Source organism: Macadamia integrifolia, chromosome 12 (genome assembly GCF_013358625.1).
Source record: "Macadamia integrifolia cultivar HAES 741 chromosome 12, SCU_Mint_v3, whole genome shotgun sequence".
Classification (NCBI taxonomy): Eukaryota; Viridiplantae; Streptophyta; class Magnoliopsida; order Proteales; family Proteaceae; genus Macadamia; species Macadamia integrifolia.
In genome coordinates this window covers 17,152,462-17,224,550 of record NC_056568.1, presented here as the reverse complement: position 1 = coordinate 17,224,550, position 72,089 = coordinate 17,152,462, and the positions used below count along the sequence as shown (strand labels likewise).

Below are 72,089 nucleotides of genomic sequence, written 5' to 3'. Positions count from 1 at the left end.
TCTGGTGGAATCTCAACTGTTGAAGCAGCCATCAACGAGTTATAAATGGAGAATCCCTCTTCTTTACTTTACTTTCTCACTATGTGGAATTCTGATTGAATTTGAGTTGTTACAGCTCTGTGGCGGGGGAGAGTGTCTCAGGCTTGTGTTTTCACTATGATCTGCATCCGCGATCAGGAAGTTGCTTGATCTCTTTTCTTATTTTCCTCTCTTGTCTTCAATGGCACATTCTCGATCCCATCACATAGCAGCTAGGAACTCCCTAGGCACAGTGGATGACTTCCATCAGGGTCCAAGTAACAGGGCTTCCATCCTCAAGGAACAACCTATCCCTATGGCCGTCGTTAGGCCCAATCCTCTGCATGGGGTTGCTTACACAGTCCCAGCTTTTACCCCTTCATCTAGTGAGGATATCGCCTTAGACATGCCTGAATCCTCAAACGTGGCCCTGGGCCCTGAAGTGAACACCTTGGTGGATGATTATAGGGTGATGCTTGCTGAGGGAAAGAGAAATAGTGTGTCGGCCCCCGATGCCAAAAGTTCGATAGAAGGCGAGGGAGATGTGGATGGTGGTGAGGGTGAGGGCTCTGCTTCATCCTTCGGCCTGCGTCGAGCCACCAGTCTGATCTATAAAGAACTCCCATCTACGATCCTAGGGAAGTATCATGCGCAGTTTGGGATCCCTGACGAAGTTGAATGCGAATCCCAAACCGTCGGGAGTCTGCGGACCATAATGAGGACGAGGTGGCCATGTATGAGATCGCCTTGGCCTGTGGACTAAGGATACTCATCCCACTTTCTATTTGCGAAGTCTTGGACTATTGGGGTATCTCTCCAGGGTATTTGATGCCCACATCTTGGTGTATCCTGCTTGGCTTCTTTATCTACGTGGCCAGCTGAGGCGTGCCACCACTCTTGGCCCTTTCCACTACTATTTTGTCTTAAAGTGGCATAGCACCGGTTGGTACTACTTTACTCACTGGGATGCAGCAAAGCTCTATGGCACGGTGCAGTTTTTTGAATACATGCCCACCTCAGTGAAATGATGGAGGGGTCTCTTCTCTTTCTAATCACGCCGGATAATCCTTTCCACACCAGTTGGGCCAAACCCCCTCTCAAAAGGTTGAACCAAGCCCCCTCCTTGTTCAAGGATGACAAGGAGATGGTCGAGCTATGCCTGAAAGGGAAGGCAGTGGATGTCCGAGAACTTCAAAAGGAACATATCCTTCAGAAGTGGGACCTCAGTGATGGTCCAAGAGGGGGGTGAGGGCTCAGTCACAATACCTATTTATGTTTTGTACTTTGTAGTTTGAATGCCTTGATTGGTTTGTGATTCTGATTGGTGGGATGACATCACAAGTATGAACATCCAGCTAGATCCTCAAAGGTTGGCAGCCGCCTCAGTGGAGGTTATAAAGCATAAAGTGGCCAAGCTGGCAGCAAGAAGTGCTGAAGAGAAGACAGGCAAGAGCCAAGGTGCCAAGAACAAAGGCATTGGAGGTGCCGATGTGGGACTTTCTAAGGTGAAGAGGTCAGAATTTGTGTCCCTCTGTTTGGGGAAGAGGTCAGCTAAGGAGGAAAACACATCGGGAGAGAAAGACACCGCCTACCTTAGGAGCCTGGATAAGGGTAAGGGTCCGATGGGACCTCCCCTTGCTTATTGGGTCATGGGGGAGGGTCACCCACATAAGGAGTTACCTGATCAATCGCTCAATCAACCTACCAACCTCAGCCTAGAAGGTCAGAAGAGGAGGAGAGAAGAAGAGGCTGCACCAACGAATAAGAGGCAGCATGGGGGAATTTCCGAGGCTTCTCGTAGCCAGTGTCGTCTTTTCAGGAGGCCATCTCTCCTGGCTAAAATCTTTTTTACGAAGACTCTGACAAGGAGGTGGCCCGTACCTAGGGAAAGCAAGGGCGGCTGCTCATAGACTTGGATAGGTTTCAAAAATTTCCTGACTCCTATCTGGGTGAATTCATGTATTGGTATATTGTTGATGAGAGTTTCTTCTTCTTTTCTTTGTTGTTGTTGTTGTTTTTTTTTTTTTTTTTTTTTTTTTTTTTATCTTGAATATATGCTGAATCATTGTCTATGGCAGGGACACCATTGGTCGATGGAGGTGTGTAGTCACTTCGAGAAGGTGGTGGCTCGGCGAAGGAAAGTTGAGGAAAGTGAGCAGCTCTGGGACCATTTGGCACAAGTCCAGGGTCAACTAGAGTCTTCAAATAAGGAGCATTGGGTAGTGGAGGCCAAGTCCACAAGCCTCGAGAAGAGGTGCGAAGGGTTGGAGGGGGAAGTCAGCAAGCTTCACCTTGAGAAAGGTGAGATGGTGAAGTCCAAAGAGTCACTTGAGGCCGAATCCATCGAGCTTGAGGAGGAGCTTCGTAAGAAGGCGGTGGATAAGGATTTGGCCATCCAATCCCTTCAGGAGCAGCATCATTTAGAGCTTAAGGAGGCCGCGATGAGGGCTATGGAGAGGTACATGAGCTCCCCTGAAGGGCATGAATGGCTATTGAGTTTGAATATATCTTCCTTCAACTCTGGCTCGGACATGGCTATGAACTTCTTCTTAAGGAAGTATCCTCACCTTGATCTAAGTGACTATGAGCACTACTTTCTGCCCCCTGAGCCTTCCTTGCTGGAGGGAAGCATTATGGTGGAGGAAGTAAGTGATAAGGTGGATCAGGGGAGTGCTCCCATAGTCGTGCATAAGAGATTTGCTCCTCTGGAGACTGTTCCTCACGCGGATTCTCCTCGTGCTGGCAAGAAGAAGAAGAAAACCCACCAATCTCCCTGGCCTCACCTTCTATGGAGGAGATCCCTTCAAGGTGACCCCTGTTATCGAGAAGGCTCTTGCTCCCACCGAGAAGACACCTGCTGAGAGGACCCCTCCTCTAGAGAAGAGTGCTGCCGAAGAGACTGAGAAGACTCCTGCTGCCCCCTAAACCCTTCTGAATCTTGTACTGATGAAGTTCTTCATCCTGCTTTTCGTAAAATTTCTGTATATATATATATTTTTACATATATCCCCCATCTTTCTCATGTAAATGCCCCGAACGGAATCAATGAAATTTTTTCTCTTCATTTCTTTGTTGGAGCTTGTGAACTTACGCTTATCGATGTGCCTTATTTGTTGGAAATCAGGGTATCTAAGCCCACACTTGAAATATGATATAACTTTATATTGTCTTAAGGCTGGGGTCTTGAGTGTTTAAGCTTGTACTAGGATCGTGTCAGGGCTGTGCTGGACCATGCTTGGCCGATGCTAAGCTAAAATCGAGGCCAGGACTTAACAATTTAGCTTATGCCTCAAAGATGAGGTCTGTAGAGTCCAGGACTGAGCCAAGACTGTATTAGGGCTATGATGGGCTGATGCTAAGCCATAGCCAGGGCCAGGACTTAGCATTTTAGCTTATGCCCCAAAGATGAGGTCTTTGGGGTACAAGCCTGAGCTAGGAATATATTAGGCTCGTGCTGGGTGGATGCTATGCCATAGCCAGGGCCAGGACTTTGCATTTTAGCTTATGCCTTATGCCCTAAAGATGAGGTCTTTGGAGTCCAGGCCTGAGCTAGGATTGTATTAGGGTCGTGCTGGGCCAATGGTATGCCACAGCCGGGGCTAGGACTTAGCATTTTAGCTTATGCCCCAAAGATGAGGTCTTTGGAGTCTAGGACTAAGGCAAGACTATATTAAGGCCATGCTAGGTCGATGCTAAGCCATAGCCAGGGCCAGGACTTAGCGTTTTAGCTTATGCCCCAAAGATGAGGTCTTTAGAATCCAGGCATGAGCGAAGATTGTATTAGGGCCGTGCTGGACCAATGCTATGCCATAACCAAGGTCAGGACTTAGCATTTTATTGAAGCAGAACATTGAATCATTATGACTCAGAGGTGACTGAACCTGGATGCTTCATTAAGATTGCGCGAATATGCTGTATTACATAATTTCATAACACTCTCAAAAACATACGCTGGAGTTGAAATTTGAAAAACTCATATTGAAAGAAATGAAAGTTAAAGGGAATGTACTTGATTACTAATAGAAAGTTAAAAACTAGACATTTCTGAAACTAAACGCGATCAAGGATAGAAATAAAACTGAAAAGTGCTGAAAGAAAATCCATTCATGGGAGTTGTTGTCGTTGCAGGTGCTTCACTGGTAGAATTTCTTGAGTTGCTCAGTATTCCACGTCCTGGGTATTATCCCACCCCCTGAGTTTGTAGGTGGTACATTCCTGGGCGTACCACCCTAGAGAGTATGTAAGGTCCTTCCAAATTTGGGTTGAGCTTGCCTGCTTTTTTAGGCTCAGTTATGCTAGCTTTCCTGAGCGCCAAGTCTCACACTTGAAAATTCCTGGCACAGACCTTTCTGTTGAAGAACTATGCCACTCACTACTTATATGCCGTGTTGAGTATTAGAGTGTCTTCCCTTACTTCATCTATGAAATCTAGGTTCACCCACAATCCTTCTCTGTTGGCAACTTCATCAAATACTACAGTCCATAAAGATGTCTGTGCCACGTCCATAGGTATTAGCGCTTCTGTTCCATAGGTGAGACAGAATGGGGTCTCTCCAGTCGAGGTTCTGGCTGTAGTTCAGTAGGACCACAAGACACTTAATAACTCATCAGCCCATGCCCCTTTCGCTTCGTTGAGCCTTCTCTTTACGCCATCCAGTAGTGTTTGATTTACTTTTTGTACTTGACCATTTGACTGTAGAAGCACAACTGATGTCTTTCTGACATTGATTGATATCGGGCACAGAATCTTTTGAAGGCAGGGTTGTCGAACTGTTTTCCATTGTCAGTGATGACTATTTTTTGGATCCTGAACCGACAAATGATCTCATCTCTAAAGAAGTTTTCCTTGGTTGTTTTTGTGATATTGATTAAGGGCTTTGCTTCTATCCACTTGGTGAAGTAGTCGATGGCGACGACGAGAAACTTCAATCCTCTCCTTGCCTTCATGAACTGGCCCAAGATGTCTACTCCCCACATGGCTAATGGGATTGGGCATAAGGTGGAGCTTTGCTCGGTGGTTGGTATATGCAGGATGGGAGTGTACTTCTAGAATTTAAGGCATCGCTGGACAAATTTCATTGCATCTCTTTGCATTCCTTGCCAATAGAATCTTTGGCACAAGACTTTATAGGCCAGAGCTCGTCCTCCTATATGTGCTCCACATATGCCTTCATGCACTTCTTGCAAAGCCTGTTCTTCTCCCTAGGTCCCAGGCACCTTAGTAGAGGTCCAAAAATTGACCTTTTATATAGTATCCCATCCTGTACAGTGTAGCAAGCAACTCTTCTCTTGATGTTTTGGGCTTTGGCTCAGTCATCTGGTAGCTGGTCGTCATGGAGATACCTCATAATTGGGTCCATCCATCTCTCCTCCTCTGGCTCAACTATTGTGTAGTTCACAACTTGTTCAATATATGAAGGCTTGTCTAGATGTTCTAGATAGACTGTGGTCTCGAGCTCCCCACAGCTTCCTGAGGCCAACTTAGAGAGTAAGTCTACTGAGGCGTTTTGAGCCTGTGGTACTAATAATATGGTGAACATGTCGAACTGTCTGATGAGGGTTTTGACCTTAGTCAAATATCCAATCATTCTTTCTTCCTTTACTTCGTATTACCCATTTACATGGGTCACCACCAGTTGTGAGTCACTATATGCGATCAGGTCTTAGGCCAAGACAAACTTGGCCAGCTTCAGCCCCACAATGAGTGCTTTATATTTGCGAGAGCTAGATCTTAAATTCTTCTGGGCTGACCAGTATTTGCCCAACTCTGCTACCCGAAGCACTGTTGGATCCATCCACATATAGCTTCCGATGGGTATCAGGCTAAGCTGCTTTTATCCACTCTTCTTCTGGGGTGAGAATACATTCCACTATGATATCAGCCAAGGCTTGGCCCTTGATAGACATTCTCGACAAGTATGTAATAGCATGCTCCCCCAATTCGACTGACCATGCGACCATGCATCCTGAGGCTCCTAGGCTATGCAATACTTTCTTCAGGGGTTGTCCCATAAGCACTGATATGGGGTGTGGTTGGAAATAAGGCCTCAGTTTTCATGCCACCATAAGTGATAGTACCAATTTTTCAATCTTCTAGTGCCTTGTTTCCACATCTATTCGAACATCACAGATGTAGTACACTAGCATTTGTCATATTGCCTCTTCTTTGACCAAGGTTGTGCTGACTGCCACTGGTGAGGTTGCCAGATATAGCATGAGCTCTTCTTTTGCCTCGGGTCGGACCAACAGGGGTGCCAAGCTCAAATAGTGCTTTAAGTCTTGGAATGCCCTTTGACAATCTGGTGTCCACGAGATCCTATTTCCCTTATGTAAGTTCTTCAATACTTTGAAGAAGGCAAGACATTTATCTCCAGCCTGTGAGATGAAGCGACAGCATGGCGATTCTTCCATTCAGTCTTTGAATGTCTCTGACATTCTTTAGTGGGCTCATTTCCTGTATAGATCTAATCTTCTCTGGGTTTGCTTCTATACCTCTTTCAAAAACCAGAAAACCTAAGAACTTGCCAGAGGTGACACCAAAGGTGCACTTGTTTGGATTTAGCCTCATCCGATTGTTCCGGAGTACTTCAAAGATTTCCTCCAAATCACTGACATGGTCTAATCCCTTTGTGCTCTTCACCAGCATGTCATCAACATAGACCTCCATGTTGCGGCCGATCTACCCCCTGAACATGTTATTCACGATTCTTTAATAGGTGGCGCCTATGTTCTTAAGGTCAAAAGGCATTACAGTGTAGAAGTAATTTCCAATGAGGTCAGGAATTTAGTCTTTTCTTCATCACTTTTAGTCATTTTGATCTAGTTATGGCTTGAATAGGCATCCATGAATGTGAGCATCTCATGTCCCATGGTCGAGTCTATCAGCAGATCAATCTTTAGGAGCGGGTAGCAATCCTTTGGGCAGGCCTTGTTCAAGTCGGTGTAATTGATACAAATTCTCCACTTTCTATTCTGCTTCTGGACCACGACTACATTTGTGAGCCATGTTGGGTACTTGATTTCCCTTACTATTCCTGCCTTTAACAACTTTTCCACCTCGCTGTTGATTATTCAGGGGTGAAACTATGCCTTCTTTGTTGTACTGGCCTGTAGCTCGAGTTGACATTCAGGTGGTGCTCAGATATTTCTCTTGGTGTACCTGGCAAGTTGGACGAAGTCCAAGCAAACATGTCAAGGTCCTCATTCAAGAACTGAATGATCTGAGCCTTGTGTTCATTGCTCAAAAGTGCTCCTAGCAGGACCGCTCCACTGCCTTTGCTAATGGGTACGGATATTGGCTCCTCCATTGGCTCTTCCCTCTACACAACTCTTTCATCTATGGCATCAATTATTTCTGCGAGGTAGGCCATGCCCAGACAGGAGTTTTTGTTGGCCTTAAAAAAGTTGGCATAGCATTCCCGGGCTTCTTTTTGGCTTGCTCTGCATTCTCCCACACCATTTTCTATTGGGAACTTTACCTTCATATGCTTGGTCGAAGCCACTGCTCCCAAACTATTCAAGCCTAGACTTCCAAGGATCGCATTGTATGTCGAGGCCACACTTGCCACCATGGAGGTGACCATAACAGTAGAGGATCTTGGTTCCTCTCCCATTGTTACTGGCAACTCTACTATTCCCTCTATTTCAGATGGCATCCCCGAAAAGCCGTATATCGACCCTGCAGCTAGCTTTAGGTTCTCTAGTCTAAATCCTAGCTTTTCATAAGCTTCGTATGACATGAGATCCATGGACGCTCCTATATCAATTAGCACCCTATGGAAGGGTTGGTTTGCAATGACTAGTTGTAAGACAATCGCATCATTGTGGGGCTAGTTAAGTCCTTCCAAGTTAGAGTCAAAGAAGGAAATCACGGGATTGGTGCTTGCGCTCTTGAGCGGTTGCTCGGTTATGCAAACGAATGCTTATGCCTTGGCCTTTCTGACAGACTCTGCACCAGGTCCACCCATTATCATCAGTATAGCCGGCCCAACGGGCTTGTTCCTATTCTACAGTCCAGACTCATTTCCCTTTTCACTGTCCTTGGTGTTGCTTGGCCCAGCCTCACTTCGAGTGTGTAGCCCTTCACCAAATTTTTGCTTCAAGTACTTACCCAGGTATCCTACCTTGATCAGCTCATCGATTTCTCTTTTCAGCGCCTTACACTCTGTAGTGTCATGGCCATGATCACGATGGTACCTGCAATACCGATTAGGATTCCTTTCTTCAGGTTCCGTGACCATGGGCTTTGGCCAGTGAAAATATTTTTGATCCTAGATTTCCAAAAGCAAGTTAGTCCAAGCCCGGTCCAACTCAAACTATTCATCTGCTGCTCGGTCAATTGGCCGATCCGGCCTATTCTTCTTCTATTCTTGGTCCTCCTCCCTGGTTTTTTTGAGGCATTTTCCTGCCTCTTTTTGTCTAATCTCCTTTGTCAGCCATCCCCTTGTCGCAAGGACTTCTCTATATTGGCATACTGGTTGCACCTTCTTAGCTATTCTGGCATTATTTCGATTAAGTCAAGAGCCAATAACCGGACTAGCTCAGGGTGGGTGATGGCATTGTATAGTGAGCTGTATGCCACCTCTTCCAGTAACTTTTTAACCTCCAATGTGGCCTTGGTAAACCTAGTGAGGAATTCACGTATGGACCAGCCGGGGTCTGTCGCTACTTCATACTAGCTTGAAACCGTGTGAGGAATGCTTTGGTCAGCTCATCGTAGCTACAAATCGATCTAGGCCTCAAATTCGACATCCACACAAGTGCGGCATCCTTCAAGGAGGCTTCAAAGGCTCAGCAAAGTGTTGCGTCTGACTTTCTGTAAATAGTCATAGCCGAGCCGTAGTATAAGAGGTGATCGTAAGGGTCTGTAAAGCCATCGTACATCACAAAAGATGGCACAATAAAACCGTGAGGCAAGTCAGCATCCATCAGTTCATCTGATAGAGCATTATGTGCTAGTGCTGTAGCTATATCTGAGGAGGGTTTCTGGAGCCCGTCAATCTTTTCGCTTAAGAGTTGCAAATGCTATTCGAGATCATTAGTTCCTACTCTGTTTGGTGTCCTCTGCACGAGGGTGCCTCCCTGGCTATTCTAGGCTCCGTCTACGAGTCTGGAGTCTGTCATCTTGGGCTTCTCCTTGCCGAGGTATTTCTTCTGCAGTTCTCCAAGGAGGTGTCTCCCAACTTGTCCTGCGGGGAGGGGTCTCTCGAGCATCTCTTTGGGGTAGAGAATCTCAAACTTCTCTTCGTGGGGCATGTTCTAGGCTTGGATCTCGGGCCCTGCTCGAGGTTCTTTTGCCTCTTGTAGAAGTGGTTCTCATTCTGGCCCTTTCATCGTGCGATGCAGAACACAGTAGGAGATCTTCTTGATGCCAGCCTAGCAGTGGACTAGGAAGCCACACTATTGTCTATTGATCTTTCTCGAGCTTATCGGGCATCGTCAGGTCTCGGCGCTCGCCTTAGCTCTCACGTTGAACCAGTGTGGCCTTGTCTTGGAGTGGGAGGGGCAGCTTGGGCATTATTCTGGTGATCCATCTGTGGAATTGGACGTGATGCTTCAAATTTCTGAATGAAATTCTGCACCAAGCCATTAGTTGCCAGCACCTGCAATTTTAAGCTTTGGATCCTCTCTTCCACTCTTCAATCACCCGAGCAGGTTGGGGGCGTCTGACGTGATTGCTAGGGACTCCGATTTTCAGGTGGGCCCTCTTCAAGTACTACTCCAGCATCTATGCAAGGTGGTGGTGGTAAAGATCCTTCTACCAACATAGGCACTTCCTATTCCACCCGGCGGATCTCGAACTTTCTCCTCACATCACGGACATTGTGGTGACCTTCCCCTTGATACAGTTGTTGAGAAAATTCACTCACTCCACAACAACATTGATGAATGTAGCTTTTTGTACTATTTTCCACAGACGACACCAATCTGATGCAGTAAATTTTGACCAGAAATAGATTCTCAAGGTAGCCTTGAGAATGACCAAGTGTTCTCTATATATCTCACTGCAAAGATGAACAAGTCAGCAAAGGGGCACCAGAGCTGGCTGGTGCGATAACACTCCGATGACAAAGTCAGAGTTAGAATTAAGCAACAAGTATGTATTCTTTCCTAATTTTTGATCCCCCTCTACAGGGGCTTACCTCCTGTATTTATAAGACCTGAGTTCCTTGGCTCCTCCTATCTCCCACTCCTCCGCGTTCTCTATTGGATCCATGTGTGAGAAGGGGAATATTCCGAATACTCCCCACTTTCGGGGAGTTGTAAGGTGTTAGGAGTCTCAACAAAGCACTTTTCGTGATACTAGAAGAGGGTCCTCTCACTGGAAGCTCCATGTCCTTTGGAGCATCATCTCTAGCCAAGCATGAGTGGATGACACTCCCAACCGCAATGACATGTCGCCCTATCAACTGCAATGTCAGGAACTTACTCAATTAAGGACTCTTAGTCAGTTAAGGAGGGTCCCTGCCCAAGTGGCCAAGGTGGAGGCTCATCCGCAAAGGGCTGAGGCAAGAGGTCGAAAAAACTGAGATGATGTAAGGGCTCATCCGCAAAGGGCTGAGGCGGGAGCTCAACAAGGTTGGGATGAAGTGAGGGCTCATCCGTGAAGGGCCGAGGAGAGAGCTCGGCAAGACTGGGATGAGGCGAGGGCTCATCCGCAAATAGCCGAGGTGGGAGCACTGTAGGAGTGTCCTGTTACTTCCCTTTATTTTGTTCTCCTCTCCCCTTTATTTTTTGGTATCATCAACTACTTTTTGGGTTTATTTCTGCCCCCCCCCTCGTCTCCAATTTCCTACCAATTCCACTTAATCTAGCAACACCTGTCCTCCAACAGATACAACGGTTCCTATATCATAGAAACCTGAAACCTAAAACTGCTTAACCTTCTCGCATTCGTTTGCCCTGCCATCTTTGGGTTGCTTAGCAAGACCCATTCTTTGGGTTGTTCATTTTTGTTCTTATTTTACATTGTAGTAGCAAGTTGAAAGAAATGCTACAACCAGATAGTGAGAAGTGCAACAAGCAAACACCAGGGAGATGAGCATGGGGATCCATGAATTTTCTTTTCTTGAAGGGTGATGGGACCAAGGAGAAACTATATCCAACTTCTAGTTTCAACTACCGTAATAGCTGTGAAAAGGTCTTCCACTTTGGCAATGGCTCCTACTACTCCAAGAGTAGTAATTCTCATAGACCTGACAAAGAAGCCATGGGAGCAGAAGCGACCCCTTCACAAAGAAAACAGCCCAAATTCACAATTGATTAGGCATATAACTTGATTTTGATTAATCAAAATCTTCAAACTTAGGCACTAGAAAGGTGAAAACAGCCCAAATTCACAATAGATTGAAACTCTCTATAATTTTTCCAGGTCTCTAGAATTATACATCTGCAAGGCTTTTGAGAATAATAATAAGAGAAATACTAATCATTTGCATGTCCTAACTGAATCAACAGCCACATGTACCATGTGGACCACATGAAGGTGGCTCCCACTCTACAAATCTCCTAAGTGATCAACCATGTATCGAGAGAAACTTCAGATCTTCTTCTCCTCTTCCTAAGATCTGCTTCGTTTTCTTCTTCTTCTTCCTTTAATCAGATCTTCTTTGGGTTTTGACGTGAGTATCAAAAAGAGGAAGACGGCTTCTGATTTGATTTTGCAAAAAGGTTAAATGGTTTTAGGTTTCAGGTTTCTATGATATAGAAACCCTTGAATCTGTTGGAGGACAGGTGGAATTGATTCAGAATGGGAGAGGTTCCCCCTCCCCCTTTTTTCTTGTATCCCTAATTTTTTTGCTTGTTGCCCCCGCCCCTCTCCCCCCTCCCCCCTCCCCCCTCCCGTCCCCTTTAGGTCCTTAATTTTTTTCTGTGCCCATCTCTCAGGCTGGTTTTTAGGCCTTTTCCTCTTCAGCTTTAAGGTATTTTTCCTTGATTAGCCGGAAGGCTTTGTACTGGTGTTTGTTATCTATTTATAAAATATATTTTTCATTCACAATAAAATAAAAATAAATAAAAATCCACAACCAAATAGTGTAATGCCCAAAAGCAAATCCCATGAAAATGGAAGTACAAGTCTTGTGAGAGGGAAAACTAAATTGACAAACATATAAAGGAAGATTTTTGAAACTCATTTATCAAATAGGCACATTTAATACAGAAAATGTCCTTCAGGTATACATGGATAGAGACAATGGCTGGCCGTCTGGAGTGGGCGGTGGATTCTGGTGCTTCAGTGATGGTGACATCTTGTGTTGCGGTGGAGGCTGCACGTGCTTCGGTGGTGGAGACATCTTGTGTTGCGGTAGAGGCTGCATGTGCTTCGGTTGTGAAGATGGATGTCCATGAGCAGGTGGAGGGCTATAGTCTTTAATAGAAGGTGAGGGCAATGGAATGTGGTGATATGATGGCGGTGACGCAAGTGGAGGAGGCGTACTGTGATGATCTGGACCCGATAGTTGCCTACGTGGAGTTGGCGAGTAAGGCGAGGGTGGATGCCCTGGAGGGTGGCAGTGGCCGTGACCGTGACAGTGATCAGATGGTGAGGGTGGTGGATGCCCTGGAGGGTGGCAGTGGCCGTGACCGTGACAGTGATCAGATGGTGAGGGTGGTGGATGCCCTGGATGGGTTGGTGGGGTCTGCCCGTGATGAGGTGGAGGGTGGCAGTGGCCGTGACCGTGACAGCGATCAGATGGTGAGGATGGTGGATGCGCTGGATGTGTTGGTGGGGTCTGCCCGTGATGAGGTGGAGGCTGGCAGTGGCCGTGACCGTGACAGTGATCCGATGGTGATGGTGGTGGATGCCCTGGATGGGTTGGTGGGGTCTGCCCGTGATGAGGTGAAGGTGATAGATGTCCATGGGAATGTGGAGGATGGCAGTGGCGGTGACCGTGACAATGAGAGGGTGAGGGCGGTAAATTGTGGTGAAGTGATTGCGGTGGTGCAAGTGGAGGTGGCGTACCATGATGAGGTGGTGACGATGGATGTCCATGGGAAGGTAGAGGTAGGCAGTTGACCTGAATGCCACAGTTAGAGGGTAAGGGTGGTGGGTTGTGGTTCTGAGATTGTGGTTGCAGATGATTGCCTTCGTAAACAGCTTCACCTTCTCCTTCAGGGTTCTCCAGAGTTCTGGCGAAGGAAAGAGTTGTACTGCCCATTACTGCTAGCAGTACCAAAATCACCAGAGGTAGCACCTCGGAAGTAAGCCTCCCCATTGCTCTCAACTCTCAACTCTCAACTCTGAAAGAATTGGACACTAAGAGTACTGAATAGAGAGGGACGAAAGCTAGGGTTTATATAGATAATGTAATCAGCTGTGGCATATAAAAAAAAAAACAAAAAGAGACTCCCTGCCCCACACACCCGTGGATGGTGTGAAATGGGGTGGGGCCGGGGGGATGAGGGTAGGGAATATTCACATACGTGAATATATGTGAACGATCTTGATCCGTAGATATGGTATATATTTTCTTTCTCCTCGTTTATAAGATGCCATCTCCTTCGACCATGATTGTTCACGTACAATCACGTATGTGAATATTCACTTTCCTCCGTAGAGGTTACATGCATCCGGACATGTAACACTGAGAAAGAAACAAATGCGGCAGTTTCAAGTAATTACATTTGCAGAGAGGGCCCATCTAGCTGGCCTCCACGCGTCCTTGTAGGACGGTTTTATGGTAAGCGTCTTTTTTTTACCTTAAGCGAAACCTTTACTTCAGCGAGTTTGGATCAGGTTCAGAGTACAAAAATCATTTTCGTGTGTTGCATGATTTTCACATGAAATTCAGGAGAGAATAAAGGCTTTTTATGTATAAATCAAGTACCGTACAAGAATGAACCTGATCCAGACTCTATTCCGTGTAACTTATTACATTACTGTTGTGCCTCTCTGTTTTTGATCCCACAGCTAACAGTGTTTCTGTGGTTTCATAACCCAAAGATTAAGCTCAGCTTTGGTGTGCATGCCAGCCATTGGAGCGAAAGGGATAAAAGTGTCCGCTCATTGGAAATTCAAGATTTACTTGCTATGAAGGTATTTACCAAAAAGAGAAGGGGAAAATTACTAGAACACTTCCAATACTATGGTCAGATTTAAAAAAAAAAAAAAAATCAGAATTTGTATTAAGAATGATGAGCAAAAATAAATTAAATAAATATGGAAGAGACTTTTAATCTCCCATTTTCGGCATTGCCATCAACAAGGGAAAAGTTTACTTGAACCACTATTGCATTTAAGATTTATTACAATTAGCCCCTATAATCAGTCACTACTTAATGATGATGTTGTGGGCGGGAAAAATCTCAAATGTCCAAATTACCCTTAATAGACCATTTTACCCTTTCACTAAAACAAGGGAACTTCCCTTCCCCCACAAACCTCTCCTTTGTGGCGATTTGCAGACATCGGAGATCTATCAGGTCATGAATGCCAATAGTGGTACATTAGATTCTAAGGCAATTTCTTGTAGCTTTCATGTCTATTTTTTTGTAGTTTTCATTATAAAAGGAGAATGGATCAACTGCTCGTACAAGAGGTGTTTTCACTTACTTTCGAGAGAAGGCAATTTGGTTCTTTTCTCAAATCCCTCCATTTTACTTTATTCATTTAAACAAAAATTGTTTGGATATCGTGAACAATGCAGATAGATATTTTCCAAGATGATGAAGCGTAAGAAAAAATGCATTTTCAATTGTTTCTGATAGGCTTTTAGATTTAGATCTGAATATGCCCTAATTTCTGATACGATATTATAAAGGAATTGAAATGGAAGATGGGTGAAAGCTGAATCCCTTCACCCATTGCTTAAATCGGTTTGGGTTTTCTAAGGTTAATATATTTAAACAGTAAGTTAGTGATTTTAACTTCACAAGGTTCAATTGAATAACTTGTAAGAGTAATGGCCTATTCATTTAACCATTAATGCCAAATTAACACTGTCAGGTTTCATGGGGCTTCAAGTAATAGTTTCAAAGTTTTTGTCTCTCAACCAATCTAACCATAGTATAGGGGTGTCCAAGTAATTCCCCCCCTGACAGTCATACGTATAATAGTCATAGCGAACTCAACTCCGATGGACGAGAGAGCTTGTTGCCAATCATGAGTCAAGATTAGCTCCTTGTACAAGGAAAGAAATTTCTCTTCTAGTATGCTATTTGAATTGCCATGTCTTGTTAAAAAATATTGAATGGTTTGTCATTGTTCAATTTTTTTTATTAATTTCTCACGCCCTTCTTCTTCGTAGCAGCTGGGAAGATTGCGGATAAGAGTGGGATGAAAGGGATCATTTTCGATCCCCACATGGGTATGGATGGGGGCAAATCTGACACCCTCCATAGGGTGTGGGACCCACCTTTGGCATACATGACCCACACCCTATGGAGGGTCCAGATGTGATCTCACTTGTCCCCATGTGGGGAGCTGATTCAAACTTAGAGCGAATGGGGTTGTAGCGATGAGGATGGGGCAAAAGGAGATTATATTGGGTGGGGGTGGAGAGGAAGCAATAGCTCAATCAATCTTCTCCTGGCCGTCCCAGCCTTAACTCTAACTTTTTATCCTCGGAACCTCCAAATCTTGCTTAATCTCTTCTCTCAACCCTCTCTCTTACATTAGGAATCAAATCGAGCAACTGAGAATACAGTTCTTGGTTCCTAGAAGAGCCCTATATTTCTATTCCTTTTCAATAAGGTGGTGCAAAAGAGGTTGGGGTTGTACCGGGTGGGGTGGGGAGGAAGAACATAGGGGGGGGGGGGGGGCAAGGAATTACCAGGAGTGAGGTGGGGTGATAGATCTATTCAAAATTTGACTCTATTTTTGTTATCAGTCATTCATTTGACGTTACCACCATATTCGTCTCCATTATGCGAATAAGAATGGTGGTAACCTACCAAACTCTGCAATATCTCCTTTGTCACGAAATCCAACAAGAAACTCTGAATATCTCTTGGCGGAAAAATTTAAGATTTCCCCATTATTGCAAACATGGTGCCCGCACATGGGACTGGTGATGAGGCATTAAAATCTCCTTACAACGGATACATGATGTTCATACATAAGGATGTGTTGGAGAAAATATGGCTGTTAGACAGGTGTCATGAAGGTAATAGGAGTTGGCTTAGTGGAAGTAGTGGTTTAGTGATATATGCAAAGGGGGTCATCAACAAACCACAGAAAACCCTGTCAACAATGCAAATATTTTATCCATTTACCTTTTTAGTGTTAGATGCAGTTTAGGACTCTTTGTTCAACATTAGATGTAATTTCTTCTCATAGTCTCCATTTTTTTCGACTCTTGTGTTTCGCACTCGAGACTTGCTTTGAGGAATATATTGTTCTGTCCAATTCCTTTAGTTTGTCTTTCGGGTTCTATCTTGTCTAAAGTTCCTAGAGTAATCGGGGCAAGAGGAGACCCCTAGTAGCTTGACTGAAGTTAGATTTACGATTGAATCCAGTAAGGAAGGATCCTAGCATGCCTGAGAACCAACCAATACGGTTAGAGGACCATAAAAGAAGGGAGATTTGCTGCCAACATATTTTTGGCACGCCCGGTGGGACACTCTCAAGCATGGTGGTTCAAACAAGAGGAACTCTAGAAACTCTGAGGAACGAAAAATGCTGAATTCTTCTGAAGCCTCTAAACCAAACCCGGAGGCTAATAGCTTGTCTTCTGGGGACCAATCAGGTGTAGTGGCTAAAGATATAACTAAGCACCTAGAAACCGCTGTGCAAGGAGTGTTTCGGCCTTTGGCAGAGAACATGCACCAGATGATAGCCCAATCAATGAGTACTAGAATTGATCAGAGGTTCGACAGATGTTCTAAAGGATGTTGATTCTCTTGATGTTGGACACTCGATCATCTAGCTAAGCCAATCCCAACATGGCTTCTTTGAGTAACCTCCTAGGGTTTAGAGAGCAGAACAGAGACGCATGAATTTCAGCCTAGGAAGGAAGTGCCAGAATAAATCAAAACCAACACCCATAGGTAATGTACATCAACCCCATGTATCAGTAGCAGTTATGGTATATGCCGACTGGCACATCCACTACAGGGGAAAACAATGTCCCGATAAATAACTCGTGGTATGCACCGACTAACGTGGCCGCTTTAGGGGCAAACAATGTCCCGGTAAATTATTCATGGTATCTGTCGGCCAACATGGTTGTTATGGGGGAAATGCCATACCATTGGATGGCCAGCCACACTAGCTGAAGGAATGGAGGCAATGGGGGTAGGACCACTGCCCTTGTCAAAATGTGCAAAACCCCCAAGGGGCGCAGCATGGAATGAGTATAACGAGGCTGACAAGATGGAATATGGTCAAAGGAATCCAATCCAATCATGCCATAGCTGCTTATCAGCCAGGGAAACCCTACGGTGGTTGACCGTGAGGAATGATCAGAGTAATTTAGGACCAGATAAACCCTGCTTTCCTTCCAATTACAAGGCCCATAAATCAGAAGCCTTATCCCTAGTATTTAGAGTTGGTTGATGTTGGTAGGAACTTGAATATACCAGAGTTCTCTTAAATTCTTGGGGAAGGATAACATATCAACCATAGAGCACATTGCTCATTTCACCGTCTAGTCCGGGAAGGTAGGGGCTATTGACTTTTTGAAGTTGAGACTACAACTCTCTGACCAGTGTAGTTTTCTCTTATTACTACAACTTGCCGGTCAATTGTATACATAACTGGGAAGAGATGGAAGACAAGTTCCACTTACAGTTCTATAGGATTGAACCCACTATGTCAGTATCTGACGTGGCAAGAATGCTTCAAGGCAGTGATGGATCAGTTGACAAGTTCTTCAACAGATTCAAAATCCCGAAGCACCGGTGCATCATGAACTTGCAAGAGAGTGAATTTGCAAAAATGGCCTTGAGTGGCCTATCATTAGAATTAAGGAAGAAATTTTTCGATCAAGAATTCTCAGACCTAAGTCAGCTAGTCTCATAAGAGACTTGTTATAAACAGATCTTGAAGGAAGAGGAACAAAAGCATTCCTCTCCTACTGGGAATTTCTACAAAGGACTAGCATATAACCTGGTGCACTTGGGTGCCGGTCGGCCTAAAGCGGCCAATGCTGTAGACTGTGAGGTCGATTTGGCCGAGATTATAGAAGGCAAACCTCATGTTTGTTAATTCCTGACCAAACCCTAAGACAAAATAGCCATGCCAAAGATCTTCCAACCCAGGAGTTATGACTCTGGGATGAGATTCTCTTTTGATATCTCAAAGGCGGCGGTCATTTTTGACCAATTATTAAGAGACAAACAAATCAAGTTATCTGACAAACATCAAATACCATCAACAGCTAAGATTAAAGATAAGAAATATTGTAAATAGTACAATTCAGATCCCCATTTCACTAACAACTGTGTTGTGTTGTGCAATCCCATATAAAAGGCCATCAATGATGGACGCCTAAAGTTCCTTGATAAGGATAAAGATGTAATGATGATTGATGAGGATCCCTTCCCGATTGTCAACATGGTGAATGCAGACCTGACAAGACTGTTGTATAAACCATAGCCTGTCCCAAGGAAAATCGGTCCCACAACTAATATCCTCCCAGTTGACTTAAGCAAAATCTGGGGATGTTGTTGAGCTTAGACCCCCGAAGGGTGATTCAATGTTTGGGGAGGGCCCAAAGGGTGATCGTGGTGAGAATCCTACAGCAAAGAAAGGTAAGCCACTCAAAGAACCACTGGTGTTGCTGAAAGATCTACAAGAATTGAAGGAAAACAAGGAACCAGGGAGCCCAGAACCAGAGAAAGAAGAAAAATTCTAGTGGAGCGTATGTCATCATTGCAAACACTTGATCGAAGATGCCGCTCATCCAGACAAAGGGAAGACAAAATCCCCAGTGGATGTGCACCTTCAGGAACATGAGGGAGCATCCGGAGCCAGGCATTCAAACGGTCACACCACAATCCAATCAGCAAGTCCGGCAGTTGACCGCCAAAGGATACTGGGTGACCAACAGTCGTCCAAGAACGCAATGACTCAAGAAAGGAGACGTCAACACGGCACTAGCTACCTACACGCTAAGATGTTAAGAGAAGATTGAACTTCGGGGAGAACTCAAGAATGGAGCACCGGCCCTATCAGAAGCAGGTCGAAGATGGTCGTGTATCAGCCAGAGACCGAGTGGATCATTCTCCAAATAGGAGGCCTAAGAAGGAGTGGCTCCTAGTTAGAGAACGTATCAGAAAAGATCTAGCAAGAGGATGTGTCCAAGACCATCTTCAGAAAAGATGTAGTAAAAAGAGATAACCACACAAGAAATCCATACTTGTGGATGGTACGGCCAAGTGATAATGACAATGGCCGCTGGTACATGGCGAGACACCCAAAGTTTCCTTTTGATGAGAGTACAACATGATCTACACCCAGAAAAGGAGGTGGCAGAGACAACAGGCAGCTATCAGGTAGGAAAGGGAAAAGAGTCAGTGATAATGATTAGATCCTCAAGCTGTCGATGCACAAGGAAAGGAAAAGGTTGAGTGTTAGGATTTAAAATGTAACCGCAAGCGTACAGATCAGTGAAGCTATGGGTCAAACACAGTGAGAACAATCACTTTATTTTTTTGCTTCTTTTAATATTACGAAAGTGAATGGATTAATAATGGTTGTGATCTAATTCTAACTACCATCCTAAACATATGTATCTATAATAATGTCCTAACCATTCGTCATCTAAGAATTTAAATACGCAAGCCACGTAATTAAAATTAAATAAATAAATAACTAAAAATAAACACCCCACGCAATTAAAAAATAATGAAGGAAAAAAAATACCAAAATAAAAATAAAGTAAAAGAAAGGGGATAAAGATGGAGAGATGCTCACAAGTAGGTTTCTCTACTTAGCCCGAGGGATGCATCATAATATGAGCTTCCCTACTTGACCAGCGAGTCACTCTTACGAGGATTACTCTACTTGGGCTAAAGTAAAATAAAAACAATAAAATGATTGTTCTATGGCTAGGAGGGGCAAAACCAACACATACACTAGTCATGAACTTTAGGGGAAAGGGGAAGTAATAATATAATGACTGAAATTAAAATCCTAAATTAAGAAAGAAAGGGTAGTCAAAAAGGGGAATGAGAGGGGGGAGAGAAGACTATTAAAGAAGCCTACCTACCTGAATCAATGCTTGAACTTGAAAGCTTGGGTAATTTGAGATACTGCCAACCCTAAAAACCAGATCTGGGATGAATCAAATCTAAAATTTTTAGGCCTGGAGAAAACAAATCTTGAAAAAAAAAATGAACTTGAAAAAAAGAGATACTCCACGGCTCGTGATCTTGTCACCTAGATCTAAGCCTAGAACTATAACTTTAAAAATTAAAACTCAATTACATAAATCATAAACATAAAAGGGTGAATAAAAATAAAAGTGTGTTTGCATTAATAAAAATAAAAAGCATATACAAAAGTGATTAAAGAAAAAATAAAGAAGAACTAAAACTAAAGAGAGGGAGAGGGAGAGAGAGAGAGAGAGAGAGAGAGAGAGAGAGAGCAACAAAAAAAAAAAAATCCTAGAAGAAGAATGAAGTGTCTCCCCTCCTCTTATATGAGTTGTATTTATAGGGAATGGGGAGGTAGGGTAACAAATTTCTCTTTCCTAAAATGGGGAAAACCACAATTGCTAGGTGAGATCTTTTGAGACCAAAAGTGTTAAGGTGGAGGAGAGAGAAGAGAAAAATAAACTTAGAAAAATTTCCTATAATATTTTTACTTATTTTCTTTCCTTTTTTTATTTATTTTTCTCTTCTTTTTCTCCCTCTCTTCAAATCTTGTGCACAACCCTTGTTCACCGATTTTTTTTTTCTTTCCCTTAGACGATTTTCCTTCTTACTTTGTGTGGTTTGAACAATCTTTTGGTAATGATGTGGAGGAGAGAGAAGAAACCCCTCCCATGATTTTCCTTGCTTTGAAGATTTTGACAATCTTCTAATTTGATGTGGAAATCCCCTCTCATGCCCTTAGTGCTTTAAGTGAGTGAAAAACATGAAATCCCCTCTCATGCCCTTAGTGCTTTGAGTGAAAAACAGAAAAACTTCAACAAAATTCTCCAAAAAAAAAAAAGACAACTGTGAGATTCAAACTTGAGACCTTCAGGTGAGTAAAGGAATTTCACATACCATAACTCACTTTTTTTTCGCTAGAAAATCATTATATTAAAATGGAAGAAAATGGGAAAAAAATTACAGAGCTACATCAAACTGATAAAATAGATTGAAGCAAAAATAAAAACGGTTCCCTGACCCCCACCTTCGGCATTGCCATCAGCAGAGGAAAGAGAATCGCACTAATAAAATCTATAGTTTGGCCTGCCCTCAGCATCTCTTCTAATGAAATCCTTAATGTTGGTAGGAAAGTCAATATTTGTGGCTGATATCCCTGTCTTCGCCGCTTCTCTAGCCAGGTAGTCAGCAATTGAGTTCGCTTCTCTGAAGTTGTGAGTTATTTTCCATGTGATACTCTCTAAATATGGCTGGAGGAATAGCCATCTCTGCAAAGCAAACCATGGAATTTTCTTTTGCTGGTTAGAGATTGCAACAACACTAGAATCCGTCTCTACCCACAGACATTGAATGCCTAGCTCCCTAGCACGCATCAGCCCCACCATAAGTCCTTCGATTTCAGCTTCGAAGACTCCGGAGACACCCATAAAAATTTTGTAGGAGTCAAGAACGCCTCCCCTGTGATCACGAAAAATTCCGCCTGCACCTGCACGACCTGGGTTCCCCCTTGAGCTTCCATCAAAATTCAATTTAATCCAATTTGCCTCGGGTCTGCACCAGAAAACCTCTAAGATTGATTTAGAGGGAGATCGCTGAATCGGAATACCAAGCTTCCTGCAGCAAATGAGATCAGACATTGTCTTAACTTCACCTTTGGTGCTTGGCTTAGCAGATTGAATATCCTCTAGAATCATCTGCTTCAGGTATCTTGCCGGTCTTTCCTTGCCATCATGCCTTCTACTATTTCTTTCTCGCCAAATCTGATCAGCCACTGTTAGTAACCCCATGATCCACGCCTCTTTGCAGCAAACTGATTTCTGTTTTCTTCTCCACCATGTGAGGAAATCGGCCATGGTTCCAGCTGGCTTCCATTGCACATTGAAGCATCCACAAAAAAAGAGCCATATATCTTTGGAGTAGGAGCATTGAAGGAATATATGAGTCAATGTCTTAGCCTCCATTCCACATAAGCTGCATTTAGAGACAAGGTCTATGCCCCTCTTTTGAACAGCGTCATCTGTAGGGAGCTTGTCGTGCACCATTCTCCAACCAAAGATAGACACCCTGGGTTGCATCTTTTTACCCCAAATCAGAGAGAACCATGGCACTTTCGGGTTACGAATCCTAATATCTTCCCAGGCAGAATTAGAATTGAAAATCCCATCAGATGATAGACTCCACAGGCACATATCTTCACAGGGATAAGATGGAATTTTAATGGTTCAAATTTTCTCAAAAATATCATGCAGCAGAGGGGAGATAACATTTGGCAATTTCCATTTAAAATTGTCAATGAAGTCACTGACCTTTCCCTTGCAGTGAAGACTTGACTCTCCTTCCAGGCCAACTAGCTCTAAGATGGATTTGCCGCCCAACCATTTATCCAACCAGAAATTAATGCTTTTCCCATTTCCAATCGTCCAGGCTTCTTTGGTGGACATAAAGTCCCACATTTTCCTAAAGCCTGGCCAAATCGAAGAAGGCTTATAGGACTTTTTGAAAGAACCATCACCCCTCAGAAATCTCACCCTTAAGAATTTGCATGCTAAGGAATTTGACCCTCCAGACCATATTACATAGCATGGCTTTGTTTATGTCTCTGAGCCTTCGCAGTCCCAACCCACCTTCATCCTTAGGCCTGCAACAAAGATCCCATCTGACTGATATTTTTTTTGCAGTATCAATCTCACCTGTCCAGATAAAATTTCTCATCCACCTCTCCATTGTAGCAATAAGGGATGAAGGCCACCAATATACAGTTGAACTATGGTTCATCATTCCCAAGATTATTGAGCGGACCAATTCCACTCGTCCAGCCATGGACAAAATCTTCCCTTTCCATCCTGCTAGTCGACCTTTGACTTTATCCAGAATGGGGATTAGCGACTCCTTTTTCACCATTCCCTTAAAGATCTCGACCCCCAAATAGCGAGTGGGGAAGTTACAAATGGAGATACCAAGCTCTTCTGCAATGGCTTGCTTTCTAGGGGCAAGAACAGATCCTAAGAAAAGCTTGCTTTTGTCTAAATTTATTTTCTGGCCGGAGAAGCTCTGGTATTTAGAGAGAAAAATATTGAGATTTTTAACATACCTGATGGAAGCATTTGAGAAGATAAAAACATCATCAGCAAAAAGAATGTGTATAGGGATAATAGCCCCACGAGGACCCGATAGAGCTTTAATGTTGTTTTTGGCTAGAAGCTCAGATAAGCCTCTACAAAGAACCTCTTCAGCAATGATAAACAGCATTGGCAAGATCGGATCTCCTTGTCTCAGACCCTTCTCCACACTAAAGTATCCAACAGGGCCACTGTTTAACAGAATTGATATTCTGGCAGAAACAAGGATCTGATGGATCCAAGAGATCCAATTTTCAGAGAATCCAAATCTCCTCAGAACATTAAAAATAAAATTCCAAGAGATGGTGTCGAACGCCTTCTGGATATCAATTTTTAATCCCATACCTCCACCTCTTGTGGATGCAAACATCATGTTTGCCAGCTCCGAGGCAAGAGATATGTTGGAATGAATGATCTTCCCTTTCTGGAAGGCCCCCTGCTCTTCAGAAATAATTTTTGGAAGAACACACGATAATCACATAGCCAGAACCTTTGATATTATTTTGCATAAAAAATTTCCCATACACAACGGCCTGAACTTGTCCAGGGATAGTGCTCCTTCAATTTTAGGAATCAAAACCAGGAAATTATTATTAATGCCGTAAGGCATGAACCCGGTTCTGAAAAACCATCTGATAGCCTTGCACACATCTGAAGATATGATGTCCCAACATGATTTATAAAAAGCTCCAGGAAATCCATCTGGACCAGGAGCACTATCTGGATCAAGATCCCACACTGCATTCTTGATCTCAGAGTCAGAGGGAATACCATCTAATCAACCTCTATCCCATTCTTCCAAAACATTTGGAATGCATTGCAATAAATCCATGTGATTGGTAAGGGGAGCATACCATAACTCACTAAATATGTAAAAATGCATGCTTTACTACTTAGATTTCACACATAAATGTGCTCATAAGAATTCCCCTATACTTAGACTTTGCTAGTCCTCGACCAAAACACAAAGAAACAAAAAAAAACTAAAATGTAAATAACAAAAAATATAACTCACTTTCGTAGGAATCATGAATGCAATTTTCATGTGCAACAAGCCTTTAAACCCTTAGGTCACCCGTAGTGGACGAGTTGTCTCTCGTGGGTGTTTGCAGTGAATTTACACTCAAACTTCAGAATAAACAAATCCCAACCTTGGCTAAAGGTAAGGGCCATACAGATCCAGAGCAAAAATAATTCCTTTTACAAGGGACCCCCACACTTGAACTTTTATTACCCTATATCAATTTCATGCACTAGCATATTAATTTGGAACTCACATCGTCTCTTCCAAAACATCCTTATCTTAAGGAAAAACCACTCGTGAAGAAATAGGGAACCAATGAATAAGGCGTTGGAGTGTTTTTGACCAAACATGTTACCTAGCATTAATGGCATTTGCATATTTTTTTTCTCATTTTTTCGCTTAATGAAATCTATTCTACTCCACTACTTTTGGCTTGAATGACATGGTGGAGCAAACACCCGACACCCAAGTTACTATGTAGTTTCACTTTTTGCTTATGCCCACAAATACAGTGATGCTAGAGTTCTTTCAGAAGTTTTCTCCTTAGGAATTTCGATCAAGACACTATGCTTCTTAAGGCGCAATGCCCTATCTAGTTCCAAGGGAATCAACTCTTATTCTTCTTTATACCACATTTCACACTTCATTTAAAATTGTGTATTTGTCAACTCATACCAAATTAAAAAGAAGGTCTCAACTCCAAATCGAAAGTACAAGGAACCCATAGAATTACATATGTTCCAACACCATAAAATAGGGGTCTCTTATTTTTCAAAAGAAAGTCCCATCTCAAGACACAGACTTGTTTCTTTCTTCTCAACAGGGTTTTTATAAGTTCAAAATGGATACCTTAATAAAACTTTTACTTTCAAACATCAAGTAACCGAATGGTATGATCATTAACAAAAAGCCAAAGTAGGACTTCATCCTTAGCAAGCTCAAAAACAAAAAGAAAAACAAACAAAACAAAGTGAAAAAAACAAAAACTGGTTTCCTTCCCCCGCAATTAAGTCATGCAATGTCCTCAATGCCTGAAAAGAATTAAAAGCAAAGACAATGCAAGGGGGTCATACTTGGGTAAAGTTAGTCATCTATGTATAAAGGTTCATGGAGATCCATGACCTTTTTACTACCAGTAGTAGGAAACTCGAGGAACGGTTTCAAACGCTGACCATTAACCTTTAAAATTACCCCTGTTCCTATATTCAGAATCTCCATAGCCCTATAGGGATATACATTATGGACAATAAACGAGCCAACCCATCGGGATCTAAGCTTACTAGGAAAAAGATGCAATCGAGAGTTATACAATAAGACCTTATCACCAATTGTAAAAGATTTGCATAGAATGTGCTTATCATGGAAGGCTTTTGTCTTTTCCTTGTAAATCCTAGAACTTTCATAGGCATCATTCATAAATTCCTCCAACTCAGATAGTTGGAGCCTACGATGAATTTCTGCATCAAACAAATCAAAGTTCAGCTTCTTGATGGCCCAAAAGGCCTTATGCTTCAACTCAACTGGTAAGTGACAGGCTTTCCCATACACCAAATGGTAGGGAGACTAACCAAGGTCAGTCTTGAATGCAATCTGATGGGCCCACAAGGCATCAATGAGCCTAAGGGACCAATCCTTAGTGTTGGGATTAACAGTTTTCTCCAAGATTTGTTTGATCTTCCTATTAGATACCTCCACTTGGCCACTAGTTTGGGGGTGATAAGGGGTAGATAACTTATGGGTGATCCTATACTCTTTTCATTAATGCCTCAAAAGGTCGATTACAAAAATGAGTACCCTATCACTAAGTATTGCACGTGGTGCACCAAAGTAGGAAAAAATGTTCTCTTTGAGAAATTGGACCACCACTTTGTGGTCATTAGATTTCCAAGGCATGACCTCTATCCATTTAGAAACATAATCAATGACCAAAAGTATGTATAAATTCTCAAAGGAATTAGGGAATGGTCCCACGAAGTCAATGCCCCATACATCAAAGATCTCAACTACCAAAATAGGGTTGAGGGGCATCATGTTCCTCTTATTGACATAGGCAAAAGACAGGCAAGCAGGACAAGCCTTGTAAAAATTAAAAGCATCTCTAAAAAGAGTGGGCCAATAAAATCTGCACTGGAGAACCTTTGCGGCTGTCTTCTTAGGTCCAAAGTATCTACCACATGCATAATCATGACAAAAAGAGAGAATGGAATATTGTTCATGATTAGGAACACATCATCAGATAATCTGATCCAGACATATCTTAAACAAATAAGGATCATCCCAGAAAAAGTACTTAACTTGGGAATGAAACCTGTACTTACCTTAGGTGGACCAGTGATTCGGAGTCACACTTGAAACTAAGAAGTTGATAATGTTAGTAAACCATGGTTCACTGGACATTATAAAAAACTGTTCATCTGGAAAGTTCTCGTTGATCGGAGAATCGACAGTTAAAGAATTGGGAAGCCGATAAGTGGTCTAGAACTAGGTTTTCAACTCCTTTCTTATCCCTAATTTCTAAATCAAACTCTTACAAAAGTAAAACCCATCTAATGAGACGGGTTTTGGCACCCTTCTTCTGAACTAGGTATCTAAGAGCAGAATGATCAGTATGCACCACCATATGTGAACCAACTAAGTAAGACCGAAACTTTTTTAATGCAAACATAACAGCTAAAAATTCTTTTTCAGTGGTTGTATAATTGAGTTGTGCATCATTTAAGGTCCTACTAGCATAATAAATGACAGTGGATAACTTATTAATCTTTTGACCCAAAATCGCTCCTATGGCAAAATCATCAATTCAAAAGGTTCAGTCCAAACAGGTGGTTGAACAATGGGTGCGTTGGTCAACTCCTTCTTAAGTTGCTTGAAGGATTCTAAACACTCTTTAGAAAACTCAAAAGTTTGATCTTTGGCAAGTACTGAAGTGAGAGGTCAGGCTAATTGACTAAAATTCTTAATAAACCTTCTGTAGAAGTCAACATGCCCTAGAAAAGATCGGACATGAGGTGATAAATTATCAAGTAAATCCACTTTGGCTCTATCTACTTTAATTCCCTCCTTGGATATTACATAGCCTAAAACAATACCAGATTTGACCATAAAATGACATTTTCCCAATTCAAAGCCAAATTCTTTGATATGCACCTTTTCAAAACTAGAGAAAGATGATAAAGACATTCAGAATAGGAATTCCCATGAATTGAAATGTCATCCATAAATACTTCTAAGAATTTTTTGACCATGTCAGAAAAGATGCTCATCATACATCATTGGAACGTAGCAGGGGCATTGCAAAGCCCAAAGGGCATACGCCTGTAAGCAAATGTTCCATATAGGTATGTAAAAGTGGCCTTATGTTGGTCCTCTAAAGCAATTGGGATCTGGTTATAACCAGAATATCCATCAAGAAAATAATAGAATTCATGTCCAGCTAACCTCTCTAACATCTGGTCAATGAATGATAATAGGAAGTGATCCTTCCAGGTTACTACATTAAGTTTCCTATAGTCTATGCACACTCTTCACCCTGATTGGACACGGGTTAGAATTAGTTCATTATTGGTATTGGGAACTACAGTCACACCGGACTTCTTAGACACTACGTGAACTGGGCTTACCCATTTGATGGCTTGTCATGATAAATTATTCTATGATCCAAGCACTTTAGGATCTCTTTCTTAATGGCTTCCATCATCACTGGGTTAGCTCTTCTTTAGGGTTCCGTGGATGGTTTGAAATCCTCCATAAAATGTATATGATGTTGCACAATAGAAGGTCTTAAACCCTTGATATCAGTCATGGTCCAACCTAGGGCTTCCTTATTATCTTGTAACACTTTAAGTAACTCCTCTTCTTGGCTAGAAGTCAAATTTGAAGAAATTATTATAGGAAAAGTCTGGTCAGGCCCTAGGAAAGCATACCTCAAATTAGATGGCAACTCCTTAAGATCTAGCTTAGGGGGCTCAACTATGGAAGGTTTGGGAATGGAATTGGAAAGGGGTCCTAAGGGCTCCACAGGTGTGTGAAGACTTAGGACTTCAGAAAATAAAGTTTCACTATCATCAACCAACTCATCCATACACTCTTGGAATTTTGAATCAAAATTAATATCAAAGTTTGTAATTAAATTATCAAAAAAATCCAAAAAATCCTCAAGCATATTGATCTCTTCTTCCATATGTGGTTGCTTTCCTATCCTAAACATGTTAAACTCAACAGTTTGATTGCCAAACGATAACCTTAGGAAACCATTCCGACAATTGATTAATGCATTACTGGTAGCCAAGAATGGTCTTCCTAAAATTATTGGGATCTCATTCTTGGTTAAGAAGGGCTTAGTATCTAACACAATAAAATCAACAGAAAAAATAAATTCCCCCACCTTTAGTAAGACATCCTCAATCATCCCTTTAGGAATCTTAACAGACCTATCTGCCAATTAAAGAATAGTTCCAATGGCTTTCAATTCTTCCAATCTTAGTTGCTTATACACATGGTAAGGTAAAAGATTCACATGGAAAGGTAAAAGATTCATACTTGTGCCAAGGTCAAGTAAGCCATGCTCAATGTAGGTGTTGCCTATGACACAAGCTATGGTAGGGCTCCCTGGATCCTTATACTTGGCTACTATAGGCTGAGTAATTATAGAACTAACATTACCTGCTAAGAACACCTTTTTGGACATACTAGTGATACGTTTGTGAGTATAAAAATCTTTTAGTACCTTTGCATAGGTGGGGATCTGGGATATGGCATCCAAAAGAGGGATGCTCACTTCTACCTTTTTGAAGACTTTTAAAATTTTATCTATAGAAGCAGTCTTCTTTTTATTTACCACACGATTAGGAAATAGGACAGGAGGAACATAAGGACTGTTAGGGATTTGCCCTTTTTCAGAGGAATCATTTTTGGTTTCCTCAACCAAATCATCTTTAGTTTCAGAAGAATCTTTAGGTTCATCAGACGAACCTGGAACAAGAGGCACACTTGTGTCCTCAACTGAAGGACAGTTAATAGGAGTAAAAGATGGGGAAGAGTTAGGAACACTCTATTGGTACTCTCTACCACTCCTAAGAGCATAAAAAATATTACATTGATTGGAGAGCCCTTATTGGGTTTGACCTTATACTATATTTAGTGGTGCATTAGTTGGTGCTTGTGAGCTAACAGGATGATGATGCCTAGGGTTAGGCTCTGGTTGACTAGGTAAAGTTCCCTTCTCCCTCTCACGTATAATTGAGACAACTTAGGTGAGTTCTCTCATAAGATTTTTATGGCTTGTCATGAGGAGGGCCATAATTTTTTTGAAGTCACTTATTCTACTTACCTCTTCAGTGTTGGTAATCCCAAGGGGGTGCTGTTAAGATGATAGGAGAGGGGCCCTAAGAAAACTAGTCTGAGGTCCTACATTTGTCCTAGGAAAAGTATTTTGGGAAAAATATTATTACGGAAAGGGAGGCCTTTGGGGTCCAGGTTGAACTTGATTTTGAAAATTGGAAAGCCCTGCTTGGTTGCCCTGATTCCAGGAGAATTTTGGGTGATTTCTCCATCCTGGATTGTAGGTGTTACTATATGGATTATTCTGGTATAAGGCATTAACATTATCATTAGAAGTACTCCCAGAGGTATTGGTGCTTTCTTCTATGACATGTCCAGGGGACTGGCACCAAGCACAAATCTTAACTAAATTGACTGATGATGGCTCTCTAGGAACAATAGCCTCAATCCTCTTGATTAGGCTATCCAAATGGGCTTCCTTGGCTACTATACCATCCATAAAATATCCTTTCCCTCCTATGGTTCTTTCACACTTTTGGGTTGATTCCCACTCACGGGTTTTGTCAACTAAGTCAAATAAGAATTTCTATGCCTTTCCTTCATCTATAAAGGATGTGAATCCCTCAGGGCATATAGACTCTATCATTCTTTTAGTTGGGTAATCAATACCCTCATAAATTATTTGACATAAATGCCATAAGTCTTGGCCATGGTGAGGGAATTCTTGGAATAGATCATTGAATCTCTCCATAAGTTTGGAAAAGGACTCAGTAGGCTTTTACCTAAACTGAAGGATATCACTTCTAAGCTTATTGGTCTTGTGAGTTGGGAAAAACTTCTTAAGAAAGACAATTGTGAACTGTTCCCATGAGGTTATGGAATTTATGGGTAACCCATACAACCACTTCTTAGCTTAGTCTTTCAATGCAAAAGTAACAAACCTAAGCTTAACAGCATCATCAGAAAGCTGTTGGATCTTGATTAGAGTACATACCTCTTCAAATTCCATTAGAAATAGGTATGCATCCTCAGAGGTCAACCCATGAGAGTGGGGCAACATAGTGATGTACTGAGATTTGAGCTCAAAATTATTATCCTGGGCTTATGGTAGAACTATGCAGGAAGGTTGAGCTGCTCTAGCAGGGTAGAACCTATCTTTTAGAGATTTAGGTGGAGGGTTTTGCTAATGGTCTCCCATATTGAAAAGTTTTAAAGAGAGCAAACATATAGGGCCATAACTTGTTGGATCTCTTCTTTCTAACCGATTCTTAGTATTACACACCCACTTAACACTCATACAATAGAAAACTACCCACAACTAGAGTAAGACAAGCACAAAAGAATGAAAAGAAAACCTTTTTTCATTATTTTTTAATTATTTTTTATTTTTTACTTTTTAAGAGCTTACCGACAAGGATCCGGGGTTGCTCAGGTCAATCTCTGAGGTACTGCTACAGGGCAAAACTTGCCGTTATCATACTGTGATGCTTGACGACCTCCACTGATACAACTATTATTGCAAGTTGTTCTTCTCAAGAATTCAATAAAGTAAAAGGGAAAAAAAAGCAAACAAAGCACTCTGATTTACCAAAAGAAAGCAAAAAATAACATAGAACTGTCTTCCCTGCAAAGGTGCCAAAAACTTGTTAGGATTTAAAATGTAACCGCAAGCGTACGGATCAGTGTAGCTACGAGTCGAACACAAGGAGAGCAGTCACTTTATTTTTTTGCTTCTTTTAATAATGCGAAAGTGAATTGATTAATAATGGTTGTGATATAATTCTAACTACCATCCTAAACATATGTATCTAAAATAACGTCCTAACCATTCATCATCTAAGAATTTAAATACGCAAGCCACACAATTAAAATTAAATAAATAACTAAAAATAAACACCCTACGTAATTAAAAAACAATGAAGGAAAAAATGCTAAAATAAAAATAAAGTAAAAGAAAGGGGATAAAGCTAGAGAGAGGCTCACAAGTAAGTTTCTCTACTTAGCCCGAGGGATGCATCATAATATGAGCTTCCCTACTTGACCAGAGAGTCACTCTACTTAGCTTTAGGGAAAGGGAGGCAATTAAAATAAAAATAATAAAATGATGGTTCTATGGCTAGGATGGGCAAAGGCAACACATACTCTAGCCATGAACCTTAGGGGAAAGGGAAAGCAATAATATAATGACTGAAATTAAAATCCTAAATTAAGAAATAAAGGGTAGTCAGAAGAGGGAATGAGAGGGGGGAGAGAAGACTATTAAAGAAGCCTACCTACCTGAATCAATGCTTGAACTTGAAAGCTTAGGTGATTTGAGATACTGCCAACCCTAAAAACCAGATCTGGAATGAACCAAATTTGAAATTTCTAGGCCTGGAGAAAACAAATCTTGAAATAAAAACTGAACTTGGAAAAAAGAGATGCTCCACGGCTCGTGATCTTGTCACCTAGATCTAAGCCTAAAACTATAGCTTTAAAAATTAAAACTCAATTGCATAAATCATAAACATAAAAGGCAGAATAAAAATAAAAGAGTGTTTGCATTAATTGAAATAAAAATCTATTACAAAAGTGATTAAAGAAAATATAGAGAATAACTAAAACTAAAGAGAGGGAGAGAGAGAACAACTAAAAAAAAAACCTTAGAAGAAGAATGAAGTGTCTCCCCTCCTTTTACATGAGTTGTATTTGTATGAAATGGGGAGGTAGGATAACAAATTTCTCTTTCCTAAAAGGGAAAAAGTCACAATTGGTAGGTGAGATCTTTTGAGACCAAAAGTATTAAGGTGGAGGAGAGAGAGAGAGAAATAAACTTGGGGGAATTTCCTATAATTTTTTTGCTTATTTTCTTTCATTTCTTTTATTTATTTTTCTCTTCTTTTTCTCCCTCTCTTTAAATCTTGAACACAACCCTTGTTGGCTGATTTTTTTTTCTTTCCCTTGGACGATTTTCCTTCTTATTTTGTGTGATTTGGACAATCTTCTGGTGATGATGTGGAGGAGAGAGAAGATTTGGACAAGATTTATTTCTCCTTTTTTTTTCTTTCCTTTTTTTTTTTCTCTTCTTGCACAAGAAATCGCTCCCATGATTTTCCATGCTTTGAAGATTTGAACAATCTTCTAATTTGATGTGGAAATTCCCTCCATGCCCTTAGTGCTTTAAGTGAGTGAAAAATAGAAAATCTTCAACAAAATTCTCAAAAAAAAAAAAAGAAAACCGTGAGATTCAAACTTGAGACCTCCAGGTGAGCAAGCGCATTTTGCACACCATAGGTCACCAACTACACTAGGTAGTTGTTGTTGGAGAGATACGACACCCGATAATGTTTAAGGCCTTTAAAATACAAAACCTGCAAAAAAAGAGTAAAACCCAAGGTAGCTCCATTCTAAATATATAAAAATGCATACTTTACTACTTAGATTTCACACATAAATATGCTCATCATTGAGGTGTTGTTAGTGGTCTTCAGAATGCATCAATCAAAGATAAAATCAGATGGCCGATATCAAAGTGCGAAGGCAAATCACATGGCTAGCCCCAGAAGTTAGTCCTGTCATTGAGCCGGAGGCCAATCAAGTGCCTAGCCCGAAAGTGTCAGACTTCAAAACTGAGAGTAGTGGAGATTTTGAGGTTTTCATCAGCATGAAATTTGGATGGGTGGAAGCTCAGGTACCCATCAACATGGTGTACATCTTATCGAAAGTTTTCTAGATCCAGCCTATATGCATAGAAGACTCTGATTCGGATGAGGGGAGCCAATTCCCAAAAATCCTTGGGGTAGACATGGCAGGGACCTAATCGAGAAATTGGAGGTTAGCTCCAAAGTTCTAAACCCCAAGGGGCCAAAATAGAAGGGATCTACATCTATGGAGCCAAAACAAGAGACATCCAAAGCCTCCTTTCACTGTTCAACCAAGGAGATGACCTAGCACCTAAAACTGTTATACGTCTATTCACACCAAAATTCAAAAGTATGCACCTAGTGATGTGGCAGAGGTAGTTTGAGCGCAAAGAAGAAAGACGTGGGCTGACCATCGCAAGGGTCCGTCACCCATAAGTAGTGCGACACTAGCACGTAAGGGCAATTGAGGCACGTGCACAGAAATGGTAGCAAGGGAACAGGTGTCGTAGGCATGTTGGGGCATAACTTTATGAGAAAAGTGGGCTGATAGCATGCGTAATGGAGCAGTTAGTCCTCAAGGTATATAAGGAGAGAAAATCAGCCAAGAAGGGGACATCAACAACACACACAAAAACCCAATTACAATTCAACTCTTTTATTCCTTTTATGCTTTTTACTTTTCATTATTTAGAATTAGAGATGGAGTAGAACTCTTTTGTCCCATTTCTTTTGAATCCCATCCACAAGGTCATTCCATTAGACTCTAGTGATTTGTATTCAAAACCTTTTGAAAGGAATATACCATTGTTTGTTCTTTCATCCAATGCTCGTTTTGATTATTCAAAAGTCCCTGGAGCTTTCGGGGTAAGAGTAGAACCAGTCATTTGATCGAGGACAAATTTAGTATTGGATCCAATTAGGAAGGATTCTGGCATGCCCGCGCACACACCAGTACAGTCAGTTGATCACGACGTAGGGAGGATTCCATGCCAACATCTTTTTGGCACGCCTGGTGGGACCCTCATAAACTTGATTGTTCAGACTGGAGAAAAATCCAGAATCTTCGAGGCGCAATGGACACTGAGTTACCCAAAAGCTTCTAGCCCAAACCTAGACGTTGTTTAATCCTATAAGGGCCAGTCGGTAATGGCAGCCGAAGACATAACAAGGCAGCTTGAGATCTCCATACAAGGGGCATTATGACCAATGGCCAAAAACATGCACCAAAGACTATTGTAGTCAATGAATAACATGCTCGACCAAAAGTTTGACCAGATGATGGCACTCTTAGTGCCGTACACCCGGTCAAGTAGCTAGGCTAATCCCAATGTGGCTTCTTCAAGCAACCCTCTAGGGTTTGCTAAGAAGAATTAAGAAGCAAGAATTGTGACCCCAGATGGGAATGTCGGAACAAACCAATGACCACAAGTAATATAATCTAACCATTTGTACCAATAAAGCTCATGGTACGCACCGGCTAGTATGATTGTCCCAGGGACAAGCAAGCAACGCCCCGATGAATGGTTCATGGTACACACCCATCAACTTAGTTGCCATAGGGGCAAACATCGTACCATTAGGTGGCCATCCTCACTAGGCCAGTTACCAAGGTTATCACGGCCGCAGAAATAGAGCTAGGACAATCGCTCCTTGTCAAAATATGTCAGACCCCCAAGGGATAGTTTGGCCGGAAAATAATAAGTTTGACTGAGTGGAGTACGGTTAAAGAAACCCAGCCTTGACTATCCTAAAACTGCTAGTAGTCCAAGGTAAACCATATGGTGGTCAATCGAGAAAAGTTGGTCAATGTAATTCAAGACCAAATAATCCTGCCTTCCGATTGATCACGTGACCCGTGCATAGGGAGCCATACCCAGAATATTTGGATATGGTTGACATGGGCAGAAACTTAAAAATACCTAAATTCTTCAAATCCTCTAGAGAGGACAATATGTCTATGGTGAAGCATATCGCTCACTTCACCGCCTAGTGTGGGACTGTAGGGACAAGTGACCTTCTAAAACTAAGATTGTTCCCTAACTCATTGACCGGAGCAACCTTCTCATGGTACTGCAATTTTCCAGTCAATCCCATTCAGTACTGGGGGGAAATGGAAGACAAATTCCATCTCCAGTTCTATAGGACCGAGCCCGTGGTGTCAGTGTCTACCTAGAAAGGATGCACTAGGAAAATGGTGAGTCTATTGACCAGAGTCGTTAATAGATTCAAAGTTGCAAAGCACCGGTGCGTGGTCAACTTGCAAGAAGGTGAGTTTGTGAAGATGGCCCTCCATGGCCTATCGTTAGAATAAAGAAAGAGGTTTTCTGGTGAAGAATTTATGGGCTTGAGTCAGTTAGTGGCATAGGCCACTTGCTATGAGTAGATCTTGAAGGAAGAAGAGCATAATGCACTTTTTCTATATATATGTATAAAAGGGTGACATATAATCTGGCCCACATGGGTTCTGGTCAACAGAAACCAACCAACACTATTGACTGTGAAGTAGACCTAGCCAAAATCATAGAAGGAAAACCTTACGTTTGCAAATTTCTTACCAAGCCCCAAGATAGAGTGACCACGTAGAGAGCCTTCCAACCATAGAATTATGACTCAAATGTGAGATATTCATTCGACACCTCCAAGGCTAAGGTCATCTTCGACCAGCTTTTGAGAGATAAACAGATCAAATTATCTGAGGGGCACGAAATACCTATAGGTGCTAACCTCGAGGATAGGAAATATTGTAAATGACATAACTTAGATTCCCACTTTACTAATAGTTGTATTCTGTTATGTAATGCCATACAGAAAGCTGTAAACGATGGTCATCTAAAGTTCCCAGAGAAAGGCAAAGGCATGATGATGATCAACGAGGACCCTTTCCCCACGGTTGACATGGTGAACGCAGACCTTTCGGCCTTGCTATCCTAACCACAAGCAGTCCTTAGATAAGAAAAATTGAGATTGAGGCCACTAACCTCCCATCTAGCCCTAGCAAAATCAGGGGACGTTGTTGAGTTACGGCCTCTAAAGAAAAACCCAAGGGTGAAGGTCGATCTAGGCCACGGCCAAGATAAGACGGTTGTGCCAGAACGAGAGAGGACACCCACAGAACTATTGGTCCTACTGAAAAAATTGAAGGACCTATAATTCCAGAAAGGGGATGAAAAGTCAGGAAACTCAGACTCACAGTCGGGAGAGAAGTTCCAATGGAGTGTTTATCGCTACTGCAAGCATCTGAATGAGGTAGCCACTCATTCAGGCCAAGGACAAAACAGGGATGTCTAGAGTTCTAAACCATCCCCCAAAGATAGACAATTGGACATCAATGTCACAGCAAGGCCTACTGGTTTGACAAAGGATAGTCAAGGGACCAAAAATTTCCAAAGGTCATCCAGACGTACACAAACCCAGGAAAAAGGGGCATATCACAGCCCTAGGAGGACTCGCCTGGAGCAAGATACAAAAAGAAGGTTGAATTTTTTTTTTTTAGGGATTTTTCCTATTTTTCTAAGCTTGTTTCGGCCTTACGGGCGATTTGATAATTTTATTATATTTTATTGTTCACAAATATTCATGTGCATGTTTTCATATTTCCATCATAATGAATATGGTTTCATTATATTGTTTGATCATTTAGCACCATTATGATTTTCCAAGTAGTCCATGCATTAGGATTAGGATTTGTCTAGCTAGATTTTTGAATCCTTATTTATATTGTTATTTTGTTTATATTCTATATACTAAAACTTGTGTTGAAGCCAAACTTCTGAGTATGTGTCTCTAAATCCTTTTATTTTTTTGGTATGAACTAAGCATGTTTTAGATTATTTGTTTAGTCAAGTAATTGGAAAATCAAATTTTATCAGGTGGATTGGGTGCCTAACATATTCCTTGGACTATAACTTAGACCCTTGCTCAAAACAATGGCTTTTTTTTTTTTTTGCTAAAAGATAATTATATTAAAAATAAAGAAGATAATGTACAATAGAACCACTCATAGAAGCTTAGAGACCTAGGAGAGCTTACCCACCTTCGACATTGCCATCAATAGGGAAGCTAACCAAAGGACTCTAAACTTTAAAAATATCATAGAAAATTATAAGAAGCGAAATATTAGATGTCTTTAGGCATCCATTTCTAAATCCAATCTAACCAAGGCAGGCCAGTGATGAATAGGAGTAGAAAATGGATAATTTAGCAGTTGATTCCTAGAAACCTTGCCTGCTCTAGGCCTGAAATAACACCTAAAAGTTCAACCTCAAAATTGGTCTTCATCCTAATTGAGACCCTGAAATTTGCTATTATCATTGCTAGATCATTCCTGAAAATGCCCCTGCACCAGCCCTTCTAGGATTACCTAGCGAGCAACCATCTGAATTGAGTTTAATCTAAACAACTGGCGAGGGACACCAGAAGACTTCAAGAAGATCTCTAGGCCCATAGTGAGGAAGATGAATTCCAACTCTTCGAGCACACAGAAGATTAGAAATAGACAGGGCCTTACCTGAGGTCACATATGTGTGAAGACTAATTTCACTTCTCGGCAAGCCATAACAGTGGTTCACTATTCTTGATACTCCCTCATGTAATCTGGAATTTCTCCCCAACCATATGAAGAAAGGAATCAAAATGAAACCAGATAAAAAAACCCTTCTAAAGTGAAGGGATCTAGCTTTATACTTCCACCAAAGAAAAAAACTATCAACACTATTGAATCCAGGCAAGGAAACTTCAAAATAGTCACAGAAGAGCTTCCAAAGACGAGAGGAGAAAGTGCATTCAAAAAAGATATGAGAAATATTTTCTTCTGTTGAACCACACATCACACATTTTAATGGAAGAGAAACACCACAACCTCGGATCTTATTATTAGTAGGTAATTTCCCATTAAGAAGCCTCCATCCGAAGAGAGATTGGTATGAAAGAAGGTTTGACGTCCAAATCATTGAATACCACCCAATTGCATGAAAGAAGGTTTGACTTCCAAATCATTGAATACCACCCAATTGAATTATCTCCCTGGCAGATTTGATGGTGAACATGCTTGAGGAAGAAGAAGGCCAATTGCAAACAACTTTCATCAATGAGGGGGAGATTGAGCTTTTAATCAAATCAAACTTGTTTGAGATAAACCGAGACTCAGCCTTGGGAAACTCCTATCTACCCTCCACAATAAAATCTGAAACTTTCAGAGGAGAACAAGTGAATAGACTCACATCAAGGCCAGATAAGTCAGACATAGAGTGCTCATCAAACCATATATATGTCTAGAACTTTATAATTTGACCATTCCCCACAGTCCACTATTCGTTCTCAGCGACCAAGTTCCAAACCTTCTTCAACCCTAACCAAATAGAAGAAGATCTATACCCTACTCTAAGAGAGCCATCTTCCTTGATGAACCCCACTCTGAAGTATTTACTCATAATAGTGTCCTCATTTCTAATATGCCAAACTAGCTTACATGAGCAAGCATGATTGACATCTCTCAGCTTTCTAATGCCTAATCCACCTTCCTGCTTTGGCTTATAGACCTCATCTCATTTGATAAAAAAAATTTCTCCACCTCCATATCACGAGACTTGATGGAATTCCAAATCCACCTCTCTACCATTTTGATAGTAGACTCAGGCCACCAATATATTGAGAAGTTGTGAATAGGAACTCTTGAAGTAACTGATCTTACTAACTCCATGCGACCTGCCATGGACAATAAATTTTCTTTCAAACCATTTAGTTGAGATTTAATTTTGTCTACTAGTAGAAGCAAATGAGATCTACAAACTCTCGCTTTTAAAATCTCCACTCCTAACTATTTAGTGAGGAGACAAGCACTTTGAATACTTAGGCAGCCTGAGATGAACCGTTTCCTATGAGAAGCAATTTTTGCAAAAAAGAACTTGCTCTTCTCAAGATTGATATTTTGACTAGAAAATATCTAATATTTAGAGAGGAAGCTATGAAGATTTCTGACATACTGGGCTTATGCATTCATAAAAATAAATATATCATCACTGAAAAGAAGGTGGGTCAGAGTGACTACACGCCTTGGACCAAGGGGGGCCTTGATCCTTTCCTTCCATCTCTAAATTTTTCAAACCTCTATAGAGGACTTCTTCAGAAACAATAAAAAGGAGAGAAGATATGAGGTCACCTTGCCTTAAGCCACGTCTAGTACCAAAATAACCAACCAACAAGTCCTCCATTAACGAGAACCTAAATTCTAGAGGAAGTTAATAGCTGGTTTATCTAGATACCCATTTTACTGAGAACCCAAATCTACTTATATTTGCAGATAGAAAACCTCAGGAAAGCTAGTCAAAATCCTTTTCGGAAATCCAACTTGATTCCCATGCCACAGCCTCTCACCGCCACATAGATTAAATTAGCCAACTCTAAGGCTATGCAAATATTTTTTGATATGATCTTCCCCTTCTGGAAGGCTCCTGTTCTTCAGAAATCATTCTAGGAAGAAAATTACAGTCGAGTGCTAAAATTTTAGATAAAACTTTACAAAAAAAAAACCCCCCATGCAGATGGGGCGAAACTTATTAAGGGATGATGCACCTATGACTTTGGGAATGATGGTAATAAATACATGATCTTCCATTTCAATTTGGATTTGTCAGCCATAGATTCTCATGCAATTGAGGGGCCTTCAAAAGGAGTGTTTTGGCATCAGATTCTTTGGCGAAAAATTCATCAGTCCTACCTGAAGCCTCAATATGCAACTGCACTTTAGATAGTTCATCCGTGGTTTTCATGACTGCTTCATTTAGATTTAGAAAAGTAGATCTTGCCTAGACTTTGAGAGAGGATTTTAATGACTTCAGCTTCTGTGTTAAAATAAAGATTGGAGACCCCTTGATTTCTTTACTCCACACATCCTTTACCATAAAAAGAAAATTGGTGTCTTCCATCCAAAAGGACTTAAACCGAAGTGGGATATTAGAAGGCTTAGGATAAAATCAAACATAACCAAGGGAGGAGAGTGATCCGAGCTAGAACTTTGAATGGTGCGATGAGAAATATTTTTAAAAATATCTAACCATTTTCATTATAGAAAGATTTGTCTAGCACCACCGCAACATGACCCTATAGACACCCAATTTTGTCACCCTCCTCTAGCTATGATGACTTACAGATCTTGGACACAATCTTTTGTTTTTGATCGACAGAGATGACAACTGACTGAGGTAACTATTCCCAGAAGCATTCTATACTCACCCAAAACCCCCATAAAACCCATGCAAGAGAAAAGAAGGGTCTAAAGATGACATTCCATATAGGAAGGAATCCGATCAAAGTGACTACACAGATCCATAGTACTTAAAATTATGATTCCAACGATATATGGTACGTCAAAATTGGGCCATTAGATCTTCCGCACTCACTCCCAGAAGTTGCACCTTGAGTGCCCAAACCTCGCCCATGTGAACCTCGTGTACACTCAGTCAAGCCCCGCATGCACCCAACCAAGCCTCGCGTGCACTCGACCAAGCCCTATGTGCACCCAACCAAGCCCCGTGTACACTCGGCCAGACCCCGGGTGTACCTGACCAAGCCCCGTGCATACCCACAAAAGCCCCACACATACCCGACCAAGTTCCAGCACCCATATCTGAGTTCTAGCACCCATATCAGAGTCCCAACACCCGTACCCAAACCCCAGCATGCATGTCGGAGGCCCAACACCCCTGCTCGAGCTCCAGCGCCCCTACTAGAGCTCGAGCACCCCTGCTAAAGCTCTAGCACCTCTGTTGAACCTCCCACACCCCTATTAAAACCTTTAACACTCCCGCCAACGATCAGAATCTCTCTTCTGGAGATCGATTTGGAGAAGGAATTCCCTATTCACCTGCCTATGTACCCTCTTCACCCACCTAGCATATCCTACACTGTGGCCTCCCATTGGTCCAAAAAAGAATCTTTTTACATGATTGGTCAAAAAAAATATCTTTCACCCCATTGGTTATAGAAAATTATCCTCCACTCCATTGGTCCAAAATTTCTTACTTTCACCCCATTGGTTTTAAAAAATTACGTTTTACTACTATTGGTTAAGGAATTTTCTCTTTCCTCCCTATTGGTCCAAAAATTCTATAAATACCCCCTCCCTTTGATTTTATACACCAACACAACACCACAACAACCCAAGTCTCTTAGTGAGCAACCCATGGTAGTAGAACTCTGCCCTATCTCCTCCCCTCCCCCTTTAAGGTTTTCCAATTCTTTGGAGAGATCTTCATAAGATCCAAAGTGTTCTTCGGACCTTCGGGACTCTTCAATCTTTTGCTTTCGTTGAGTGAGATTTTTAAGAAAAGTTTTCTCCTAGCCCTCCCATAGCCTATCCCCAGCGAAAGCTCTGTCCGAGTGCCACCTCAGCCTAGCCCTCCCATAGCCTATCCTCAGCGGAAGCTCTATCAAAGTACTACCTCAGCCAAAACCCAGCAGTAGCCCATCCCTAGCGGAAACTCTACCGGAGTGCCACCTCAGCCTAGTCCTCCCATAGCCTATCCCTGGTGGAAGCTCTGCCAAAATGCCACCTCAGTCAAAATTCAAAAGTAACCGTTCCTGTCAAATCTCTGTCCGATTATCATCACAGTCGGCATCTCTTAAGAAAGGGAGTTGGACGTCAAGACCATCCTCCCCTGAGCTGAGAGAATCCACAAGAAAGTTAGTACTAGCATCAACCAGGGGTTCCACCCCTCTTAACCAGAAATAGGGGTCAAGCTCAGGTATAATTTCTCAACAGAATTAGCACAATGTAGACTTTATATAGACTTTGTTTTAGTGTACATAGTCATTTAAATTCAGTCAATGTAAATATGTGTGATAACTTAGCCATGCATGTGGAATAGGGATAATTGTGGAAAATGTTCATTCTTAAGCATCTAGTAGGAAGACCAGTTGAATCGGGTAGATTGGATGCCTAACACCTTTCCAATTCTATACCCGACACTTACCCTAAATCTCTAGTCAATACCAACTTTCGGGCCCATTTCTTAGTTATTGGGCCCACCCTCAGGTCTTAGGCCCATAACCCTAGGTGGTGACTCCAAACCCTTTCATATGATCCCGATCCCCGTATTGGACCATCATTAAACCTCCATCTCAAATGATGAACTTTACACTCTTACGAAATAGACCTTCACGTATCTCCAAGTGGCGATACGATGGCATGGGCCTCACAGGGTAGGCACACACGATAAACTATAGACACCAAATTTTGTCACTCTCCCTCAGATATGATGACTTATGGATCTTAGACACGATCTTTTGCTTCCAATCGACAGAGATGACAATTGACTGAAGTAACTATTCCCAGAAGCATTCCGTACTCACCCAAAATCTCCAAAAAACCTTTATGAAAGAAAAAAGGGCCCAATTATGACATTTCATATATGAAGAAATCTGGTCAAAGTGACTGTACAGATGTATAGTACTTAGAATTACGGTTCCAACGATATATGGTACATCAAAATCGGACCATCGGATCTTTCGTAATCACTTTAAAAAATTACACCTCGAGTGCCCAAACCCTGCCCATGCGAGCACCTATACCTTGCCTTGAGTGCCCAAATCCTACCCATGTGAGCATCCATGCCTTGCCTTGAGTGCCCAAATCCCATCAATATGAGCATCCATGCCTTGCCTTGAGTGCCCAAACCCTGCCCATGCGAGCTCACATGTCGTGCCAACACCCCTACCCAGCCAAAACCCACATGTACCTGACCAAGCCCTATGCATACCTGACCAAGCCCTGTGTGTACCCGGCCAAGCCCCATGTGTACCCAACCAAGCTCCGTATATACCTGACCAAGCCCCGTGTATGCCCAACCAAGCCCCGCACATACCTGATCGAGTTCCAGCACCTATATTAGAGTTTCAGCACCCAAGCCGGAGTTCCCGCACCCATGACGGAGTTCTCACACCCATGAGGAGTTTTTACACCTATGTTGGAGTCCCAACACCCATGTTGGAGCCCCAGCACCCATACCTGAGCCTAGCACCCTTGTTAGAGCTCCAGTGCCCCTACTAGAGCTCTAACGCTCCTTCTGGAGCTCCAAAGCCCCTACTAGAGCTCAAGCGCCCCTATTGGAGCTCTGACACCCCTGCTAGAGCTCCAGCACCCCTGCTGGAGCTCTGGAACCCCTACTGGAGCTCCAGCACCCCTATTGAACCTCCTGCACCCCTGTCAAAACCTCTAACACTCCCGTCAATGATCGGAATCCTTCTTCCGATGATCGATTTGGAGAAGGAATTCCCTCTTCACCTGCCTGTGTACCTCTTCACCCTCCTAGCGTACCTTACACTGCGGCCTCCCATTGGTCCAAAAAAAAATTCTTTTTACATAATTGGTCCAAAAAAATTATATTTCACCCTATTGGTTATAGAAAATTACCTTCCACCCCATTGGTCTAAAATTTCTTACTTTCACCGCATTGGTTTAGAAAAATTAATTTTTATTACCATTGGTTAAGAAATTTTCTCTCCTCCCTATTGGTCAAAAAATTCTATGAATACCCCCCTTTGATTTTAAACACCAAGATACCCCATAACAACAAGTCTCCTAGTGAGTATCCCATAGTTGTGAAGCTTTACCCTCTCTCCTCTCCTTTCCCCCTTGAGGTTTTTCAAATCTTCAGAGAGATCTTCATAAGATCCGAAGTGTTCTACAGGCCTTTAAAACTCTTCAATCCTTTGCCTTTTAAAGTGAGATTTTTGTGTGGGAAAAGTTTTCCCTTAGTCTCCCACCCCCCTTTTAAGATTCTTCTAGTCTACGGAGAGATCTTCGTAAGATTCCTTCGAATCTTCGAAGTGTTCTTTGGGCCTTCAAAGTTCTTCAACCATTTAGGTTTCAGCCCATTCCTAGTGAAAGCTCTATCTGAATGCCACCTCAGCCTAGCCCTCCCATAGCCTTTCCCCAGCGAAAGCTTTTTTGAAGTGCCATCTTAGCCCATCCCCAGTGGAAGCTCTATTAGAGTGCCATCTCAGCCTAGCCCTCCTATAGCCTATCCCCAGCAGAAGCTCTATCGGAGTGCCATCTCAGCCTAGCCCTCCCATAGCCTATCCCTAGTGGAAGCTCTGTGGAAGTGCCACCTCAACCTAGACATCCGATAGCCTATCCCCAAAGGAAGCTCTGTCGGAGGGCCACCTCAGCCAAAATCTGAAAGTAACCGTTCTTAATCAAAACTCTGTCTGAATATCATCACAGTCAACATCTCTCGAGCAAGGAAGTTGGACATCAAGACCATCATCCCCTAAGCCAGGAGAATCCACAAGAAAGTTCATACTAGCATTAACCAAGGGTTCCACCCCTCTTGACCCGAAACAAGGGTCAACCTCAGGTCTAATTTCTCAACAGAATTAGCATAATGTAGACTTTATATAGACCTTGTTTAGTGTACATAGTCATTTAAATTTAGTCAATGTAAATATGTGTGATATCTTAGCCATGGATGCAGAATAGGAATTGTAATACCGTACTTCCTAAACCCGGTCTGATTTTACGGTTGAACCGGTTAAACCATGCAGGAACTGAACCAGAGGGAGTTAGAGCGGGTTCCTTATGGGCTATGATGGCAAGGGTGACCTTAAACACCGGTTGGCCCGACAAGTCCGAGCCAGTGCCATAAGAGACGGGAGTGCCCAAGCCGTGTACATGCACCTACCATAAGGCCATGTACGGATAAAAGCAGGTATTATAGCCGTATATTAAGGTATATATGTATACTACATCGTATGCCAGGGGTGGGGTTCGCGCCAGGCCCGAACTCTGTCAAAATCCCAAGTTTTGGCACTCAGGAGGGCGGACAGGTGGGTGCACCCACCCACCTGAGTGACCCATCCATGTGCACTATTCACTTATTTAGGAATTATATATATAGCTTTATGATTTTCTTTTCTTTTCATTTATGACACCCGTACGTTGGTGAGGATAGTAAAGAGGAGAGAGAAAAGAAAGGGAAGAAGAAGGGAAGAGAAGGAAGAGGAAGAAGAGAAGGATTTCAGCGGCGCCGAAGCTTGATCTTCCCATTCCGGCGCCGGAAGAGTGATCTTCAACTCTAGATCTACATTTGGAGGTAAGCAAAGTCGAGTTCTTTGAACATTCACCATACCCAAGCTTAAACCCTTGATTCGAGTAGAGTTTCTTGAGATCTTGTAAATCCCCTTTAAAATGATGAATCTAAGGTTTAATGGATGATTTATGTGTTGATCTTGAAGGATTTGAAGAGGTATTGACAAGGTGGAAGAAGCATTGTGGGTTTGAAGTGATTTGGAGGGTTTGAAGTTGTTCTTGAGCAAAGAAGGTAAGATGGTTTCCCATCCCTTGAATCTAACCTAGATCTAGGTTAGAACCATCCTATAAGACCTTGAAGGTGTGAAGAATGGGTTGGGAAAAGCTCCATTTGAATCCCCAAAGAATGGAGAAAGTTGGGAAGAAACAGCTGTTTTTCCGCCAAGACCGGTGGGTGGAACCGGTGGGCCCCTACCCACCTGTGGGCACCCACCTGAGAGGGCAGGGGCCTTCGGGCATAACCGGCGAGCCCAACCGGCGGGCCAACAGACGGGCCACCCTACCCGCCGGTCCTAGCAGGGGCCCTTGGCCCAATCGGTGGGCCAGACCGATGGGCCCTATCGGCGGGCCCCTACCCTCCGGTCCAAACCGGTGGGTAGGACCGGTGGGCCAGATAGCCCACTTGTCTGACCCACCCGTGTGGCCCTGAAGGTGATTCTTACGTCCGATTGGACCCAAATCGGACGTGTGACCTTCTTTTAACATTCTAAACATGATTTTGTCATCGGATTTCATTAATTTTGATTCTAAAATGGTGAAGTACTAACCTCGCTCAATTATGTTAGGTTCACCAAATCCTACCCGATTCGCACTGGATCTCACCCATACCGAACGGGAATCCTTGTACACTGCAGGTAAGTGGGGAGAGGACATTTGGCCTTGTTTCAAGGCATTGTTTGGCATTCATTTAATTATATATAGTCTACTCATGCCATCATGAATATGCTATGTAGATTAGTCATTCCTCACATTGTTATGCATGTGTGCTATGCTTACTTTCTAAATGCCAATGGAATGAGATGTTTATATGTTGAATGTGGACATCATTGTGCATGATGCATTGATAGACTAGATGCCGTAGTCGGCTTGGAAACGAATGCATTGGTGGCCCGTGGAATGGGACACGGTGGCACTATGCAATCGTACTATTGTCATATAGGAGCATGCGGTATTAGGATTTTCACCATCCCGTGCTAGGACCCTTCCCAACAGGGGTTAAGGTGTTGGGTTATCATTTGGGGGGAAGCAGTGGTCGCGGTCGTTGGGTCACTGTGGCAGTTAGACATAATGCCCGGCGGGTCATGTAGGACAGCCGGTAACCCCGTTGGTACATTCAGTGGGCCAATCGTATTGCTTTTAAATTGCTGGAGTCAGCACCTTTAATTTCAGTCATTTACATTTCTGTTGAGAGCCGGTGGATGGCATTGTCTTTATTTTTCCGAGTACTCACGGTGGGCCTTCTTCAACAGCCCTATGGGCGTATCGCGGGATGGAGTTCGCGGCTCGTACCCGGAGTATATGCGCACTGTGGCTGTAGTAGCACTAAAACCGAAGACTTAGTAATGTTGCTTAGGTGGATGTGATTTAAAATGTATTGCATAGCATATAGTGCATATGATGTGTTTTGATGTGTGGACTGCTGTGTGGTCCATCTTACCACTTATTGAGCTAGTGAGCTCATCCCACGTGTACACCCCCTTTTTAGACGATTTTGCAGGTCATACATCTGAGGAGCATGGGGTGGGTCCCACAGTCGAGTTTCCTGAAGAGGACTGGTGGACCCCTGAGGAGTTAAAGCACGGCACTGATTGCTCGTGTGAGAGTTGTGCTGCGGGACCGCAGTTCTGAGGTCGTGTTGAGCTCCACTTCGGAGGCCGAGCTGAGCTCTACTATGTGATGTCGAGCTGGGCTCAACCCTTGATGCCGAGCTGAGCTCTAGCCTTTGATACCGAGCCGAGCTGTGTACTCTGATTATTTTGATGGATTCCTTTATATACTTGATATGTGAATTGTATTTTTATTGTGTAAATATCATGCCTTCGGGCCCACATGTATATAACTATTGTATCACAATTTGGGTATCAAGTATTATGGGATTATTCACAGGTAAAACTTAGTCTTCCGTTGATCTGATGAGCTTATATTAGTTGTGTGTATGTTGTGGTGGAATACAGTATCAGATGATCCTGGCAGGTTTGGATTAACCGGTGTTAACCTGGTCACTGGCCCGGTTTTGTGAGAACGGGGTGTGACAGGAATAATTATGGAAAATGTTCATTCTTAAGCATCTAGTTGGAAGGCCAGTTGAACCAGATAGATTGGGTGCCTAACACCTTCCCAATTCTACAACCTGACACTTATCTTACATCTGTAGACCAAACCAACTTTCGGGCCCTTTTCTCAAGAATCGGGCCCACCCCCGGGTCCTAGGCCCATAATTCTAGGTGACGACTCCAAACCCTTTTGCATGATCTTGATCCCCATATTGAACCATCATCAAATCCTCGTCTCGAATGTCAAACTTTACACTCCTGTGAAATAGACCTCCACGTATCTCCAAGTGGTGATACGACGGTGTAGGGGCCGTAGGGTAAGCACATATGACACACCCCTCCCTCATGAAAGGGAAAGAGATGAGGGAGGACGGAATTGATGCAAGCCTTTTTCCTCCCCCTCAAAGGGAGTAATGCAACACTCATCTTTTTTGGCCGCTTCCCTCACACACACCCCTCCCTCATGAAAGAGAAAGAGAGGAGAGAGGATGGAATTAATGTAAGTCCTTCCCCCCCCCCACAAAGGAGAGAAGAGAGATCTCATCTCCGGCCGCTACCCTCATAGTGGCAACTCCATTGGGGATAAATGTCAAGTTTTTAACACTAGATGCTACCATTAGATGTAAGAACATTTTCCACCACATCTATTTAAAAATATGTTTGGCTAACCCCATGTTTGTATTTGTACTTGCTAACCGCATCATACACCGTGCTCAAAGTGAAATCATTTGACGATGGACTCTTTGTCATGCCCACTCCATTGGGGAGGTTAGTGCATGTCATGGAGAGTACTCTGAGAGCAAATGGTAGCCGCTTCATGTACAAGGGTGTGGGGTATTGTTAAATGGCAAGGATATTCATAATTGTGTCAGTACCCTCGGGGAGGTCCGTGCACATTATGACATTTTAAGATTGAATAATAATATTCCCGCATTACACTTTTGTACACAATCACTCACAGTTCCATCACCCCGTGACTAGTTACTTAACCTTGTGTGTGGTCATGAGTAATGGGCAAGGAAGTCACCCCTTGATCTCATACCCGCGGGTATATCAAAAGGATCACGTACCTTGCATATATAGATCTTTTCAAGTTAGCCTTCTCAGTCCTATTGCATCCACAGCATGCTCACATCATGTAGGAAATGGATGAAGAACGCTAGGAACACCACAAGCTGGTCTGTAGAATTTGTTTACGATCTTAAAAATGAATTTTCCTATGATATATCCTAGTCATAAAGAAATGCTCTCCTAAGTGGGTTTCAGATAAAAGGTGTCCTTCCTCAGAAATGAAATATGGATGATTTGGCATACGTAATCAAGGCTAATTTCTGTCAAAGTCCCACGAAATTCCAAATTATCTTAAAGACCCAAGGAAACTAGGAGGAAAGTCACCTAGTGGGATAAGATTAAGAAAAGCATGACTTTATTGGCAAAGAATGTATTAATAGGAGTATTCTGGTCAAGCCATTTGTATGAACCTCTCACTTATGGTATTGAGTGGACTAGGGGCACCAACCCATATCCACTCCCTACCATTAAGTGGACTAACTTTGGATGGATCATTGGTTGTTAATCAAGTGAATGTGTGAACAAGGGCTTGGGAATACAAGAATCCTAAAATAAGCCAGTTTTGGTTCAGGCATAATTCCACACCTAAAGTATTCTCCATGGTCCATTTGAACACATCAGGATAACCAATTGACTCGATTAAGTCTAGTGTCACCTCCATCGTCTCTCTAAGATTGTTTATCGCTGAGTGATTACGACCCAGTTCACATGGATCCCCACGACCTTGAATCACCTGAACAAGCATGGGTCCACCCCGTAGAGACCTTATATACAGAAATGGCCAAGGTCAAGATAGGAATAGCTTAGATATTGCATGCACTCCAAAACCCTCTTAGGGATGAACCAACGTAAGCCACAGGAGAGTTGGATCTAAATGAACCTACGGGTCATCGTGGGAATTCTTCCCGAGTTGACTCAGGAGAACCAGAGCAAGTCAAGCCAACTGGTCATAGAGGAGCTTCACCTACCCGTTTGAATGGTCAACGAGGGACCTATTCCAGGGTCCCTCCTCCCAGGATAGTGATTGAAGATGAGGAAGAGGGGCTCACTGCACATGTCCGAATGGAGCCTCTAGAGATGGAGAAAGAAAGGAAACTCAAAGAGCAATTAGAGAAGTTGGAGAATATGATTCGAGTTAAAAAAGGCTCAGAAAGTCAAATAGTGGATTCTGATGAAATGATTTTCTTTTATGGGGCAAGGATTCCCGAGAAATTCAAGTGGCAGACTGATAGGTTTGATGAGTCAGGGGACCCTAAGGCTCATCTCAAAGCCTTCCTTAGCATTGGCAAATTAAGGCAACTTGCAGACAGCTAGATGGGGCAAGCCATCATGTTAACCCTATCAGAACCAGCACTAAGGTGGCTCACCTAGTTGGAGCCTTCCCAAACTTAAAATTGGACAACTGTGGTGAAAGCCTTCACCAAGTAGTATTCGTACAATACCAAAGTAGATGTGAAGTGACGAGAGCTTCAGACATTGAGGCAACAACCTTGAGAAGGATTCACTGCCTTCTTGACGAGGTTTAAGGATAAGGCCGCTAAGATGGAAGATCAGCCTTCAGAAGCAGAGCAAGTAGAAATGTTGATTGAAAACCTGTCAAAGCCTTATTATGATGTCCTTTACTATCAAAATTTGTAAACTTTTGATACCTTGATAGCCACCGGTACACATGTGGAAAACATAATCCTAAGGGAAGCTCAATATCAAGGATCCTCACAAGATGCAGGCAAGAACACTAGAGTTGGACAGGGAAAGGGTCCCGAAACCAATGTGGTAGGTGCGGTCCAATAGTCAGTCTCTCCTATAACTTCGTCACAATCATTTGTGATACAAGCAGATGTTCCCTCCTAGAATGTTCATCGTCCAAGAAGACAGTTTACTGATTTGGGAATGCTCGTGATAGCAGTGTATGAAAATCTAAAGAAACAATGATTGCTAGGGACAGTGGCTCCAAGAGTAATCAGCAACCCTCCCCTAGCTTGGTATAGAGATCATGAATATTGTGCTTACCACACTCAGAAGGGGCACAACATTGAAAGATGCATAAGTCTACAACATGCGATCCAAGACTTGGTAGACAATGGGACTGTTGAAGTCAAGGTCAAGCAAACTCCCAATATCAACACCAATCCACTCCCCGACCATGTGAACAATTTAGATGAGGAAGCAACAGAAAGCGATCCGACTCAGTTGATCACACCTAGAGCTTGGAAGAACCACATGAATGCCTGCGCTTATAGGAGAGCCATGAGTTAAAGAGTTAAGGCATATAAACTCCCAAAAGAGAAGCATCCTCAGAAGAGGAGCCAAAAGATCAGGTATCCGTTATCCCTCCTTCATCATCAACAATGGGATCCACCGTACCATACCTCCAACCTTCGCCATATTACCAACCTCCATCTTATTACCAACCTCCACTGTATTACCAATCTCCACCATATCATCAACCTTCACCACATTATCAAAGAGAAGGAATTTCCTCATCTTATCACCCCCAATCTTTATATCCTATCTCTCATATCACATCACCTTCATACCATCCCGCTTCGTATGCCTCATCACCTTCATATCAAACCCATTCCCAAGGATCGCTGGATAATCCAAAGGAAGGATGGATTGGCAAATATAGTTGGAAAGATATGCTCACCTTACAAGATTCACCAAAGATGACTTCATCAACAGGGTCAGTGAATGCTTTAGGAGAAGGTCAGGAAGGTGATCCCATTTCTCTAACTCAGCCCACTATATCTTTAAAGGATAATCCAGAGATGACGGAAGAAGTCACAGATGACCTCCTCAGAGCAGTGATAGCATTGTCAGTGGGAGAACAAATCAAAGAGCACGCCTCCCTAATCCACATAGTGAGTGGCACAAAGGATGATGAGAAGGATGGAGATGACTCTAGTTCTCAAGTTAACGATGAGTTCCCAGACTAAGATGACTACCAGGGGCCTTGGCACAATGATGAAGATGATGAATCAGGATACTATTCACCAAGGATCTGGGAGAATATTCAGTGTATACAATTGGCGAAGATGACCCAATAATTAACCCTACCGATGGAATTCAGTCAGCGCTTATGATTCATATGGAAGGAGATGAGCAGGCACCTATCCAGAAAAACCATTACACCTTTGAAGAAATAGCAACAACTTTCTTGGAAGAAGAAGAAGGCCCTTTACCACACCTACTCATCCATCAAGTCATCGAACCACTCCTGAATTGGACTAGCATTGAGGAAAACTTCAAGTTTACTCATGCTACTGAGTCAACCAGCCTGAATACCACTGATGAAAGTATCAAACCAGCCACCGAGTCTATAGTCAAGTTAGTTGTTGAGTCTTTTTTTTATGATTTCGTGTTGGCCTCCCCTCTTGAGGAGAGCCCAGAGTCCGTGTATGTCGAGTCTGTTACTCCTTCTTTCATGAATGAAATTTTTGATTCTGAGTATGAGTTGCCTCTTTTTTCTGATGATGATCTTAATAAATATCAACAGTTGATAAAACAATGCAAATCAAAGAAAGCCCAACCCGTCCGTACCCGGGTTATTAATCTAGGAACAGACCAAAGCCTTCGAGAGGTAAAAATTGGTATCACCCTAGACAATGAATAAGTAGAACAAATGATTAGTCTTTTGAAAGAGTTTGCCAAAGTCTTTGCTTGGTATTATGAGGATATGCCTGGTATAGACCATGATATCGTGCAACATCGAGTGTCGACCTACCCTGGGGCAAAATCAGTAAAGCAGAAGCTCTGAAGAATGCGGCCAGAATGGAGTGAGAGGATCAGAGAAGAAGTTGTGAAGCAGTGGAATGCAAGGTTTCTACAAGTGGTGAAGTACCCCCAATGGTTGGCCAACATTGTACCAGTACCAAAGAAGGATGGCAAGGTAGGAATGTGCATAGACTTCCGAGATCTTAACAAGGTAAGCCCTAAGGGTGACTTCCCATTACCTCACATTGATGTATTAGTTGACAACATGGCAAGGCATGCCTTGTTATCATTTAAGGATGGATTCTCAGGAAACAACCAAGTGAGCATGCACCTAGAAGATCGTGAGAAAACAGCCTTCACGACTCCATGGGGAACCTATTGCTATAAGGTGATGCCTTTTGAACTAAAGAACACCGAGGCAACTTATCAGAGAGCAACTACGGCCATATTACATGACATAATAAACAAAGATGTGGAAGTTTATGTGGATGACATGATAGTAAAGTCAAAAGATGGACAGGGTCATATTCCCACACTAAGGCGATTCTTTAAAAGGATCAAGAAGTATCAGCTGAAGTTGAACCCTCAGAAGTGTGTATTTGGGGCAACAGCAAGAAAATTGTTAGGGTTCTTGGTGAGTGAAAGAGGCATTGAAGTCAACCCTATCAAGATCAAGGCAATTTAGGAGATGCCCACACCTTAGACTGAGAAGTAGATACGAGGATTTTTTGGTCATATCCATTATATCAGCAGGTTCATAGCACAACTGACTACGATCTGTGAACCAATTTTCAATTTGTTGAAGAAGGATCAGCCCATGGAATGGAATGACCAATGCCAACAAGCTTTTGATAAGATCTAAGGATACCCTATGAACCCACCAGTAGTGATACCACCGGTGGAAGGAGAAGCACTTCTGTTATACTTATCAGTGGGAGAATATTTCATGGGCTCATTGGTAGCGAAAAAAGAGACGAAAAAGGGGGCAAAGCATGCCATATACTACCTCAGAAAGAAGTTCCTGGAGTATGAGACACGGTACACATCTTTGGAAAAAACTTGTACGGCACTAATTTGGGCAACAAAAAGGCTGCGGCACTACATGATAGCTTATCCAGTGCATTTGATCTCAAGAATGGATCCAATCAAGTATCTCTTAGAGAAACCACCTCTAGCAGGAAGGATGGCCCAATGGTTACTTTTGCTATCAAAGTTTGACATCACCTATGTTATTCAGAAATCTATCAAGGGGCAAGTTATAGCTGATCATTTGGCTGCCCACCCGACAGAAGATGGAAGAGCCCTGGATGATGCCTTTCTCGATAAAGAAATCATAGCAATAGAGGAAGAAAACATAACTAATGAATGGCAGTTGTTCTTTGAGGGACCAGCTAATCAAAAGGGGTGTGGCGCAGGATTATTGCTTGTCACTCCTGATGGCCTTTACTTGCCTTTGCCGTTCGGCCTCGACTTCCCCTGTACCAATAATATTTCTGAATATGAAGCTTGTGCGTTGGGACTAGAAATGGCCCTAACTATTTGAGTGAAAAGGATCAAAGTATATGGAGATTCATCCATTGTCATTTGTCAGATTCAAGGAAAGTGGAAGACTATAGATCAAAAGTTGAAGCCGTACTAAGAACATCTGGAAGAAGTGATTGAACACTTTGCAAAGATCTCATTCGAATACTTCCAGAGAGATATGAACAGGTTTGCTGATGCCCTTGCAACGTTGGCATCCATTGTAGAATGGAACCCTATAGTTAGGGTCCGACCATTCTTGGTAGAACAAAGAAGCAGGCCTATTTATTAGAAATTGATGAACTCTCTCATCGTGGATGGTCGGTCTTAATTTGCTCACATAGTGGATTTCATTAGAGAAAGAAAGTATCCAGTTGAAGCTACAAATAGAGAAAAGAAATTTCTAAGAAGATATACCACCTAGTTTATCCTTTAAGAAGACTTATTGTACAAGAGGTCCTATGATGGAATCTAGTTGTTGTGTGTGGATGAAGAACAAGCTAAAACCATCATGGTGAAAATTCATCAAGGCCTCTGTGGACCCCATATGAATGCCAAGATACTAGCTAAGAAGATTCTCAGGCTAGGATACTATTGGAACACAATGGAAGTAGACTGTGTGAGTTTTGTTAAAGAAATGCCACAAATGTTAGATATTTGCCAATATCATACATATCCCACCGACGGAATTGTACTCACTCAGTTCTCCTTGGCCATTCTCTACTTGGGGTATCGATATCATAGGGAAGGTCAAACCTAAGGCATCTAATGGTCACGAGTTCATCTTGGTAGCCATTGATTGTTTTACCAAGTGGGTAAAAGCTTAATCATATGTAGTCCTCATATCTGCTAAGGTAGTGAAATTCATCCAAGAAAATATCATTTTTCGATATAGGGTACCTCAAGAGTTGATATTGGATAAGGGATCCCATTTCTGGGGCAAAATCGATAAAATTTACACAAAGTTCAGTATCAAAAGGCATTGCTCTACCACTTACAGGACATAGACCAATGAGACAGTAGAAGCAGCTAACAAGAACATCAAGGTGATCTTATAGAAAATGGATGAAACATACAAGAATTGGGTAGACAAGTTTCCACTTGCTTTATGGGCATATTGAACTTCTTTATGATCCTCGATAGGGGCAACCCCTTTTTCTTTGGTATATGGGGTTGAGGTGGTGCTACCCATGGAAATCCTAGTACCATCCCCAAGGGTGCTTCTGGATAGTCAATTACCTAAAGGAGAATGAGTGAAGGCTAGACACGATGAGCTCAAATTTTTTGATGAAAGGTGTATGAAAGTCATGGACAACCTAAAAAAATATCAACTAAGAATGGCAAGGGCCTTCAACAAGAATGTGAAGCTTCGTCATATAGAAGAATGTGAACTTGTTCTTCAAGAACAAATAGCCCCAATTCAGGACCCAAGAGGAAAATTCAGGCCCAACTGGAGTGGCCTATTCACTGTCTAAGAGATTCTACCAGGCAAGGCTGTGAAAATCATAGACCACAACAGTGAAAAGATACCCGGGGTCAACATGGATCAACTCAAGAAATATTATGTATAATAGGGTGAATAGCCCGAACTATGTCAGACCTGATTCCTCTCAAGGGATACGTAGGTAACTTAACATGTGCAAGTGCGGTCTCAACCATCTCAATACAATAAATTGGTTCCTAATTAATAATCAAGGTATCTTAAAAGATCATCATAGCTTGTGTCCCCCAAGAATTGTCATTTAGCATGTAAGACCATTAGGCATCCGTTATCTTCCTATAGTCCTCCAGATTCTTATCCAGAATTTCATCCCCCAAGAGTAACTCGGCACTAGTATGTCAAGGCCAGTTCACTTCCCACCCTTGAGTAGTTAAAAAGAAAAAAAGATTTTGGTTCAACAGTGGTAAAGGTTTGGTTGTTTCAACACCTAATGAGTTATACCTTGGCAAATCATCATACCCCTTCTTTGCTTATAATGGTTTCAGGAAAAGTCATGGGCTCTTTAAATGAGACATTGAGAAGGTGGACTTTGGACATGAGCATAGTCGCACCAAGTCTGTTAGAAGCTACAAGTATGTCAATGCTCAGCCGGATTGGGTGCATCGAGCTACATCACAATCTGCCAAGTGCCTTGGCATTGGGATACTAATCTTCATATATTTTGGTTTGGGTTGGTAGAGACTTGTCCAACTCTCGAAGAATATTTAGTTTATATGTTATCTCCACCCAAGGGTAAGTTGATTCAGTCATCTTTGAAGAAAGACCACTCAGAAAAGATTCAGGACTTTTTTAGATGGAAAAATGAGGAAATGAAGCAATTCATCAGATATGGAAAGATTGACATTCTAAAGGTAGTCAGGATCTTCATTTAATACCTACCACTAGGGGGAATCCATCAGAAAAGATCACAAGATGCTTGTCTATTATGTATGATAGCTCGCTATGTTCTTCGAACTCCTGGACGTGGTGCACCACTTGTTCTAATAGAAGTGATAAAGCAATTGAAGGAAGAGATATCATTCCCATAGTCCTTGCGGAGACATTCAAAGGACTTGATGACATGAGCCATAGCCATAGGTTTGGATTTGATCATTATCATGGAAGTCCTACCATTTTCCAACTATGGCTACTTGATAAGCTGAAGCTAAATAGGCCATTAAATGGGGGTCAACTAGGGGCTCTTGGTTACCAAGAAAGGAGGGAAGACCTGGAATTCAAACTCATTGATGATTGGAAAGAATACCTATAAGGAAGGACTACAAAGGACATTGCATGGAAGTTCCCAGAGATGCCATAAGAAGATTTTCTGATGAAGACCCCTGGTTACAACTACGTCAGGTTGATAGGATTGACTCACATGTCCTTTTATTTGCCTATGTACATCAACCGATAATATGGACTCAAGGCAATGGACCCAAAGGAGTTACTGAACTTTCACTCACCCTAAGAGTTGTCTCCCCACCTTGTTACTTACCTATCTTGTCTATGGTAGGAAAGTTGTTCCCCTTCCCATGTAATACACTTGGTAGTAGAATGAGAAAATATTTGGATTTTCGTGTTATCCCAATTATTCTAATTATGACTTGAGTTGTAGAATTGATTATGCCTACACATTCCAAACCATAAACAAAAAAAAGAGATTTTTTTTGTGCCAAAGATAGGTTTACATTCAGAAGATGCAAAATAAAATGATGAACAAACAAAGGGGAGGGAAATAGAAAAAGAAAATATACATATGTTTATGTTTACAGGAAATACAAGAACAAATCCCTATGGGTCAAAAGTCTTCATCTGAACCATGCTCGACATAATCCTCATAGAAGGCCGCAAAATTGGAGGGTCCCAAACCTGAACTCGTCAGCCTCTGTGCAATGTCCTCAACCTGCCTCCGCAAATGGGCATTCTCTTGTCAGTAGGAGCTAACCTGTCTCCTCAAGGCATCATTCTCCTTCTTCTGGGGGAACACATGGAATGGTAAAAAAAAAAAAAAAAAATCATTAAAAGAGGAATGAGATTAAGAACAAGAGAGTACCCTCTCAACCACGACCTCAGACAAACTGATGCATCCTCCTAAGTTTGGCATAGAGCTCCGGAGACACTTGAAAACAAGCATGTCAGTCAAAAGGAATCAAGAATCAATCAAACAAGAAGTGTTTTGATACTCACACAATCATATGGGATAGGAAGTCCAAGAGAGGCATCTCTGTCAACTCTACTCTCTAAGAGCTAAGGAATGCCCAGATGAGTTGCACTGGGATAAGACCAGCTCGGAAAACCACTGAAGGGATTGATGGCCATCCAGAGAGGTCCCCTCACAACAATGGAAGACTCAATCTGAGATGAGAGGGCAGCACTTGCTTGTGACCGAGTAGGAGGGGGAGCCAAATGTCGTGCCCTCCACTAAAAGAACATCAATTAAAAAAGAGAAGAATTTGAAATATGAAAAAAAAATGTTCAAGAGAAGAAACATGCCAGTGGCCCACTGGGACAAAAGGGAGCGCAAACTCTCTCCTCCTTGAGAAAGGCCTCGTAATCCCTGCTCTGATATAGGAAAGAATCATCCCATACCCCTTCAGCCCATATCTCTATCTCAATCTAGGGGAGACGTTCCGGGTTAAGCATAGTCGATGGGGGATAATAAGAAGGAGAATGTACAACAGGATCAGACCACTGAGGAGTGACACGCTCTCCTCGATACCAGGCATGGCCCCAAATACCCCTGAATAATGTCAGGCTCTCTATCAGGCATTTGGCTCGAGCAAACTCATCGGGGTTGTAGAATTGGAGATCTCGGAATGGCCTCCAATTGACCTGCAAAGTTAAGAAGAAGTGAGTACAGCACAAGACAAAGGAAAAATTGGACACCAAATAAAGCTTACCTCTGTAAGACCGTCCAGAAGAGAGCGGGGGGTGGTCTCAGAGGGATAGCATCGGTTCCTTAATACTCGACTATCTCCCCATCTGTTAGCCATGGGGAAGGGCAAACTTAGAGGATCCTTCAACACGGGGGTTAAAATCTCTAGGTGTTCGTAACACCAAGGCTGAATTGAAATATCAAAATAATGATATGCAATCAAAAAAAAGAAAAAGAGAGAGGAAAGAAAAGAACAAAAAGAAATGCAAAGTCACCTGGAGACTGTAGTCTGTGTGACGACCCAAGAATACAACAAGTACTGAACCTGCCTGGGAGATCAGTGAGGTGTCCCCACCAAGAATAGGGGTATGGTCATTTCTGTCCAGTACATAGATCCAAGGCATATATCAGTACATGTATATATATACTTTGAATGATTTGAAGATTGATTTAAAATATGAACCCTTCTAATGATTTATATATTTATTAGTCTAGTTTCACTCATAAAATCCCCAATCTATTTGATTTATGAAAGGAGAAAAATATATTTTACTAGACTGTGGTCAAATCTGTCTAGTGCATTTGTCCATTGCATATATAGTCCTTGTGTCTATATTTTGGATGCTTTAAAGACTGATTTAGATTATACACCCTTCTAATGATTTGTAGCTATATTTTTCTAGTGTTATCCATAAAAATTCTAGACCCATTTGGTTTTTGGAAAAGGGGGGAAGTGTGACAACCCAAGAATACGGCAAGTACCAAACCCACCTGGGAGATCGGTGAGGTGTCCCCACCAAGAATACGATAAGTACTAGCGGGTTTGGGAGATCGGTGAGGGTGTGTAAACTTTAGTCTCACATTGCCTAGGGAGAGATTACTGGGCTAGTTAATAACCTCTAGCCTCCTTAACATGGCACAACACATTTTAAAGCCTTGAGGCCCATGGGCCAAAGAGGACAATATTGAGCAAGGTTAATGGGGCCGAGCATTATAGCCTACCCCCTTGAGGCCCCAATCCCCATATGCCAATAGGTCCAAGGTCCGCAGAAGGCATGCGTAGGCGGCCCCACCCCAATCCCAAGAATCCACCTCCCAAAGGTTCTAGAAGAGGGCAACCATACTGATGTCCACTCCAACCCGGAGGTCACTGAAAAGACACTATGCCACAGAAAAAAAAAGGAATGAGTGAGTTACCTGTGCAAGGTTACCCGGGTTCAACCTCAGATCCTTCCTCATCCAATGGGCACTAATCACACCCAAGCAGATATGTGTCTAATCATCTGGAATCTCTATACCTATCAACTTTGTGAACTCCCACACTGACAAAGTCTTGGGAATAGATAGAGACCTCCCCCCCGAAGGGTATGTTGGTCATGGCATAGAAACACAAAGGTGTGATGGTGATCTCACCGATAAGAAGATGAAAAGAATGGGTGCTTGGCCACCACCACTCCACCAAATCTCCCGCCACTGTCGAGCTGAATTTCCTGGTCTCCAGTGAGGCCAAGTGACACAGGAAAGTGGAACCTACTTGCCCCTTTGCCTTATTGGGAAGCATCTCATACCATTCCCGAACTGCATTGGGATGGCCATATTTGGCCAATGTAGGGGTGTTCCCTCATCATGATCCTAAAATAAATGCCAAAAAAAAAAAAAGCCAAAACAAAACAAAAAACAAAAAAATAATAAATGCAAAAAATGAACAAAATATAAATAAATGCAAAAAACGAACAAAAATGAATAATAATGTATGGAAAAGGAAAAGACTTACCCATTTGCCCCACACTGCGTTACATATGTGGTCCTAGGTCTTGTGAAGTGTCCGCCCGATATACCAATATGTGGGACTGTCATCCCCTTGAGAGGATCTACTGCATCTCTCTCTAATACCCAACCGGATCTCTCCTGGAGTCCTCCTCTTTCTTCTGTTGGCCATATTTCCAAAAAATTACAAAGAACCCCAAGAAGATTCATAATTTACAAAGAACCCCAAGAAGCCTCACAATTTGTAAAAAGGCCCAGAAAGACTTCAAATTTTCCAAATGGTCCCCTCCGCAAGAACTATGAAGAACTTCAAGGAGAAGATGAAGAACTTCTAAGAAAACTCGAAAAAATTTGAGAAACCCCAAAGAAATGCGAAAAACTTTGAATCTTCAAAAAATCTCAAGAACCCGAGCTCACTCGTTCACAAATCGTTCTAAACTCAAGAAAATCAGATTAGTGAGTAAACAGGAGGGGGGGGATCATTTTATAGTTAAAAAATTCGTTCTCCCAAAAAAAAAATTTGAGATTCTAATTCCAATGTGCAATTCAAGAGTTCTTACCACAAAAACAAAATTCAAAGTAATTTCTTCACAAGGAAATGAGAAAGTAAAATATAATTGGTAGACAAAATCACATGAAAGTGGAAGATGAAATTGGTAGATAAAAATAAAAGGTGAAATCAGAGTTCGAAATTTGTGAGGTAGATGGAAATTATCTCATAAAGAATTAAGATTCTAAATCAAAATTCAAGATTTAAGAGTCAAAATCAAGATTTCAAATCAAAATTCAAAATTCAAGATTCAAAATTAAGAGTTAAAATCCAAGAATCCAATATTTTTGTCTGTTGCAAGATTGGAAGAGCTGCGAATTTCTCTCTTATAACCAATAATCATAGATAGTCTAGATTGGTTCGAAAGATCTAGCCTAGAGACCAAACTTCCTAAACTGGCACATGAAAAACCCAGCTAAAGAAAATCCAAGAATCCAATATTTTTGTCTATTGTAAGATTGGAAGAGCAGAAAATTTCTCTCTTGTAACTAATGGTCCCAGATAGTCCAGATTGGTTTAAAAGACCTACCCTGCAGGAAACCAAATTCCCTAAACTGGCATATGGAAAGCCCAGCTAAGGAAAATCCAAGAATCCAATATTTTTGTGTATTACAAGATTGAAAGAGCAACAAATTTCTCTCTTGTAACCAATGGTTCCAAATAGTCCAGATTGGTTCAAAAGACCCAGCCTGAAGACCAAACTCCCTAAAGTGGCACATAGAAAGCCCAGCTAAGGAAAATCCAAGAATCCAATATTTTTGTCTGTTGTAAGATTGGAAGAGCAACGAATTTTTCTCTTGTAACTAATGGTCTCAGATAGTCCAGATTGGTTTGAAAGACCTAGCCTAGAGACCAAATTCCCTAAACTGGCACATGGAAAGCCTAGCTAAGGAAAATTTATGAATCAAATATTTTTGGCTATTACAAGATTGGAAGAACAGCAAATTTTTCCCTTGTAACCAATGGTCCCAAATAGTCCAGATTGGTTTGAAAGACCCAATCTGGAGACTAAATTTCCATGCCGGCACAGGAAAAGCCCGACCTAGGAAAAGTCAAAGATCAAAGTACTAATACTTTTTGCAGGATTGGAAGAGCAGCGAATTTCTTTCCTACAATCAGTAGCCTAGGTAAGTCCTAAACTTCAAAATAGTTAAGAGATATTACCTATTGCATTTTCAACTCCGTCATTGATGAGCGAGATGACGGCAGTATATGCTCCGGGTGACAAAATGTGGTCGTTCTTTTCTTTGCCCTTCGACTGATGATATAGGCCTCGACCAAAGAGGGGCATTCTGTAGACACCTAATTTTGTCACCTTCCTCTGGCTATGATGACTTAAGAATCTTGAACTTGATCTTTTGTTTCAAATTGACAGAGATGACAACTGACTGAGGTAACTATTCCCAAAAGCATTCCATACTCAACCAAAATCCCTAGAAAACTCGTACAAGAGAAAAGAAGGGTCCAATTATGACATTCCATATACAAAGGTATCTGGTCAAAGTGATCACACAGATGCATAGTACTCAGAATTACGATTCCAATATATAGTTTGTTAAAATTGGACCATCGAATCTTCTACAATCACTCCAAAAGGTTGTACCTTGATTGCCCAAACCTCACCCATGCGAGCACCCATGCCTTGCCTTGAGTACCCAAACCCCACCCATGCAAGCATCCACACCTTGCCTTGAGTACCCAAACCCTGCCCATGCGAAACCCGCACTCAGCCAAGCCTCGCGTGCACCCAACCAAGCCCTGCGTACACTCGGCCACACCCCACATGTACCCGACCAAGCCTCGCACATACCCATCCAAGCCCTCACATACCTGGTCGAGTTCCAGTACCCATGTCTGAGTTCTAGCACCCATGTCAGAGTTCCAACTCCCATATCAAAGCCCCAACACCTGTTGGAGCTCTAGTGCCTTTGCTGGACCTCCAGCACCTCGGTTGAACCTCCTGCACCACTATCGAAACCTCTGAAACTCCCATCGATGATCAAAATCCCTCTTCCTATGATTGATTTGAAGAAGGAACTCCCTCTTCACCCGCCTGTGTACCCTACACTATCCCGCTAGTGTACCCTACACTGTGACCTCCCATTGGTCCAAAAAGGAATCTTTTACATTATTGGTCAAAAAAATTATCTTTCACCCCATTGGCTATAGAAAATTACCCTCCAAACCATTGGTCTAAAATTTCTTAAATTCATCCCATTGGTTTAGAAAAATTACTTTTTACAACCATTGGTTAAGGAATTTTCTTTTTCCTCCCTATTGGTCCAAAAATTCTATAAATACACCCTCCCTTTGATTTTACACACCAACACAACACCACAACCACCCAAGTCTCTTAGTGAGTAACCCATGGTAGTAGAGCTCTGCCCTCTCTCCTCCCCTCCCCATGTGAGGTTTTCCAAGTCTTCAGAGAGATCTTCATAAGATCTGATGTAATACCCTACTTCTTAAACCTGGTCTGATTACACGGTTGACCCGGTTTAACCATGCAGGACCCTAACCGGAGAGAGTTAAAGCGGGTTCCTTATGGACTATGATGGCAAGGGTGACCTTAAACACCGGCTGGCCCGACAAGTCCGAGCCAGTGCCAGAAGAGACGGGTGTACCCAAGCCGTGTACATGCACCTATCACAAGGCCATGTACGGATAAAGCAGGTATGTAGCCATATATTAAGGCACATACGTATATTACATCATATGCCAAGAGTGAGATTCGTGCCGAGGGTCGAATTCTATCAAAATTCCACTTGATCCCCCAAGTTTTGGCCCTCAGGTGCACGGACAGGTGGGCGGATCCACCCACCTGAGTGACCCACCCATGTGAATACTTAGTTATTTTAAGAAGTATATATAGCATTTATGTTTTCTTTTTCTTTTCTCATTTATGACACTCGTACATTGGTGAGAAGAGTAAAGTGGAGAGAGAAAAGAAGGGAAAGAAGAGGAGAAGAGAAGGAAGAGGAAGAAGAGATGGATTTCAGCAGCTCCGAGGCTTGATCTTCTCATTCCGACGCCGGAAGAGTGATCTCCAACACGAGATCTACGTTTAGGGGTGAGCAAAGGTTGGGTTCCTTAAACTTTTACCATACCCAAGTAAAACCCTTGATTTGGGTAGGGTTTCTTGAGATCTTGTAAATCCCCATTGAGATGATGAATCTAAGGTTTAATAGATGATTTATGTGTTGATTTTGAAAGATTTAAAGAAGTATTTATAAGGTTGGAGAAGCATTTTTTATTTGAAGTGATTTTGGGGTTTTGAAGGAGTTCTTGAGCAAAGAAGGTAAGATGGCTTCTCATTCCTTAAATCTAACCTAGATCTAGGTTAGAATCATCGTATGAGACCTTGAATGTGTGAAGAATGGGTTTGAAAAAGCCCCATTTGAATCCCCAAAGATTGGGAGAAGTTTGGGGAAGAAACAACAATTTTTCGCCAAGACCGATGGGCCATTTGGCCTGCCTGTGGGCACCCGCCTGAGAGGGTAGGGCCCTTGGGCACAATCGGTGGGTCGACCGGCAGGCTACCCTGCCCGTCAGTCTTAGCAGGACCTCAGGCCCAACCGACGGGTCAGACCGATGGGCCGATCGATGGGCCAACCTACCCACCGGTCCAGACCAGTGGGTCAGACAGGTGGGTTGTCTGACCCACCTGAGAGCCTTCGAACGTGATTTTTACGACCGATTGGACCCAAAACGGACGTGTGACCTTCTTTTAGGATTCTAAACATGATCTTGTCATTGGATCATGTTAATCTTGATCCCAAAGTGGTGAAGTACTAACCCCGCTCACTCATGATAGGTTCACCAGATCTCACGCTTCTCGCACCGGATCTCACCCGTACCGAGCGTGAGTCCTTGTACACTACAGGTAAGGGGGGAGAGGATGCTTGGCCTTGTTTCAAGGCATTGTTTGGCATTCATTTAATCGTATCTAGTCTAGCCATGCCATCATGAAAATGCTATGTAGATTAGTCATCCTCACATTGTTATGCATGGGTGTTGTGTTTATTTTTCTAATTTCCAAGTGATGATATGCTTATGTGATGAATGTTGACATCATTGTGCATGATGCATTAACAGACCAGATGTCATAGTCGACTTGAAAACGAGTGCATTGGTGGCTCGTGGTATGGGACGCGGTGGCACTATGCAATCGTACTATTGTCATATAGGAGCATGTGATTTAGGATTATCACCTTCCCGTGCTACGACCCTTCTCAATAGGGGTTAAGGTATTGGGTTACCATTTGGGGGGAAGCAGTGGTCGCGGTTGTCGGGTCACTGTGGCGGTTAGACATTATGCCCGGCTGGTCATTAGGACAGTCGACAACCCCGGTGGTATATTCAAGAGGGCCAATCGTACTGCTTTTAAATTGCTAGAGTCAGCACCTTTAATTTTCAGTCATTTACTTTATGTTGAGAGCCGATGTCGGCATGTTTTTATTTTTCCGAGTACTCAAGGTGGGCCTTCTCCGACAGCCCTATGGGCGTATCGCGGGATGAAGTTCACGGCTCGTACCCGGAGTATACGTGCACTATGGTTGTAGTAGCACTAAACCAAAGACTTAGTAATGTTGTTTAGCTGCTTGTGATTTAAAATGTATTGCATAGCATATAGTGCATATGGTTGTGATTTGTTGTGTGGATTGTTGTGTGGTCCATCTTTCCACTTACTGAGCTAGTGAGCTCATCCCACGTGTGCACCTCTTTTAGATGATTTTGCAGGTCATCCATCTAAAGAGCACGGGTTGGGTCCCACAGTCGAGTTCCCTGAAGAGGATTGGTGGGCCCCCGAGGAGTTAGAGCACGGCACTGATTGCTCGTGCGAGAGTTATGCTACAGGACCACAGTTCTGATACCGAGCTGAGCTCTACTTTTGATGCCGAGCTGAGCTCCACTTTTGATGCCAAGTTGGGCTCAACCCTTGATACCGAGCCGAGCTCTGACCTTTGATACCGAGCTGAGCTCTCCTTTTGATACCGAGCTAAGCTGTACACTCTGATTTTTTATGATTCCCTTTGAGTACTTGATATGTAAATTGTATTCTTTTTGTGTAAATATCATCCCTATGGGCCCACCTGTACTTAACTATGTATTACAATTTGGGTATCAAGTATTATGGGAATATTCACAGGTAAACTAAGCCTTCCGCTGAACTAATGAGCTCTTTCTTAGTTGTGTGTATGCTGTGGTGGAATACTGTATCAGATGATCCTGGCAGGTTTGGGTTAACCGGTGTTAACCCGATCACTGGCCTAGTTCTGTGTGAACGGGGTGTGACAACGGTGGTATCAGAGCGTGATGCTCTGCTCCACTCACAACATACCGTTTAGAATCCCGTAGAATCTATAATAGGAAATAGGATTGGGTTAATGTAAAAACTTTAAAGAGTTAAAAGCCAAAGAAAGAAAAGAATAAAAATGGTTGCATTTAGATATTGCATTTATGGCATGTGTGAGAGAGAATAAAAGGTTAATTAATTGGTGTCATAACCCATCGAGTACAAGTTTGACGAAATTTTGGTAGCATAACGGCGTAAAATGAGATTTCCAAAAATTTTCACACAAACACCTGATAAATAACATAGCCACATATATATAGATATCAATGATCAAATTAACAAAAGACATCACAACTAAACTACACAAGTATTCAAGCATACAAATCCACCACAGACCACTGTCAAAATACATTATCCCACAAATAAGTCCAGTTACAGAGAAAGTACAAGAATCAGAAAAGAAAAAAAAAGAGAGAGAAATATACAATAGGATAGACAACATGGAACAGGTGAGAAGCTGGTGTGGACGAGCTAAGTCCTCACTGATCATCGTCATCGTCGTCGTCGTCTATTATTACTACATTCGCCGGAGGTCTAGAGTTGATGTTGAGGCGATGGTCGTAGTAGTCAAACCTCGAGATCACCAGTCGTACCTCCCTCCGAAGTCGGCCAAAATCTGTTGAGATGGCATTGGCCGTGGTATCCAAGTCCTGGCCCAGTCTGAGGAAGGAATTCTCCAAGGTAGCTTGCCTCTCTAGGATGCGTTCCTCCCTGGAAGCACTCCCGTCCAGTCTTCTTAGCAGATGATCTTGGCCATCCTTCAAAGCCCTCATAGTGGACATCATGCCCTCAAAATCATATGCACCCCTCTCAGGTGGTGGGGCTCTATGCTGTGGGCCTGCAGCTCTGGTGAAGCCAGGATCAGTACCTCTCGACTCCTGAGGCACCTCCTCAAGGATGTCCTCCTCCACCAAATCATCCTCCTCATCCTGAGGAACATAGTCCTCATCCTCCTCGCTAGACTCCTCCTCCATGGGAACATCCTGCATAGGGGCAGCCCTCCTATCCCTATCTCTCTGAGCTCCTGCTCTCTGAGGTGTATCCATAAGGGTGTGGAGACCCATCCTCAAGAGATTTCCCCTGGATTTGTTGCAGTTGGTGGCTCTCTTAAGTGCCATATTTCCTCATCCTCTATTATTCTTGGTTTAAATAAAGTGTGGGGTTTTGTTTCCAATAACTCACAGTAGATTGTTGGAGACAGGACAAGCATTAAATTCTAGTATGATCGATGGTTAGGCCAAAGAGGAATTAGTGAAGATCTCCCCAGTGACCTACTTTCAATTTGTTGTTCAACAGACTTGGTTTCTAATTTTATTGAGGAAGGAGAATGGGCACTGCCTGAGGAGATGTATAATGGGATGCAACAAATTTGTAATCGCATTTTGTCTTTCCCTATTCTCTCCTTGCTGCTTCTGATAAATTGATTTGGTCACTCATCAAATCTGGAAAATTTTTAGTCTTCTCGGCTTACGAATATCTAAGGAAGAAAGATCCTAAGAAGAATTAGTCTCGGCAGATCTGGTTGAAAGGTCTTACCCCTCGCCAATCTCTCTTTGGATGTAGTCTAGTGCATGGTTGTCTTCCAAAAGACGATAAGATAAGAAGACGCTCAGTTCCCCTTCCATCAAGGTGCAGGCTATCTTAAATCAGTTAGAATCCTTCAACCATCTATTTCTTGAGTGTGATTGTGTCTCAAATTTTTGATCAAGGATTCTTAGTTTTCTTGATCAATGATGGGCTAGTTTCCATTCTGTGGAGGATTTATTTTGTTGGTGGAAAAGAAAAGCTGAAGTTGTGCCCTGTAATGGATTGTGGCAACCCCTTTGTGTTATCGTCCCCATGCATATTTGGAGTGAAAGAAATGAAAGGAATTTTGATGATATACATAGGCCCCCTTCTTGTGTGGTTCAAGCAGTTTTAAAGGATCTTCAGGATTTCTCAATCCTAGTTCCTATCCAGGTCTCTTTTGTGGCTGATTTGGTCCTGTGAAAGAAATTCGATATTACTAATTCAAGAGTGCCCTAAAAAATTCTCGAATTATTTTGGTCTTTCCCTCGTCCATATTGCAAGCTTAATATTGACAGATGCTCACTTGGAAACCCCAGCTATTTAGATGCAGGAGGTATTTTGCGAGATGATAAAGGTAACACTGTCCTTTGCATCTCGTACTACAAAGAGATTGGGACTAATTTTATCACTAAGTTTGTTGCCTTCTTTCATGGCATGCATCATGTAAAAATCTTTGGATTGATTGTGACTCCAATGCAGTGGTTACTTGCATTAGGACTCAAAAAATTCCATGGTGTTTCGAGCAATGATGGTTATTTTACAAGAATTTTCTGAATGAGATAAATTGGGTAATATCACATTGTTACAGTGAAGATAATGTCACTACAGATAAGCTGGAAAAGCATGGAGCAAGATCAAAATCTTCTTCCTCATGGTTAACAACTTCTTTTGTTTTATCTGACGTAAGTTGGGACTTTCAGAGAAGACCCAGATTTCGGTTTATGTAGATATTGTGATTAGGCTAAAAATCTATTGATGGCCATGCCTAAGGTGGATTTTTAGTTCAATGGATTTTGATTATTCTTGTACCACCATTTTTTGAAATTTAATGATATTCTTTGTTGATCTTTAAGGAAAAAAAAAACTAAAAACAAAAAAATAAATAAAAATATAAACAAAAATGAAAAAGGACAAAAAAACACATCCCTTAGTATATGGGTAGTAGACATAACTCTTGGATGAATCAAATCCTGTAGTGAACGGGTCTAGGTCAACAGACCCTTGGAACCTTTCAGAGGTGGGGGGGGTCATAGGACTACTTCTTGGGATTTAATTGTGAGACAAGGGATGTGGAAAAATATGTTGAGGAGTCACCACCTAGAATGAGGGCTTAGGACCCTGTTAATTCGATTCTATATATTGTCTGGCTAGAGGTTCAAACTTGTGTTTGGTTACAGGGGTGAGAAGGTATTAGGCACCCACACTACCCAGATAAACTAGTCTTTTTACTAGATGCTTTGATTTCGAATATTCTCCCCTAATTTAAATATCCTAAACCCACATGTATGACGATGTTCTACTAACTGATTCAATAATAACATCATTCAAATAATGCATTTAAATTTTTACAGAGGAAATCATACTCCCCTCCCTTGACCTTTGGCTTAATACCACTCCCCCCCCCCCCCCCAACCCATCGTTTTTTGAAAAAATATCACTCTCCTCCCCTGATATTTAAAGATTCTATCAAACATACACCTTCCATTAGAAAACATCAACATTAAATTACATTATATTATACCTAAATTACCCATAAAATACCTAGAATACCCTTTAGCCACCTAAAATACCTCATCGTCTTCCTTCACATGGAGAAGAAGAAAATTCTCTATTGGTGAAGCACAACCTCAGCTCTAGGGTTTTTCGGTGACACTCATCTCTCTCCTGTAAAGCTCCGATAGTTGAGGGGTTCTGAAACCCTTGCTTTGTAGTTGATGGGTTCAGCACCATCTATTTAGTTTTGAAACCCTTGCTGTAGTCACAACATCTCTCGGTCGAAGCAAAGCTCGCCATGACGCCACTGCAAATCCTCTCTATGCTCATATCGCTTGTATTACCTATCTTCTTGACTGTGTATATTGTCTATCTTCTTTGAAATTTGATATGTTTTCTTTGATTGCATTTATATGTTTACAGAATATCCGTTTTGGTTTGTTTGGTTTTGGATTTTTTTTTTCTAAAAGATCAATATTATTAAAACAAAAAAACCAGCAAGCAAAACAATACACCAAAATAACCACAAAAATATCAAGTTAATCTCTTACCACCTTCGACATTGCCATCAACAGGAAGAGAAGAACCTAGACTAACTGAGCTAAATCTTAGACGGTCCATTGCATCATTAGCAATTTCCCCGTTCACATGAGAAGGAAAGCTCATTATATCCCTAGAATCACCAGTCTTTATAGCTTGCTTTACCAGATAGTGCCACAGGGTTAGCCACCCTGAAGCAGTGATATCTTCCATAGAATCGATACAAGATATAGTTGCAGGTATAACCACTTTTGGAGCACAAACTGTGGAATGGTTTTAGATTGAATGGAACATACCACGATAACAGAATTCGACTACCCTATCCAAAGAGCAGTAACCTTGATTTCCTTTGCTCTTGCAACACCTTCAACCAACTCCACAAAATCTGCTTCAAAAATTAGTTTACCGCCAAGGTAAATATAAAAAGAACTTACCACTTGACCCATATGATTTCTTAAAACTGTGCTAGCTCCTGCTCTTCCTGTAATACCTAAAGACCTCCAATCAACATTTAGTTTAAGAAAATTTATTAAGAAACTTTAATCTATGTCTACTTAGTGCTTCTCGGGTTGCATGTGTCTATGAAATTGTAACTCACACAAAGAGTTTGATGCTTGATTTCTCCTACAAATCAACAACTCAAGTGTAAACCATAAACTAAGATCATATTTCAGGTATGGGTTACCAGGTATAAGAACTTGCTATGCCAATATCAGATTCTCTGATTTTATAACTTTATTTTGTTTCCAATATAAGAATGCATATTTCCATACTGCGTATCACCATAACATATTTGGATGGTTTTCTGTACTGATCATACACCACTATGTCATATTCTAATCAGAGTTAGTTAATTTATCATCTGCAATGGAAATTAGGGAAACCATCTATTATCACTTTTATACGAGCACCTCGGAACCTACATTGGTAGATACAGGCAAGTACTATTATAGGGACATGGCGTGTGATATGTACAAAACAGTCATAAGGCATGTCCTTGTGGGTCACACAGTGACATTTAAAGTCAAGAGTATGCTCCTCGATAACACGAGTATTGAAGTGAATGCAGATGAAAGTTTGAATGAGTTGTTTTCATTGCATGAAAAAGTGGATTCAATTGATTTGTATGTATGTGATCTCCTTTATGATGAGAATCAATCATCCACTTACATAGTGAATAATTTCCCTAGTGCATTGGTCACTCAATAAAATTAGACAAGTGCACTAATGGCACAACATTGTGAGAGTGGTTCTTTTTCTAGGGATGATGTTCACCAAAGTCAGTGTGGTTTTTGGGATGATGTTGAGCAAAATCGGTATGGATTTAGTACTTCTGTTAAGCAAAGTCAGTGTGGATTTGGTACTTACATTCACCAAGACCAAACTTTTGTGTGTACCAAGTCAAAGCATCAAGTTAGAAGAGGTGGTGCTACTTTTAGGCCATCTAAGAGTAATGTAGGAAACAAGAGAAGTGGGATTGATAATGGGACCAAGGTAGGCAACAATAAGAATCATAATGTGATGAGTGATATGATAGTGATGCAGATTATGAATGTGGATCTAACGATGTGAATAGCATTGAAGATAGCGATGTGAATGAGGATCTTAAGGAGGAATACATAACTTGTTCTGACCATCAAGGAAGATGTTGGAAAAGAGAAGACTAAGGCTGGAAAGGAGAAGCCGAAGGATAGGGGCCATGATATTAATTCAGATAAATCTGATTATGATTCAGAAGAATATATGGACCCTATGTTGGACAAGTTAATAGATAGGATAGAGATGGAAATATAACATTAGATGTTGAGATGATTTTTTTATAATGTGAATCACTCTAGGGCTTTACTTAAAGACTATGTAATTCAAGGAGGTTTTAAAATCTTAAGAGTTAAGAATGAAAAGTCAAGAGTAAGAGCTGTATGAATAGCACCTAGATGCACATGGAGAATCTTTGCTTCACTATTAACTTATGAAGAAGATACATTTATGAATAAGTCAATATATAAAGATCATTGTTGTGGGGGAGTGATGAGAATAAGGTTATTACATCCACTTGGATAGCTTCTCGTCTTGCTTCATAGTTGAAGGCAGATCCAAATATGAAAACTAGTGCAATGGCTATTTATTTTATAGATAATTTTCATACCAAAGTTCCTTACATTACATTGTACAGAGCTAAAAAAAAAATGCTCATTGAAGGGAATCATGAAAAGTCATATCCCGAGCTACCAAGTAATGGTGAATTGATAAAAGAA

At 42.0% G+C, this 72,089-nt stretch overlaps 2 protein-coding genes across 2 annotated transcripts; one reads left to right on the top strand and one right to left on the bottom strand.

The window, feature by feature from the left end:
* The first annotated feature begins 12,036 nt into the window (after positions 1-12,036).
* Positions 12,037-13,195, top strand: LOC122057462. Its single transcript, XM_042619571.1, has 2 exons — positions 12,037-12,508; positions 12,569-13,195. The coding sequence occupies exons 1-2, from the start codon at positions 12,407-12,409 to the stop codon at positions 13,031-13,033; spliced, it is 567 nt and encodes a 188-aa protein (XP_042475505.1). The 5' UTR covers positions 12,037-12,406; the 3' UTR covers positions 13,034-13,195.
* A 9,432-nt stretch (positions 13,196-22,627) lies between these two features.
* Positions 22,628-62,528, bottom strand: LOC122094759. Its single transcript, XM_042665360.1, has 4 exons — positions 62,487-62,528; positions 23,366-23,622; positions 23,032-23,257; positions 22,628-22,738 (listed from the first exon to the last, which is right to left on the bottom strand). Exons 1-4 carry the CDS (start codon positions 62,526-62,528, stop codon positions 22,628-22,630), a joined length of 636 nt encoding a protein of 211 aa, XP_042521294.1.
* Between the last annotated feature and the right edge of the window lie 9,561 nt (positions 62,529-72,089).

Bases quoted from the DNA above. Each gene is read 5' to 3' on its own strand.
- LOC122057462 (XM_042619571.1), top strand. From the start codon at position 12,407: ATGGAATGTGGTGATATGATGGCGGTGACGCAAGTGGAGGAGGCGTAC. The intron at 12,509-12,568 runs GTGGATGCCCTG...ATGGTGAGGGTG, and splicing joins AGTTGGCGAGTAAGGCGAGG to GTGGATGCCCTGGAGGGTGG.
- LOC122094759 (XM_042665360.1), bottom strand. From the start codon at position 62,528: ATGGGTGCTAGAACTCAGACATGGGTACTGGAACTCGACCAG. The intron at 23,623-62,486 runs GTATGTGAGGGC...TGGATCCATCAG, and splicing joins GGGTACTGGAACTCGACCAG to ATCCTTGTTTCTGCCAGAAT. The intron at 23,258-23,365 runs GTATGTTAAAAA...TCTTGCCCCTAG, and splicing joins TTCTCAAATGCTTCCATCAG to AAAGCAAGCCATTGCAGAAG.